This window comes from Mytilus galloprovincialis, chromosome 11, assembly GCF_965363235.1.
Source record: "Mytilus galloprovincialis chromosome 11, xbMytGall1.hap1.1, whole genome shotgun sequence".
NCBI classification, from domain to species: Eukaryota; Metazoa; Mollusca; class Bivalvia; order Mytilida; family Mytilidae; genus Mytilus; species Mytilus galloprovincialis.
Genome location: NC_134848.1, coordinates 83,885,411 through 83,957,499, shown reverse-complemented (window position 1 = coordinate 83,957,499; position 72,089 = coordinate 83,885,411). Strand labels below are relative to the sequence as shown.

At 32.5% G+C, this 72,089-nt stretch overlaps 1 protein-coding gene across 1 annotated transcript; it reads left to right on the top strand.

Moving 5' to 3' along the window:
- The first annotated feature begins 38,322 nt into the window (after nucleotides 1-38,322).
- Nucleotides 38,323-43,758, top strand: LOC143051452 (uncharacterized). The gene is made up of 6 exons (XM_076224342.1): nucleotides 38,323-38,395; nucleotides 41,341-41,430; nucleotides 41,689-41,748; nucleotides 42,063-42,128; nucleotides 42,385-42,420; nucleotides 43,685-43,758. The coding sequence occupies exons 1-5, from the start codon at nucleotides 38,332-38,334 to the stop codon at nucleotides 42,405-42,407; spliced, it is 303 nt and encodes a 100-aa protein (XP_076080457.1). The 5' UTR covers nucleotides 38,323-38,331; the 3' UTR covers nucleotides 42,408-42,420; nucleotides 43,685-43,758.
- Nucleotides 43,759-72,089: the final 28,331 nt, after the last annotated feature.

The window sequence follows — 72,089 nt, the reverse complement described above, 5'->3', positions numbered from 1 at the left end:
TACTCCGTTAAGTCCGTGAAGACCTGCACCCATCAGTGCATATACTGTTCTCCTTGCTGTAATGATCCGTTTTTTTACGACAAGTTTTGTGCCTGTATTTGAGGTATTGTCCCTCTCAATTCCTAGATGTGTTGATGACGTTGGGGTAGCCATAAGTTTGCCATTTAAATGCCAATTACATTCTGAAGAATCGTTAAAGGTAAGTACCACAGACTTTTGTTCACTTATTTCGTATCTGTTCTTGTTTGCAAAACTCGATTGGATATCCAGCATGGTCTGAAGTTCATATGGGTCGGTTGTAATAATGTGACATCATCAGCAACAGTTGGAATACCACAGTATATTGAGCCAATGGTGGCTCCGATTTGGTTTTCTTCAAATGTTGTTAGTAGGGAGTTGACGAATATTTTATATGCTGACGGGGACCATATTCCTCCTTGTCGTACTCCTTGTTGTTCTATGATTTGATGAGAGAGTTCTCCTTTCCATTTAACTTTTGATGTCAATTCTGTATACCAATTTTCAAAAAATAGCCAGTTGTTTCCCTCAAGTCCTGTTTTGTGCATTTCTCTTAGGAGTCCTTTAGTTTAGTTTAGTCATTCATAGTATGTCAAGATCCTTAAGTAAAAGTAATATCAATAAATGAAATAATTTTGCCGTTCAAAGTATGTGGTTTTACGTAACCACAGAGTCACTTCAAATGAATATCTAAAAAAGACATATAAAAGAATACTATAATACGTAATTAAGATGATAACAAACGTCAGTACGCAAAATCTATACTTCAAGACCATCTTGTATTATTTGTGAAGTTGATACGGAATATTTATCAACAAGTTCTGGGTATCTTCCGATGAACTTTTTTAGAAAAAGGACGAGACGTTCTTTGACATACCCCTGGTTCATCAATTTTCTGCTCAGACACTGGTGACGTTTAACAAAGTCTGAATAGGAGCTGCAAGCTCTTGAATACCTAATAAGTTGGGAAATGTATATTCCTTATGCAGGTGAAATTGGTATATTACTACTAAGGTGGGGGAAATTGATAATTTCAAAATTAAAATCGTCTCGTTTGTCATAGATGTTGGTACTGAGATGACTGTGTATGTCAAATTCGAGGTATAAGTCTAAAAATGAGGCAGAGGAAGCCGTGTCTGTGGTCTCTTTAATTTCTAGTTCTGGTGGGTATATTAATGGAATCCAATCAGAAAAGTTCGGATTGTTAATGGACAGTACATCATCAATATATCTGAAAGTGAAATTAAATAACCTGGCTTCTTTGATCTTCTTGTTTTTGACAAGTGTCTGAAGGAACTCCGATTCATATGAAAATAAGAAGAGGTCGGCAAGGAGAGGCGCACAGTTCGTTCCCATAGGAATGCCGACAATTTGTTGAAAAAGTCTACCTCCAAATTCAACAAATATGTTGTCAATAAGAAACTCCAGCATACTGACCACTTGTTCCTCTGTGAGGTATGTTTTACCCTTTTGTTCCTTATTAACAAAATATGCCTTATGGTATCCCAAAGTGATAAATTTATAGCGTATGCTACCATTTTTATGATGAAAAGCATTGTGAATTATTTCTTTTAGACGGGTTTCGCATGGGGAATGGTTGCATACAAGGTTGAAAAATCAAAAGTTTTAATAGAACTAATTTCAGAAAAAGACCGAGATTTAAAATTATCCAGAAGTCCTTTAGAGTTTTTCAGAATCCACATATGGTTAATACCACTACGTGAGTAAACAGTTTCACAGTATATCTGAAGACCCTCTTTAACTGCGGACAGGATTTTAGTCAATCTAATGGACAATTCTTTAGTAGAACAAGCAGATGAGCCAGCAATGTACCGTTGTTTGTACGGAATTTTGTGAAGTTTAGGTATCCAATACAAACAAGGTAAGTCCTCTGATTTGTTGTTCAATGCAATGTTCATAGAAGCCATGAAGGACTTATGATTCGCCAAAATCTCATCCTTGTCAAATGATATGTTTTTGTATGTGGGATTACCTGAGTGTTCATTTATTCCTAATTCTTTTATAAGACACTCGTAGTAATACGATTTACATACAAAGACAATATTATTTGAAGCTTTGTCCGCAGGAACAACAACATACTTATCTTGAAGAGATGATAGACATTTCACAGCCTCTTTGTCACTGAAAATGGACTTAGGTCGATCATTCACACAGTTTTTCAACTTATGAATGCGACGTTTTATCAGAGACCTGATTGTTTTGACCCATTCTGACAAAGTGTCCAGTTGCACTTCTTCTCGCTTAGCCCATGCTCTGGCGTAGTTCTCAATGGAATCTATAATTATTTTGAAGTTATGGTTCCAATTGATGTGTTGGGGTTCTCTAAACGTAGGACCACGAGAAATCACCTTTCGGAGATTTTCATGTTGAATTATGTTTAGATCCCCAGTAATAACATGGCCAGAGGGGTTGTAATTGTAAGGCGAGTTGGAACAGTCACATATCAGAGGTTTATTTAGGTATTGTTCTAAATCAAGGTCCTGTAATGCTTGTTTATAGTTAAATATTTTGGGTGCAATGGTTTTGGTGTAACTGTAGGATACAATAGGAACAGACTGATTTTGAAAATAAATAGGAATTTTAGATGTTACCTCCTTGTGATGTAGAACGTTGCTGATGTTGATTGCATCAATTCCTTTATTGTTAAAGTGAACAGGAAGGAATTTCCTCTTTTCCCCATGTAAAGGTTCCGATCTTACTGGTTTAAAGAGACGGAAAAGAGCTACATCACAAATTATACTGACAAGTCTGTACATTGGAGAAAATGTATTAGTACCTCCTTTGTCAAGTGCATAATCTCTCAAACATTTTAGAAAATTAACCGGCAGTGAAAAAAGAATAGTTCTAATGTAATGTAACCCTAACGGATGATGCAGATGAGAAAGAAGGTCATCAAAGCTTCCAGAGGCCGATCTCGATTTGGAAGACTTTTTTACATTAGGCCGATGGTAACGTTTTTGTCCATGACTACGTTGGTTTCGTAAGGTAGTATTAAACAAACTCATTACATTAACACCACTGCAGGCTGGACTTGACAAATTTCCTACTCCTTTGACATTATCATTGCAACCATATGGCATTGCAGTACCTAGTTCCCTTATCCAGAAATTTTCTCTATCTTTTTCGGAAAGGAGTACTAAGTACTGGACTATTTGTGTGGTGATAAATTTTCTCGATGATGCGTACTTTCATAGATAACGAAGGATCATGGTCCGGTTGGGATACATAAGCATAGAGTTACGTCAAAAGGATATCTCAAAAAACAGACTTAACAGTAAAAGTAATGTTAATAAAGACAAATAAAAGAACAATATAACACGTTATTAAGATGATAAACAACGTCAGTACGCAAAATCTATACTTCAAGACCATCGTGTATTATTTGCGAAGTTGATACGGAATATTTATCAACAAGTTCTGGGTACCTTCCGATGAACTTTTTTAGAAAAAGGACGAGACGTTCTTTGACATACCCCTGGTTCATCAACTTTCTGCTCAGACACTGGTGACGTTTTACAAAGTCTGAGTAGGAGCTGCAAGCTCTTGAATACCGAATAAGTTGGGAAATGTATATTCCATATGCAGGTGAAGTTGGTATATTGCTACTAAGGTGGGGGAAATTGATAATTTCAAAATCAAAATCGTCTCGTTTGTCATAAATTCTGAAACTAAGATGACTGTGTATTTCAATTTCGAGCTATAAGTCTAGTTCTGGTGGATATATCAAGATGCTTGATTTCTTGATTGACAACATATTTGTTACGTTCGCAGGACGTGTTTTTCAACAGACTGTCGGCATTCCAATGGGAACAAAATGTGCCCCTCTACTTCGGACTTGTTTCTTTATTATTATGAGTCTGACTTCATGCAGGAACTTTTTAGGAAGAAAGATAAGAAGTTAGCACTATCCTTTAACTCAACTTTTCGCTATATAGATGATGTTCTTTCACTAAATAATTCAAAATTTAGTGACTATGTGGAACGCATCTATCCAATCGAGCTAGAGATAAAGGATACTACAGATACAGTTAAGTCGGCCTCATATCTTGACTTACATCTAGAAATTGACAATGAGGGTCGGTTGAAAACAAAACTTAACGACAAAAGAGATGATTTCAGCTTTCCAGTTGTGAACTTTCCATTTCTAGTAGCAACATTCCAGCAGCACCTGCATACGGGATATATATCTCCCAATTGATACGATATTCCCGTGCTTGCATTTCCTGTCATGATTTTCTTGATAGAGGGTTGCTGCTCACAAAGAAGCTATTAAACCAAGAGTTCCAAATGGTGAAGTTGAAATCATCCCTTCGTAAATTTTACGGACGCCATCACGAGTTGGTTGACCGTAATGGAATAACCGTATCACAAATGAAATAGGATATGTTCCTTACGTCGTAACTACAATCCCCTTCTCTTTCCTGAATGTGATCTACCGAATTAGACTATTTACCGGATTTATTATCACATAAACAACACGACGGGTGCCGCATGTGGAGCAGAATCTGCTTACCCTTCCGGAGCTCCTGAGATCACCCCTAGTTTTTTGGTGGGGTTCGTGTTGTTTATTCTTTAGTTTTCTATGTTGTGTCGTGTGTGCTGTTGTTTGTTTGTCTTTTTCATTTTTAGTCATGGCGTTGTCAGTTTGTTTTAGATTTATGAGTTTGACTGTCCCTTTGGTATCTTTCGTCCCTCTTTTTTAATGGAACCCAATCAAAAAAGTTCGGATTGTTAATGGACAAAACATCATCAATATATCTGAAAGTGAAATTAAATGACCTTGCTTCTTTGATCTTCTTGTTTTTGACAAATGTCTGAAGGAACTCCGATTCATATGAAAACAAGAGGAGGTCAGCAAGGAGAGGCGCGCAGTTCGTTCCCATAGGAATGCCGACAATTTGTTGAAAAAGTCTACCTCCAAACTCAACAAATATGTTGTCGATAAGAAACTCCAGCATACTGACCACTTGTTCTTTTGTGTAACATGTTTTACCTTTTTGTTTGTCACTATTAACGAAATATGCCTTATGAAATCCCAAAGTAATAAATTTATAACGTATGCTACCATTTTTATGTTGAAAGGCATTGTGGATTATTTCTTTTAGGCGATTTTTCAATTTCACATGGGGAATGGTGGTATACAGGGTTGAAAAATCAGAAAAAGACCAAGATTTAAAATTGTCTAGAAGTTCTTTAGTATTTTTAAGCATCCACATATGGTTAATACTACTACTCGAGTAAACAGTTTCACAGTATTTCTGAAGACCCTCTTTCACTGCGGATAAAATGTTAGTCAATTTAATGGACAATTCTTTAGTGGAACATGAAGATGAGCCAGCAATATACCGTTGTTTGTACGGAATTTTGTAAAGCTTTGTTATCCAATACAAACAAGGTAAGTCCTCCGATTTGGTGTTCAATGTAATGTTTATTGAAGCCATGAAGGACTTATGATTTGCTAAAATCTCATCCTTGTCAAATGATATGTCTTTGCATGTGGGATTACCTGAGTGCTCCTTTATACCCAATTCTTTTACAAGACATTCGTAGTAATACGATTTACATACAAAGACAATATTATTTGAAGCTTTGTCCGCAGGAACAACAACATACTTATCATGAAGAGATGATAGACATTTCATGGCCTCCTTGTCTCTGAAAATGGACTTTGGTCGATCGTTCACACAGTTTTCCAACTTGTGAATGCGACGTTTTATCAGAGACCTGATAGTTTTAACCCATTCTGACAAAGTGTCCAGTTCAACTTCTTCTCGCTTAGCCCATGCTCTGTCGTAGTCCTCAATGGAATCCATAATTATTTTGAAGTTATGGTTCCAATTGATGTGTTGGGGTTCTCTAAACTTAGGACCATGAGAAATCACCTTTCGGAGATTTTCATGTTGAATTATGTTTAGATCTTCAGTTATAACATGACCAGAGGGGCTGTAATTATACGGCGAATGGGAACAGTCACATGTCGCAGGGCCTTTTAAGTATTGTTCTAAGTCAAGGTCCAGCAATGCTTGACTGTCCTATGGTCGGATTGTTCTCTCTTTGACACATTCCCTATTTCCATTTTCAATTTGATTCCTCGGTTATACCTTTATTAGGTGAACAAAAGAGTGGTCTTTAGACGTATTAGTATAGATACTTTTCTAAAAATGCTTTCCATTTGTTATCAGAATAGTTTTAAACTTGTTCTGGACATTTCATGTCAGAAAACATGCATATACGGTAAGCTGACTATATTTTAAATCTTGTTCTTGAATTCTTCAAACAACTAGCAGGGGAGAGTGTATAAAATGAGGGACGAATGATACAAAACGGACAGTCAAACTCATAAATAGAAATTAAACTGACAACGCAATGGCCAAAACAAGAAAAAGACAAACAGACAAAATAACAGTACACAAAACACAGCATAGACTAAGCAACACAATTCCAAACAAAAACTGGGGGTGGTTGTAGGTGCTGCAGAAGGGTAAGCATATCCTGCTCATCATGTGACACCCGTCGAGTTGCTCAAGTTATTACAAATCCGGTAAACAGTATAGCTCTGTAGGTCACGTTCTTGAAAAAAGGAAGTGGTTGTAGTAACATAGGAACATATCCGATACACTCTATGAAACGGTTATTCCATGACGGTCAATCAAGTTGTGATGGTGCCAGTAAAACTTTCGAAGGAATGATTTCAACTTCATCATTTGAAACTCTTGGTTAAAAAGCTTCCTTGTTAGCAGCAACCCTCTATCAAGGAAATCACAATAATTAACACAGGCCCTAGAATATCGTATGAATTGGGAAATATATATACTCTGTATACAGGCGCTGCAGGAATGTTGCTACATAGAAATGGAAAATTCACAATTTCGAAGCTGAAATCATCTCTTTTGTAAATGTACAGTAAATAATAACTTAAAGTATATGCAGTGATTTCTTTCAGGCTAAAATTCTGATAAATAAGTATTTATGTGAGAAAAAGTGTTTTCGAGAGTTAGATATTTGAATAAATGTTTTTATAAGTTACACTTTGTAAATACTGCTGTTTTTCTTTCAAATCATACCTTTTTGAGGAGAAATATAATATTCAGAGATGAATATTTTTTCTTACATATTGGTTCCAAGTTATGATATCTATGTTTTATTTCATAGATACGTAACTTAGGATTGTTACCAGTAAATTTACATATTATGCATATTGGTCATATTGAAGTATATGTAATCCTTAATTCAAGGTACGGGTAGCTAAGAAATTTAGTGTTAGTGTAAATGTTTAAAGTTCGGGGAAAATATGCCGCACAGTCCTATACTTCGACCTATGAAAACACAGTTTTCCATTCAAGGATAGAATTTTTTTCCAAACTTTCCTTTAAAAGTAGTACAGATTTAGCCGTAAAAGGAGATGTTCATATGGTAAATTGTGGATATTGACAGAAAAACAACCTATTCGCATATTTAGCATTAGGATTTGACGTCCCTTCAATAATGATTAAGACACAGGAGGATTGACAAAGGAATGCATACACACAAAAGGAACAGCCTTCTTTCACTCGCCGATAGGCTGTTCTGAATGTCTTTGCAAAAGCACCTCCGAATATTTTATTTATATTTATGGGTCTACTTTGAACTGCTTGTCAACGAAAAATTACGAATATGCGGGTATTTCAAATGAAAATAACTTATGAAATCAGTCTAAACTCGCAAGAATCCGGGTGGAAACGGGTCATTTTCGAATTCTCGGGTTATTTGACGACCCAGTATGTATTTGAAAAACCCCGGGAAAAGGTAAAATTCGTGGATGTGACCACTATGGAGGCATTCATGGTTTGATTTTTCCAAACAATGTGATAAAAAACGCAGCTTTATGTGTACTATAATTGTTTATTTAGTTAGCATTTTTTTTTTGGATTGTCTGGATTTCGTCCCTTTTGACAACCTGTATATTAATTCGTGATAACCGGTCTTATGCGATAAAAACTAAGTAAGATGATTGCAAGTTTATTTGATATGCATGGCATAGGCACATCTTATTATAACAAATTATAGCAATAACGGTTCATAGATAATTGTTTAATTCATAGACATGTACAACGGTAAGTCCAACAGTTATCATCAGCTAGACAACTGTATTTCGTGTATTCTTTTGTTGTCCCAAAGCGTCATCTACTTTGAAAAAAATGATTCTAGAATTCCACACCTCCAAGCTAATATTTTTGTTTCTTTTGTTTTCCATCTTCTTTGAAATTCCTTTTTTTCTGTTTCATACAAGAAACTGTGTAACATTCTTCGAATTTCCATTTTTTCTGTTTCATACAAGGTAACTGAGTAAAATTTTATATTTTAAAACATACACAATCAGTACTAATGAGTAGTAACGATGCACGTTGGAAAAAATAGTAAATGGTTTCAACTATCATTTACAAGCATTAATGACCCAATCTGAACGGTGGACGCGTTTTTTTTTATTAATGCATAATCAACTATTATGCGCATATCATTAAAATACAATAGTCAATAACGATGAAAAAAAAACGATGTTTTTGAAAATAGCACTATTGAATTGTCATAAAATACTTGATTAATACTTAGATCATTAATCATATAGCATTCCTGATATATCTTTCCCAAAACATATTTTTAAATAAGTATTTTTACACATTTGATATGAATTTTATATGAATATATATTGAACAATCTCATCCCATATGGAGTTTATTGAACCCATATATATCGTATCGTCACTAGAGCATAGTGTTACTATTAATGTTTCGATTTTATATTTAACAAATTTGAAACCAACTCAACTTATCACCTTATAATTACCCTCATAAGATTATTATACAGTTTGTATTTAAATCCATGGGTTTCCTTTTATCTTTTTTTAAACGTATTTGTGTTTATTTAAGGTACATATTCTTAAGGATCGACATTTAAATTTTTCGTGTTGAATGTTTAAATCTTTCCGCATGAATGGTGAAGGTAGACATATACAATTTGTCTACTTTTTGTTTAAACGCAGAATAATATTCTATTATAATAAACTATTTGTATCATCCCAGTTGACGAAATTACAATTATATATACACATGCGCAAAACAATCCGATAAAGAAAAAACTATTCATCTTTCATTAAGTAACACGGACACATTTTAAAGTAATAAACGATATTAACTGTGGATGCAATTGATGAGTTTTCCTATTTGTTTCCTGACGATTAATATTTGATGCAGATACCTTGAAGTAAGAAGTTTCTCCTTCCTTTACAAAAGTTAAACTTGGATATATTTGAAAAATGTCCTCCATTGTTTCTTACAGATCCATTTTTATACTTCCACTAACAGTTCTATATTTGTTGCTTTCATATTCAGATCCTTATTTGTTACATGTACTAACAGGTCCATATTTGTTACATGTACTAACAGGTCCATATTTGTTACATGTACTACCAGATCCATATTTTCAACATATACTTACAGATTCATATTTGTTACCTGTACTACAAGGTACTACCAGATCCATTTTTTTAACCTGTACTAACATATCCATATAATCATTCGTCGACTCATTTTAGACAAGGCTAGACTATGTGTTTTTGTCTCAAACAGAAAGTATTGCATTTGGGTCACTGTTGTTTTGAATTTTTAGTAATATGACAAATTGTATTTTCTATACTTATACACATACTCCAGATGCCACTATGTATAACTAGGATTGATGATCACTTTTCTGATGATTTGAAATTTGTTATTTTATTTTAGAAAATGCTTTACATGTCTTTGGATCCTTGTGTAGATTTTAAAAATATTTATAAAAGTATTTGGTATACTATGCCCATAAAGCTTAGCAATCTGGCTCCATTCAATACCAATACTGATCATATACGAGGTAACTGCTGAACTTATACCCTGATATATAACGTTTAATGCGCCATTTTCTATAAAGAAAAGTCTGTACCAAGTCAGGAATATGGAAGTTGGTATCCTTTCGTTTGATGTGTTTGAGCCTTTATTTTGTCATTTCATTAGGTACTTATAGTGCCTAACAAGATTTTGTGAGGTAGACGAAATTGACTTTAAAAAGATCGTATTGACTTTTGATGTCCAAAAATAGGCAGATCGGACATATTTTGACTTCATATACCTACTACTTAAGTTTGGGAGTTATTGTAATTAACATATTCCAATGAGACTGAATAATGCTTTTTTTTTGTTATGATAAATAATAACTTTACCTGCCGTAGCTGTGCGTAAAATGTATTTCGGCATTTCTCCTAAGAAAATGACTTGTTTAATGGAACAAAACGTATTATTTGTAAACTTTCTCTTTTATCTCCACAATAGGCTTTTAAAAAATAATCTATCAACTGTGTAGTCGGAAAATTTTGTGAAAATAGAAGAAGTGGCAATTCTTACCTTTCATACCTTAACTTTCATTGATAAAACATAATATTGACTCGTCCAGTGTCCAGTTTGAAGGTCATTTTAGTTACCGTACACATGCATGCACGTTCTTATTATCAATAGTCATGTATGAAAAGAATAAACAAGTTTGAAGGTAAACTAATTACAAGTTAATCCAATCAAATTGCGTACGAATTAATAACAATGACCAGTCCACATCATAAACAATAATAGGGGTAAACTGGGTAGGGAGAAAATGTCAGATATTTTAAGTTCATTATTTTGCAATAACGAATAAAAATTTGTAAACCAAAAGATTTGCTATAATTCCATAAACATGTCGTTCTGTATTGGTATAGTTTTTGGATCTTTTATTTGCGTATTTAAGGCTGTAAAAAGTTTGGGCTTCAAAAGTCAACATAATTATTGACTTTATACAGAAAATTCGCCTTTTTAAAACATTGAATGTTTCAAAAATAATACGCGACAACAAAGTAAAATCATTTTCTAAAACACTTCAAAAATAATCATACAGATTGATGCAGTGGTATTGTCATAAATTGAGTTGGAGTGAACAGTGGTACAGCAAACGTCGAATTCCCTCACACAATGTTATCACACACTATAACTTTTTTTAAATTAAGGAATGACTGTAATATTTTATCTGTCTATAACATAAAAAGATGGTGCACACTGAATAACGCGCGTAGCGGGTTAGTTAACAGTGTGCACCGCATTTGTTATGTTTTTCGAATAGACAGAAAAAATATTACAGTCATTTCTTATATTTAATTTAATTCTAAATTCTATTTTTTGACCGTAGAAAACCATGCAAAAACGTTGATAACGTCACGGGCACATGACTTAATTATGTTTATGGGCTGAATACAAAATAACGTCAGCCAATCAGAAGACGCGTTACATCCAAAATTAAATTATTTTTCCTAGGAGTTCAGTATTTTTTGTGATTCTACTTTTTTTGGAACAAATACATTTTTTGTAAAACCTGCAATTGACTACATTTCCGCCATTTTCAGTAAAAATCAATAGGTAACCAGACTAAATTAAGCTTTTCAAAGTATTTCATTAAAACACATCTTTAGAAATTTAGATAAACAATCTGTGTTCATATACATTATCTTTGAATCAATTGTCTTTGGTTAGTTTAGTGTCATATTAACAAAGACTCGAGAGGCGTTGACATATTATTAAGGAGATGAATAGTATTTGTCAAGCAGTAATGTGAAAGGTGATCACTTTAGATTATTTGTACAAATGATACATTTGTGTAGTACTAAATAAAGGCAACAGTAGTATACCGCTGTTCAAAACTCATGAATCCATGGACAAAAAACAAAATCGGGGTAACAAACTAAAACCGAGGGAAACGCATTAAATATAAGAGGAGAACAACGACACAACACTAAAATGTAACACACACAGAAACGGACCAAGCATCAGACAAAATCCCACGAGATTAACAAATATAACATCAAAACCAAATACATGAATTTGGGATAGACAAGTACCGTGACACGTTTTATCGCAATGTGAAATTACACTAAAAAATAAGAGAAAACAAACAACGCAACGTTAAAATGTAACACACACAGAAACAAACAATAATACAACAATGGCCATATTCCTGACTTGGTACAGGACATTTTTAAAGGAACAAATGGTGGGTTGAACCTAATTTTGTGGCATGCCAAACCTCGCACTTAAATGGCAATGTTAAATATAAACATTTTAAATGTCTAGTCGTAAGCCTTCATTTTGTCATTTTAAACAAAAACAATAAATATACAAATAGATATTTGGCCACAACTTCTTTTTCCTGATAAAAAAAAAACATGGAAGGGACACAATTTCACATTTATATACAAGGGTCTGCGATTGTTTAAGTTTCTATTTTACATATATGATGTGTTATCATTCTATTGGCAGGGCACGTGCGAAGCTTGGATTATATATATATTTATGTACGTGGCGGAAGAATTTTATCGTATGATAATTCTATTAATATAACAATAGAATTGTAACAGGTTTTATGAACCCGAGTGTATTTAAATACGGTGGACTCGAATTGAAATTATCGATAAGGGCTTTCACCATTCGCATGTACACACGTAGTTTTTGTTAGTTAAACCTGTATTGCCGTAGACTTACGTTGACAATGTCCGATATGGAGGAGGAAATCTTGGATTTACCGAGTGAACAAGGTACGTCTACTAGAAATCCGCATGAAATGTCTAATGCAGACTTATTTTCACTTCTCAAGACGTATATGGATACTAGACTGTCGGGTATTGAAACATTTTTCACAGATACTACGCATACTTTGGAGAAAAAGGTTGAAAAGGCTGAAAATTCGTTCAAATTCAAGGGTCATCAGGTCCAGTACGAGCTGAACGTAGATTTACAGGATTTGGTACAGTGGGCGTTGGATTATCTAGGGAGAAACAAGTCGGATAAAGCGGTAACTATTCTGAATGAGACTCTTAACACGCTAAAGAAAAGAAACAAGCTCATAAGAATTGCTGACAAGTCGGAGGGAGGGTGGAAGACCGTACAAGAATATTTGTCCGATGATTTAGCCAGCGACTCCGAGGATGAAAAGAAGATAAGGGCAGCTGATACCCGGGCGGTGAAAAAGTTAAAGTCCGTTAAATCTGCAGACAAGAAGCAGAACGTTCGAAAAAGACCAGCTGAAGCATCCGGTTCTACATCGCAGACAGCGAATAACGCAATTCCAGTTTCTGTCAGCATGCCGCCCTTTCGCGGGAGCAGACCTGGTTACGGAAACCAGGTCAAAAGGTCCAGGGAAGGAGATATGTGTTTCAGGTGTGGATTATTTGGACATTGGGCATCCGATTGCAAAAAAGACACCAAGACTGGATTTGGAGCTCCCAGAGGAAATTCATGAGGATTTCAGCGCTCATACGGACACTTTACAGGTACAAGATGTTTATGAAACTTATTTTGAATATGAAAAGGGTCGTTCAGATATTTTTGTTAAAGACAGGCTTACAAATTCTGTAAACTTTTGGAAAAGTATTAACGCTTCTAGTTTTATTGTTGATATTATTGAAAATGGTTACAAAATACCTTTGTTAAAAGAGCCTGAAAATATGTTTTCTAAAAATAACAAATCTGCGTTAGAGCATTCAGATTTTGTTTTAAGTGCAATTAAAGAGCTTGTGTCGGGAGGTTTAGTAAAACGTGTATCAATTATGCCACACGTTGTGAACCCTTTAACTGTTTCAGTTAACGGTAAAGGTAAACACAGATTGATTTTAGATTTAAGACATGTAAATAAACAAGTGATTGTAAACAAAGTCAAATTCGAAGATTGGAAAACTTTAGCACAATATGTTACTTTGAATTAATATGGATATGTCTTTGATTTGAAGTCGGGATATCACCACTTAAACATTTTTGAACAACATCAAAAGTATTTAGGGTTTTCGTGGGAAGGAGAATTTTATGTTTTTACTGTGTTGCCATTTGGTTTAAGTTCAAGCGGGTATATATTTACTAAAACTGTGAGACAATTGGTAAAGCACTGGCGTAAATCTAGCATGAAGGTAGCTGTTTATTTAGACAACGGTTTTGGGGTCGAAGTTAGTTATGAACTATGTGAAAAGCACGCTCGAAGAATCAAAGCAGACTTGATTGCTTCTGGTTTTGTGCCAAACAAAGACAAGTGTGTATGGTTACCTGTACAGCACGTTGAGTGGTTAGGTTTTTCATGGAATTTAATTTCTTGCAAATTGCAAATTCCTCAAAGAAAAATAGATGATATATTGAATTTGGTAGCTTTGATACTAAATTCTAGTTACAGGGTAAAGGTACGACAGTTGGCCAAAATATGTGGTAAGTTAATTGCTTTAACACCAGCAGTAGGTAATGTTACCCAGATAATGACGAGAAACATTTTTTCAGTCATTAATATAAGAGACTATTGGGATCAATATGTAAACATCGGCAAGTATCCAGGTTGTATCAATGAGCTTATTTTCTGGAGAGATAATTTGCCTTTATTAAAGGCGGTTGATCTGGTAAAGAACATTTCAAATTTTCATGTTTTCACAGATGCTAGCGATACGGGTGCTGCTGGTTTCATACAAAATTCAACAAACATTTTGCACAAAATGTGATTAGAAACTGAGCGAGGTAGGAGTTCTACTTGGCGAGAAGTAAAAGCAATTCAGTTATGTGTCAGTGCCTTTTCAAAACTCTTACAAAATAGTATCGTGACTTTTCACACAAATAACAAGAATGCTGTTAGCATCATAAATAAAGGTAGCAAAGTACAAGAATTACAACAGTTGTCCTTAGAAATTTATAGGTGTTGTTTACTTGAAAACATTACATTACACATTATATGGTTACCCAGAAAAAAGAACGATCAGGCTGATTTTTTAAGTCGGATTATAGATATTGATGACTGGGGTATTTCTCCAGAGTACTTTCAGTTTTTAGACGACCTCTGGGGTCCTCATACCTTTGATAGGTTTGCTAATATGGACAATAACAAAGTAGATAAATTTAGTTCGTTGTACTGGAACCCTGGTTCCTCGGCAGTAGACGCTTTCTCGTGCCACTGGGCACAAGAAAACAATATATTAGTACCACCTGTGTCTTTAGTTTGTAAGTGCATAAACCACTTGGTTAAATGCAAAGTAGAAGGAACACTGATAGTTCCGAGTTGGCCGTCGTCTCCTTACTGGCCATTAATTTTTGATGAAAACACAGAACACAGATCTTACGTGTTAGATGTGCTCGAATTTAACGAGGTAGACAGAATTTTAGTTTCTGGAAACAATTTAAATTCTATTTTCGCGAACGGAAAATTCAAAGGTAGAATTTTAGCTGTTCGATTGAAAGCTTCTGATTGATATTTGTGAAAATTTTTATTATTTTTTGCAGATGTTACTGACTGGAGGTTCTCTATTCAGAGATGTTGGCTTACAGAAGCTGATTAATGTGTATGTTGTGTCACTTGACGATATTTGTGGGGCCACATGGTCTGTAGATACCACTGGGTATAGTTATGGTCACTGGACCTGTTTTTTCTGTTTGTTGTAAGCTGAGCAGTTACGCATATTTCAAGGTAAATATTTATTTAATTTATAATTATTTTACAGAAAATATTTTCAACGGGATTTTGGAAAAATGACACACAAGTAAAGCACACAGAACTTAAGATTTTGTTCAGAAAGATGAAGAATTCAGTTATTGACTCAAAAGCCAGAAATACAACTGTTAAATATGCATACAGTTTTAAGCGTTTTGTAGTGTGGTCTGAAAAGTATACAGAAATCAAGTCTGTCCTTCCTGCCGACGAAATCTATGTCAGTTTATATCTTCAATATTTAATGCAAAGTGCTAAACATTACAGTACTATAGAAGCTGCATGTTACGCTATAAAGTGGGCTCACAGTTTAGCTGGGTTTGAAGACCCATGTGCCTCGGATATAGTTAAATGTATTGTTGAGGCATCTAAAAGAAAGCTTAATAGGCCTATTCAGAAAAAAGAACCGATGAATGCAAACATCATGCTTAGTCTTTTTAAGAAATTTGGCGGTGCTAATAGTTCGTTAAAAAATCTTAGATTATTAGCTATGTGTTTTCTGGCTTATTCAGGATTTTTAAGGTACAGTGAACTATGCCAGATTAGAGCTAAGAACATTACATTCGGAAACGATCATATTGACATATATATTGAGAGTAACAAAACAGATTGTTATAGAAAAGGAAAAAACGTTTTGATAGCTAAACCTGATCAAGCTCACTGTCCTGTTAAAATTTTAAGTGATTATTTAGATAAAGCTAAAATAGACCGGTCCTCAGATGATTTTGTGTTCAGAGCTTTATCGTATTGTAAAAGTACAAACAACTGTAAGCTGAGAAAAAAGAATATACAACTATCTTATACTAGGACAAGAGAGATTTTAAAAGGGGCTCTGTCGGAGTTAGGTTTAAACGCAAGAATATTTGGTACACATAGTTTTAGGGCAGGCGGTTGCTCAGCCGCTAGTAACTCTGGTGTATCGGACAGATTATTAAAGATTCACGGAAAGTGGAAATCTGATATTGCGAAAGACAGTTACATAAGCGACAATTTGGAAAAACGCTTATTAGTTTCAAAATCTTTAGGTTTATAAGATTTATTACTGCAATTTTTTTCTTTGTACAATCGAGAATGGTCATCGTGCCTGACAAGTTCTAAAACTAGTGTTTTAGTTATTTATATATGAATGAGATAAGAAAAAGATTGGGCCGAGGTATATAGATATTATATAGTCTAGTACATAAATAATTTATGTTCGTTTGAAAGAAGAGAATTTAGAAAATAAATGAAACTACATGAGTCCCGAAAACATGTATCTGATTACCTAGTCTTGTTATGTTAAACTTTTGGACAGATAACAAGTGTACTGACAGAGTAGTTCGCTGACTAAATTAATTGAGTAAATGGCCAAATCTTCAAAAGTAGAGGGGGATATTGTTTTTTGTATGTGCGTCAGTTCTTGCATCCATCTGTTCTTCCGTCAATCAATTTGTCTGTCCGTCTGTTAGACCATGTGTTCCTCTGCTCCGCTTCAGTTTAAGTTTTTAATGAAAGCAGTTTTAATGGAGTTGAAATCCAATCAACTTGACACTTAGCAAACATGTTGCTTATGCTATGATCCTTCACAATGCAATGCCAAATTAGGTTTGGATCCCAGTATCGTAGTCCACTGAACATAGAAAATAATAGTGCGAATGGGGCATCCGTGTACTATGGTCAAATTCTTGTTTTTCTATATTACATGCACTTGATGCTTAATTGGAACTATTTTATCCTATACTATTGTGTATTGGTTATTTTCAAACAAGTTACATATTCAACAGCAGTTTGTCACCTACAGTTGTGTTGAATCCTTTTATAGCAACATTCTTTTGGGGTAGCTTGTGGTGTATTGTTGAACATTACTATTTATTTTCTTTCAGAATAATTAATATGAATAAGTAGTTGTAATATATGTTTATTAAGAGTTCATCAATGATTCTATTCTTAGTACTCTATTTTTTTCTGATTCATTAGTCAGTCAGTCAAGTGTCACAGTAGATCATCTTCTATTCGTCATAGTTTTGCCATACCTTTTTAATATCTTGAGAGAAATTTATACATGATAGTTACATAGTAAAATATTATGAACACTTCTTCTATATTAATTAGGTCAATTACTAATATTTCCAAGTCTTCAATATTTGCACAGTTTTCCCTTAGTTTGAATCTGAGAGAAAATTGTTTTGAATAAGCAAGAATGATAGATATTTTTTTTTATTATATATCTTGATGTTATTATGATCTGGTGATGTTTCGAAATAGGAGATGGACCATTGTACCATATTCATGGTAAGATCAGTGTTTCAGTGTATTTAAATGTTAATATATTGTCTTTCTTTCTCTAATTAATTTTAGTCCAGAATGTGTATTGTTGGTTTCTTGTGAAGAGTAGTTGGTATCTGTACATGTATGTCAATCAATACATATGTAACAGGAGGGTCGGGTGGCTATGCGTCACCGTTCCCTCTCATCGATTAATGGTTCGTTCCCTGACTGAGCTCTGGCAAATGAAACAAAATACAGAACATGCAGATGTTCAGATACTTTATTAAAATATTCCACATAATTAACAAATGAACAGTGAAACAAATGATTTGTTGAGTAAAGCAAAATGCATTGGTTAGATTAATGATAAACCCATGTAGTAAAAATTGTAAGGCGGATTAATGATCAATCCAAGTGGTCTATCTGAGTTCCCGTAATACATATTTGTTTAATAAGTCTTTACTTTTCATAAGTCAATTCAAAAAGGTATAATTCTTCCGTGAGAATAACAAAATATTCTCTTAAATATTCAGTAAGTTGAATGAAACGTCTACAAAATCATTACCATATATTTTATCTAAATATACACTTTGTTATTCTTTTCTCTGACAGTCAGTGAAATAGTTCATTTTGCCTCATCCCGAATTAGCAAAGGGAGATTATTTCACATAATCTCCGTTACATTCCTCCTTCCTTGAAACTCGAAATACAGCGAAGCTTTATTTCTAGTTATACTTTGGAAATAATCTAACACTGTCTAGCATCATATCGCTTTAAACACAGTGTCTGTAGCATGATAACTGATTTAACTGGTATGTGGAAGACGTTTGATCCCCATGACATGTAAGCTGTGAATACGTAAATGTTAAGCAAGTTAATTTTCTGAAAGTAGAATGTATACATGAGAAAACTATACTTAAAAGTCAATTCAAACAAAAACATTCACATAATGTTCATACTGCTAAATTGTTGTACAGTGTTTGAAAATAATCACACAGCTAACCTTGGTATCGGTACTATTTTCCCAAGTCCTTTTAACGGTATAACCAATTAACTCCGTACACACCAAAATTAAAGATATACTAACATACACACTAGAAAAAAGACTCATCAATGTGTCATACACAGATATACAATCCATTAGTCAATCTTAACTTGTGGCTGTAAATCTCACCAGTAGTACCTATACTAGATACCCCTACTTATATATACGGAAGTCTAACCTTACCACTATGGTCCTAACATTAATAATTTTCAACACTTGCGAGAACAGAACGCAGAGCTTTTGATTTTTTCATTTCATCAGGGAATTTACTTTTTTTGATTATCGTTGGAGTTCAGTACTTTGGAATCTTATTTTTTTTGGTAATAATACGTTGTTTGTAAATCTTACAATTTACTAAATTTCCACCATTTTAAGTTAAATCAGTAATAAACAACACAGGCAAAATTTGCTCACATGAATTTCACATCAATCTCACGTGAAATTCACACGAAAAATTTCACATGAGATTCACCTCAATCGAGGCTCTACATGAAACTCACGTAAAAGTTTTCATATGAATTTCACGTGAATTTAGTTTCACTTGAATCTGATGTGAAATCTTTCACATGAATTTCACGTAAAATTTACAATTGTTTTTTTTTTATATTTTTCATGATTTTAATTAAATTTGAAAATTTAGATGTTATTTGAACTACTCTATTTTAAAAATTCATGTGAATTTCATGTGAAACCCACAAAATTGATTTCACGTGAGTTTCACGTATAAGCTCGTTTGAGGTGATATTGATGTGAATTTCACGTGAGATTCACAGGAATTTAAATTCACTTGAAATTGATGTGAGTGACATTTGCCTGTGTAAGTGAGGTTCGAAAACATATTTTTGATTTCTTTTCCTGTTATGTTTAACCTTTGAACATACAACACGTGTACTGACATAGTAATACGCTGACTAAACTAATTTAGTGTATGCCAAAACCTACAATAATAGAGGGGAATTATGTTTTTTTGGTATGTGCGTGAGTTCTTGCATCCATCTCTTCTTCTGTCAAAAGTAAAAACACAAACATACTGAACTCCGAGGAAAATAAAAAAAAAAAACAATTAATTTGTTCGTCCGTCTGTTCGACCATTTGTCCATCTGTCCCGCTTCAGTTTGAGTTTTGTAGTCAAAACAGTTTATGATGAAGTTGAAGTCCAATCAACTTGACACTTGGTAAACATGTTGCCTATGATATGATCTCTCAAATTGCAATGCCAAATTAAGTTTTGATCCCAGTATCGTAGTTAATTAAACATAGAAAATGATAGTGCATTCGTGTTTTATAGACCAATCATGTTTTCATATATTACATGCACTTGATGTTTGAACTGAACTCGTTCATGCTTTTGAAATAGTTTATCCTACATACTTGTTTATTGGTTATTTTCAAACAAGTTACATATTCAACAGCAGTTTTTCACCTGCAGTTGTATAGAATCCATGTCGAGCTATTTCTACAGGTATTTACATGTGTACCTTTAAACATTCTTTGGAGGTAGCTTGTGATATAATGTTTTACATTAATATTTATTTTCTTTCAGAATAATTTATATTAATAATTAGTGTTATTATATGTTTGTTAAGAGATCATCAATTCGTCTATTCTCTTATATCGTCTACAACTGTAGTCTACTCTATTTTTTCTGGTTCGTTAGTCAGTCAGTCAAGTGTCATATTATCTTATCTTCTATTGGTCATATTCACTGAGCTTATAGTTTTGCAACACTTTTTTAATATCTTAAGAGAACTTTTTACATGATGGCAACCATATTTAAAATAGTTGCATAGTTAAATATTCTTGATAATAATTCCATATTGATCAGGTCAATTACTAATTTTTCTAAGTCTTTAATATTTTCACAGTTTTCCTTTAGTTTGAATCTGAGAGAAAATATTATTTCAATAAGTCAGAATGATTGTGTAAGAATGATAGATATTTCATTTTGAAGAAGTATTTTCATGAATTCAGAGAAATAATATATAATAGATATATTAATGATACACTTTTGCACCTGTCCCAAGTCAGGAGCCTCTGGCCTTTGTTAGTCTTGTATTATTTTAATTTTATTTTCTTGGGTACAATTTGGAAATTAGTATGGCGTTCATTATCACTGAACTAGTATATATTTGTTTAGGGGCCAGCTGAAGGACGCCTCCGGGTGGGGGAATTTCTCGCTACATTGAAGACCTATTGGTGACCTTCTGCTGTTGTTTTTTTTTCTATGGTCGGGTTGTTGTCTCTTTGACACATTCCCCATTTCCATTCTCAATTCTTACATGTACAGTAATACTATTATTATAAAAGGTCTAACGGATGTTTTTTTTAACATTATATTGTTTATAAATGTTATGCAGATATAATTTACTCCATTTAACTTATGTAGGTTTTATTTGTATTTTTTACAGGTGCAGAATATCTTGATGTTATTATGACAATGTATGATCTGATGATAATATGCATGGTAAGATCAGTGTATCAATTTTAGTGTACTGTATTGTCTGTGTTTTTCTATCTAACTTTATTTCAGTATATGTATTGTTTGTGTCTTGTGAATAGTAGTTACCTGTAATGTCAATTATTACATGTAAACATTATAGTAACAAATAGTTCATTCATAAATCTATGAATGAGTAGCGTAATATATTGGACATAATATAATGTAGTACTTAATCCTGACTTGATTTATAACTGATGTTGATTGAATTCATATATTTATAATATATACATTTAAACAGTATTGATTGTATTCTTACAGAAAAAAGCTAGTTTATCGTATTTTATACATGTACTTTCCGTTTTACTATTTAGAGTTATATCCCTTTATACACTGTACTGTCTATGTATTTACGTTTTGTTATTTGTGTACTCTCAGGGTTAATTTATTTATGTCGTATGAATGAAACATCTTAAACTTGACGAATCCTTTTATTCTGTCCAAGAACCCTGTTACATTATGATTGATTAGTTATGAATTGGTTAACGTCCAATGGCATGCATTAATGAGAAAAAAGTTCCAAATAAAGAAAAACATTACACATAATTGTAAGAAAGTTCTTCTATAGTAAAATTGCTCTATATTTGCATAGTTTTTCAAAGAAATATATAACGTTAACTGCACTATGCGAAAATAGTATGCATTGCTGATGCGATAGACTATTGATTTTCACGTCAATCAATGTTTGATTTCACGTGCAAAGGCGGGGGTAGTTGCTTTGACAGACATGCATGCATGCAAATAGATTGAACTTATAAGCATGCACCCAAACAAACAGATTGAAGAACAAATCATGCTAACAAATGATAAACAAATCGTATGATTTCTTTGTGATTTGAAAGTGATAAAATTTTACATGCAAATGAGCTAACAAATCACAATAACAAATCACGAACAAATTGCTTACAATTCATCAGCAAATCATAAACAAATTGTCAAGAAATTGTTTTGAAATCATTAACAAATCAGAAGTATTGCTCTCCTACTTAAAGCAAATCACAAACAAATTGTTTTTAAATCGTAAAGAAATTGTAAAGAAATTGTTATCAAATCTTAAACAAATCAGAAGTAAATCATATTCCTACCGCAAACAAATCGTAAACAAATTGTTTTCAAATTATGAAGAAATTATAAACAAATTTTTATGAAATCTTTAACAAATCAGAAGTAAATCATATATTCCTACATTAATCAAATCATAAGCAAATCGTACATAAATTGGCATCAATCATCAAATCACTAATTAATCGTTTACATCCAGATCTAAAATATGTTCTGCCCCTGAATCCCCCAAATTTTGAAGCACAAATGTCTTTATTTAACCTTAAATAGCTACTCCTCTAATTGTAAAAAGGACTACTATCTTTGGTTGCGACGAGGGACGAATTGTTCGCTCTGTGTAGATTTCTCTTACTTCTCTCCCGAATTTGACTATAACGAAATTTAAAAAAAAACATTGGCAACCACGTGTTCTTAGTAGAATGATGTCAAATAGGTGATGGCTCTTAGTCTTGGTCCAAATCTGCTACATTGTAATATAGCTTTGCCCATTTTCCCCGGGACCTGGTCAGTAAACATCATGAACAATTAAAACTTTAAACTTGCCAGTGAATTTTGTCTGCTGGCTCGGGAAGCTATTCTTTAAATGAATGTTTCGATCTGTTTACACATCTTTTACACATTTTTATTTTGAAAATTAATCCTTACAGTACAAAATCATCATGATTATAACGAGATACTGAAATGCACAGTTTCTAGATTTTAAAAATTATCGTTTGAATAGTATTAGTTGAATATGTGAAATTATAAATAAATAACTCAGATTCCTTACCGCCGTCATCTTTCATAGACATAATAAGACTCCTCATCTTGCAATCTTCTTCGTTCAGTTAATATAAAACAGCATTTGAAATTTGAATTTGACCTCAACCGGAAAGTAGAGAGATAGATAAACAAAGAAAATTGGAATGCATTAACATTTTATTCATTGTAGCAAATCATTAATGAATCCCACCATGATAGCTAACAAAGTTAACAAATTATTTTCAAATCATTTCTTTGGATATTCAAAGTTAACAAATCATAACAAAATCACACCATTCTAGCAAACAAAGTTAACAAATCTCTTTCAAATCATTGCATACGATATTCTAAGTAAACAAATTAAAAAGAAATCACACAAAAACAGAAACAAATTGCGTACAAATCATACAATAGAAAGAAATCACGAAGAAACCAGTTTAAGGCAATTTGGAAAATTCTGATTTGTTTATGATTTGTTTAATGAATCGTAAGCAAATGGCACTAACAAATCGCAGAATCACGATCTGAAAGAGATTTGAATACGATTTGAAAGCAATTTGTTCATTTTTTTTTTTGAGTGCATGCAAGTAGATTGAACTTATAAGCTTGATTATATAAGCGCTTAAAATGACGATGTTATAAACCACTAAATAAAGTTGCATAATGACTAAACTGAGCCCTTCCCCAGTTTTGCGCCGAGTACAAAAAAAGTTTACATTTTTATGACATTGACCTTATATTGTTTTTGTACTGCAACTTGAATTAATAAAATGATAGGTTTTTTAATCGTACCACAAATGTCATAAATCGACGCCATTGACGTTACCTTGGAACATTTATTCTACTTCTTCTACGTGGTTAATCTGCAGTCGAAATTTCCATAACGCAGATAATTTGTGCGCGTGTGTCAACCAGTACACGCCAAGTAAAAAAATAAACAGAAACTTTTGTATTTACAGGAACAAAAACAAATAAAATAATATGATGTGTGCAGCAACTGTACAGGGTTAAAATCAGGTATCAATAGTTACGCCAGGAACTGTCACACACAGACCCGGAAGGCGTCTGTTGTGGGGGCTTGGATGGCACTTTCAGGTAGTTGGTTCCAGTCAACAATTGTTCTGGGGATGAAACATGGACGTCAAGTTGGTTACTTATTCTTTATTCCCTATTCGTTACTTATTCCCTATTCCCTATTCGTGACCTATTCGTTACTTATTCCTTATTCCATATTCGTTACCTATTCGTTACTTATTCCTTATTCGTTACCTATTCTTTATTTATTCCTTATTACCTATTCGTTACATATTCGTTACCTATTCGTTACTTATTACTTATTCCTTGTTCGTTACTTATTCGATTTTTGGTATTCTCCCCCTTTTTAATTGTTTATATTCTTATCTCTGGTTATAGTTCTAAATTTGTTGAGGTAAAACGTTCTTTTTATGACCTATTTATATGTGTTTGTGCCCAACCGATCCTGCTGCTTTATATTAGATGCTTATTTGTTTCTTATTTGATTTTTATACGTTCTACCTTTTAAAATGTTTTATATTCGTATGTTTAAAGATCTGGTTTTTGGTTCGAAGAGGTGAAATCACCTTTTAGCGCTTATATAAAAATGAAGATGTGGTATGATCGCCAATTAGACAACTCCTCACAATAGTCCAAAATGACACAGAAATTAACAACTATAGGTCACGATACGGCCTTCAACAATAAACAAAGCCCATACCGCATGGTCAGCTATAAACATGTTAGCGGGGTGTACATCGTTTCGGAGCTTGACTAATACCTTGTTTATAACACGCGTATTATACGTGCACCTTTTAGAAAAGGATTTTCAATTGTGTGCTTGTCTCTGGCGGTAACTATGTGTTCTTAGAGATGAAATAACCCTATTAGCGCGTATATACCTGTTCCAGCGCTCGGTGTATACCCTGTTACTTATTCGTTGCTTAATCGCTTTTAATACGCGTGGTATACAATGCACCTTTTAAAACAAGGACTTAAATTGTTTTCTTGTCACTGGTGGTAAATTTAGGTTCTAAGGGGTGATTTAACCCTTTAAGCGCGTGTGTACCCGTTTCAGCGCTCGACTATTACCCTGTTACTTATTCGTTTCTCATACGTTTGGTATACGTTGCTTTTAGAAAATGATTTTCAATTGTTTTATTGTCTCTGGCGGTACCTATGTCTTTTAAGAGGGGAAACATCCCTATTAGCGCCTATGAACCCGTTTCAGCGCTACACGGTTATCCTGTTACTTATTCGTTCCTTATTCGCTTATAAAACGTGTGTTATAATTCCAATTTTAAATAGAAATATTTTCGTGTCTCTGGTGGTTACTGCCGGTTTTTAGAGGTGAAATAACCCTAATAGAACATATGTACCCGTTCTAGCGCTCGACTGATACCCTGTTACTTATTCATTCCTAATTCGGTTTTAATGCGAGTGGTATACGTTGCACCTTGAAAAACATCGATTATCGATTGTTTTCATGTCTCTGGCGGTAATTATGTGTTCTCTGAGGTTAAAAAAACCTAATAGCGCATATGTACCCGTTTCAGCGCTACACTTATACCCTGTTACTTATTCGCTTATAAAACGTGTGTTATGTGTTGCACTTTAAAAAAAGGAATATTTTTGTGTCTCTAGTGGCAACTGTCAGTTATTAGAGGTGAAATAACCCTAATAGAACGTATGTACCCGTTTCAGCGCTCGACTGATACCCTGTTACTTATTCATTCCTTATTCGCTTCTAATACACGTGGTATACGTTGCACCTTGAAATAAATCGATTATCGATTGCTTTCATGTCTCTGGCGGTAATTATGTGTTCTCTGAGATAAAAACAAACCTATTAACGCACATGTACCCGTTTCACCGCTATACTGATACCCTGTTACTTATTTGTTCCTTATTCGCTTTTTATACGCGTGGTATACGTTGCACCTTGAAATAAATCGATAATCAATTATTTTTATGTCTCTGGCGGTAATTATGTGTTCTCTGAGGTGAAAAAACCCTATTAGCGCATATGTACCCGTTTCAACGCTACACTGATACCCTGTTACTCATTCGTTCCTTGTTCGCTTTTAATGCGCGTGGTATACGTTGCACCTTCAAATTGTGTTCATGTCTCTGGCGATGATTATGTGTTCTCTGAGTTGACAAAACTCGATTACCTCATATGTACCCGTTTCACCACTACACTGATACCCTGTTACTTATTAATTCCTTATATGGACGTCAAGTTGGTTACTTATTCCTTATTCCTTATTCGTTTTTATTCCTTATTTCTTTTTCGTTACTTATTCCTTATTCGTTACTTATTCCTTATTCGTTACTTATTCCTTATTCGTTACCTATTCGTTTCATATTCCTTATTCCTTATTCGTTACTTATTCGATTTTAAATATCCTTCCCCCTTTTTAATTGTTGATATTCTGACTCTGGTAATAGTTCTAAATTTTTATGACCTATTTATATGTGTTTGTGCTCAACCGATCCTTTTACTTTATGTTCGATACTTATTTGTTCCTGTTTTGATTTTTATACGTTCTAACTTTTAACTGCTTTATATCCGTATGTTTGAAGATGGTTCTTGTTTCGAAGCGGTGAAATCACCGTTTTAGCGCTTGTTTGAAAAAGAAGATGTGGTATTATTGTCAATGAGACAACTCCCCACAATAGACCAAAATGACACAGAAATTAACAACTATAGGTCACGGTACGGCCTTAAACAATGAGCAAAGCCCATACCGCTGGAAGTATTTAACGACCTTGACTGGCTTTTCAGCCCTCGCACGGTCGGCTCGGTGTCGGAAGGTGTTTGGTGAGCTCTGTCATATTTTGATGAGTAGGGTCAGGAACAGATGAGGACGCAATATATAGGCCACCATCTTGATTTTGGTGAGTTGTTTTTCTTTTGTTGACTATTTTGCTGTTTCTTTTACTTCACAACGGCTGTTTTCAGGGCCAGGTTAACCAGCTGGGCAGCCCGCTAACCACGACGATGTGTTGTTGGTAGATGAATCATTGACTCTGTAGTAGATGACTGCAACCTGCACGAAGCTAAATACACATAGCCCTCGGACGTCTAGACAGCACATGACACTCACCCATCCACAATGGGTTTCGGAGTGTCGCTAACGCGGGTCTACTAGTAACGTAACATCCTAAGCTAGTTTGTTGTTGAACCATCTGAGCAGCGTAACATGTTGTAGCCAACGGGTAATCGGGAGCTGATCCAGCACGTCCTTTCAGCTGTAAGGACTGAGACGTGACTGTGTGTCAACTTGAATGGGTTTTTATTTGTCATGTTTTCACCACTGCCTGATTATTAGACAAAGTGGCACTTAACTCTGTTATTACATACTCGATTATCATTTGTTTTCTATGAAAACAGTTTCACTTTTAACTCTTTCTGGCATAATGGTTGACGTACGTTGCGTACTTTTGTCATGTTTGTGTCTAGACAACTTATAATTGTATACATGGCAAAATTATTTTCAAACAGTTGTTACAAAAGTACGTAGGACGTTTAAAGATTGACTAATTAATTCATTAAAATTACAAGGAAGCAACGCCATTTTCGTAATTTATTCAGCATTAATGTATGCATCTGTCACTATAAACATGAAACATTGGATAACATATTTCACAATACATAAAATCCATATTTCAGTTTTATACTAGTCTTGTTCTCTTCTTTGACACCAGGGAGGTATTGCTACCAAGAATCGACGGATATTAGACAAAATTACATAGATTCACGTTAATAAATTGTGGTCTGTGAATAAGAGGTTCATTTGAAATCAATGTAAATACAGACTGTTTAAAAATACTCCTCTGTAAAAATAAAAATTCGAATAATATAAAATTACAGAGAAATGTAGCTCGACAATAACATATACTTCAAGACAGAAAGCTTACAAAAAAAGTTTATCCTATGTATTCAAGATCATGGGTTATAAGCTTCTGTTTAAGTCATACCAGTAAACTGTAAGAGAAGTTATGATTAGGTCTTGTTTTGACCCCTTGAAGTCAAAAATTAGTATATATTGTGATATGTTCAGAAATATAATAAAAAAAGATAGGTCACCGAGCATTTTCTCAAGCTACAGGTTGTGACAAAGTGACACATTTTGTATGGATTATACAGGAAAAACATCATTATGTAATTAGAACTAAACTAAATGATAGAATTGTAAAATAAAATACGAAAAGATAACTTTTAAAAAATGCTTTGTGAATATCAAAAGAAAAGATACGGTCACCGTACTTTTTTTTCCGACTAAAATATAAAATAGCAAAATTTCATGTAGATTACTTCAGAAAATGCACTAGTTCAGAGTTACCTTCACTTAACCCTTTCGCGGGCTATGTTTTTGGGCAACTAGCTTGCGTAAAGTATTTAATCTTTGACATGTGTTCACGTACATAAGTGGTTGAGGGCTTGAATCAATCCCCTATATCACAGCTGTGTGTTTCATGGTGCCTTAAACTTTCCCCGAGTACGGATTGGTATCAAATCGCCCCTAACGGACAACATTTTCTGCTGTGAAAACCGTTTTTTTTTAAATTTGAACACAATATTTCCATACAGTATAGTAAAATATACTGTTGATTTTGGGGGCAATATTAAGGTTTTTTTTATTAACTACGCCGTGTATTTTTGAGGAACGTCTTCATAGTATGATTGAAACTTGTACTCAAGTTAAATAAGTGATATAAAGTGTACCAACGCAATCATTAACTTGAAATGCACTCTCAATGTGTGGTCAATTCTTACCAAACTAATTGAAAAAGAGATAAAAAATCATGATTTGTTTTGCGAAGTTGAAATAGATATAACAGAACATTGTTTCTGAAGTGCCTGGTTATGGAAAAGATGAAAACACTTTTGTTGAAATAAAGGAACCGGTAAAAGTTTATAAAAACATGGCAGACTAAAGTAAGATATCATCCTATATTTGCTCAAAATATTTGTTATATCGAGACTTAATTTCTAAACAAAAACGGGCTGATTATTTGTTTACTCTCACTTCGTTAATGGAAGAGTTAACTACTAAAATTTCGATACTTTAAACTGGTGCTCCAGTGGGAGGCTGTACTAGCCCACAGCACGAAGATTGCATGTTCGAACCTCAAAGCTGGAAGTGAAATAATAATTTCCTATATTAAATGTAACTTAACTTTACTATCAATCACAAAAAGAGAGTCATGGATACATACAAAACTCAAATTAAAATCAATGTTTGTATGTTTTTAAAGAATGTGTGTCCTAATTGCACCCCCCCCCCCCAAACAAAAACATCATAGTCCCAAAACACCAAAGTTATTATTGGTTATTCATTGAATCTTTTAAAGTCAAAATCCTATGTGCTGCTTTAATAAATATACTTAAGCCTGAAATTTGGGTCAAGGATTAGATTTGGACGAAAAAACGGCTGCAATCCTTTTTTTTTTTGCATTTTGCGGGCATCAACTTTTGAAAGGCAAATAGTTACACCAAAACTACATCCTATTAGCCCATAAAAAAGTCTCCACACGACTTTTTCGCAAGAATTTTGTATTTTTTCATTTGTCATTGGACAAATAACACGTGACTTCAAAGGACAAATTTCTGATTGTTTTGAAATATTTGATCAATTATCTTTCAAATGGACCCAAACAATCTTTGTGTGAGTTTCAGTGCGAATTCTATATGCGATTGAACTTTGATAGTGTCTTTTCATAAGGTTACGTCCAATTTGGCGGAACGTGAAAGGGTTAAAATACCAATTTAAAACATTAAAAATCAATCAAAAATAATCTACGCTTGTAAAAATATTAATATTTATGAGTTAAAATCTTAAAAATTTCTTCTTTTAAAAAAAAATTCACATCAGTTATCTGCATTCCTCATCAAATTTTGCTAATTCCATTGAATATCTGAAACTTAGGTAAAATTATTTAAAATCCAAGATTGAGAAAGACAATACTACCTTAAGGTTTCACATTCTTATATTTTGTGCAAAACATCAAAACCTGAAAACAAAGTCTTGTATTTATTTCTTGTCATGAGTACTTAGATTTGTACGTGCTGTCAAATTTCGAATGCATATTTAGACAGTTAACATGCAACAACGGTTCGCTCTATGCATTAACATTAAAATCCATAGATATTCCTATATTTAGTTATTTTCGAACGATGGGTCTATTTTTTTTAAAACAACCCGGGCTAATTCATAGATAAGCAAATTAAGTTTTAGTCATGCATCAAATTGTATTGATTTATATCTTATCAAGCGAAAAATATTCTCACGTGAAACTCTTTCGATCATGAAGGTTGACGTACCTTGATCACCTTTGTTAATTTTTGTGTCTAACAACATCTTATTATTGTATAGATGATAAAGTAATTTTTAAACAATTGTTTCAAAAGTACGTATGAAGTTTAAAAATTGACTAAAAGTCCAAGGGGGCAACGAACTAATGGTTAGTTACTCAACTTTTATATATGCATCTAACTATTACACATCAGACAGTATATACTAAAGTTCTTATTGATTAAATGTTCAAGGAATAAGTTGTTGTAACACAAGTGTCTGGAATGTATTTAAATTCACTAATAAAATCATTAAAAGTACAAGGCACCTTCAACCTATAACCTGGTAAGTTATTCAACTTATATGTATGCATCTGTTGCTACGTACATACATCATTCTCTCCAAATACATACAATCTATATTTTGAGATTTATACTTGTGTTTTTCTCTCATTTGACACAACGGAAGTTATGGTACAACGAATCAACGAATATATGACAACATCACAAAGATCCACGTCAATTAATTTGGCTTTGTGAACAGTATTTCATTACAAAATCAACGCAAATAAAGACTGTAAAAAATATCACCCCTTCAAAAAGAAATATAGAATAATATGAAATTACCTCGAAAAGTAGCGGGACAAGGACATAGATTAAAACACATCGAACATACCAAAAAAGGTTTATCTTAGGCATTCAAAATCATGGGTGCTCCGATTCTGCTAAAGTCAGATACCGAAGGGAAAGTTGAGATAAATCATTCTGTGACCCCTTGAAGTTAAAATCCAAATCTATTATAAATTTTGCTAATACATTGCAATGGCATCCTTCGTATGTTCAATAGACATAAGTCTGTCAAATACCAATATCTATATTTTTGCATTTAGTCTGTCAAATACCAGTATCTATATTTTTTCATTTAGTCTAACATTTTACCATGAAGGCTTCAAACGTCTTACTTTTTGTGCAAAACACCAAAACTGTCCAACGAAGTCTTATATGTTGTTTTTTTTTTGTGATGATTATCATGAGTATATAGATTGCGTTAAAAAAAGTAGCCCAAGAAAAGAAAAATTGAAATTGTCACAAACATGTCTTGAAAACGTGAATCTTTACCATGAAGCCTGTGTGTCTATATTTAATATTATTTAACATTTCTGTATACACCATTCTTCTATTACTTTTATCTGACATATGGATAAACCTATCAAAGTTCGTCAGATGCTCGTTTCGTCTACATAAGACCAATCAGGGACGCTCGAATGAAAAAGAGTATGAATTTGCATTGCTATACGACGTGTCTCGGTATTTTGAACATCCAACATTGATGTAATTTTTTTTGTATGTTTCTGTTATGGTTTCTGTTGGATAATGTGCTTGGTCTTATCGTTTGTAGTTCAAATGTTTAATAAAATAGTCCTTAAATGCCATCATTGTCATGAAATGACAAGTATTCTGAAAATAATTGTATAAAAGAGGGACGAAAGATACCAAAGGGACAGTCAAACTCATAAATCTAAAACAAACTGACAACGCCATGGCTAAAAATAAAAAAGACAAACAGAAAAACAATAGTACACACGACACAACATAGAAAACCAAAGAATAAACAACACGAACCCCACCAAAAACTAGGGGTGATCTCAGGTGCTCCGGAAGGGTAAGCAGATCCTGCTCCACATGTGGCACCCGTCGTGTTGCTTAAGTGATTACAAATCCGGTAAATAGTCTAATTCGGTAGGTCATATTCATGAAAGGGAAGGGGATTGTAGTTACGACGTAAGGAACATATCCGATATCATTTGTGAAACGGTTATTCCATAACGGTCAACCAACTCGTGATGGCGTCCGTAAAATTTACGAAGGGATGATTTCAACTTCACCATTTGGAACTCTTGGTTTAATAGCTTCCTTGTGAGTAGCAAACCTCTATCAAGAAAATCATGATAGGAAATGCAAGCACGGGAATATCGTATCAATTGGGAGATATATACCCCGTATGCAGGTATAAAGTTCGTGATTTAATGTTCTTTACGTAAGTGCGTCACTGTTTGTGATGTCCTGTGGTGTCTGTCTTTGATGGTGTTGTTCTGCGGTTTGCATGAAATAACATCGTTTTTGTGTGTCAAAGTCATTACATCAACTGCTTGATAAACGAATTAGGTATTGACAATTCACTTGGAAACTCAACATATACCCTCACGACACTTACCAAAGAGGAAATCCTGGATAATCATAGGTCTGTTCTATGTTCCTATGGAATTTCAACCAAAGATGAAGAACTGGATCTTGCATCACTGTATTGGATACCTAAACTACATAAGTGTCCTTACAAACAACGGTATATTGCTGGGTCTTCCAAGTGCTCCACGAAACCTCTCTCTCAATTATTAACATCTATTTTATCAGCAATCAAAGACGGGCTTCAAAGTTATTGTGAAACTGCCTATTCTAGAGGTGGCGTGAATCAGATGTGGATACTTAAAAATTCAAAAGATCTTTTAGAGTACATACAATCTAACTCTCTTTCATCTTGTAACAGTATTAAAACATTTGACTTTTCTACTCTTTACACATTCCGAACTAAAGGACAAATTGAAAGAGTTTGTATTACTGTGCTTCATAAAAGAGAATGGCCTACGTAGATACAAGATCTCGAGTGCGGGAATATCTCGCTACATTGAAGACCTGTTGGGGACCCTCTGCTGTTGTTTTTTATTTGGTCGGGTTGTTGTCTCTTTGACACATTCCCCATTTCCATTCTCAATTTTACAATCCTTATATCACTTATATCAGACATATTAATAAACTCATCAATGTGTGTAAAATTCTACAATTTCAAGCTACTGCTACTTTTGCATAGGTACTATTTCCGTACTAAAAATATGTAGTACTGGAAATTTACTTTTAATATTCAGTACTATTTTGTTACTTTAAAATTATTGTAATATTTCGGTACCTGTATTTTACAGTACTTACTTTGTATTTGAAATGTAGGTACTACAGATTTTTGGATACTATCGTTACATTTTCAGCATTTTGAAAGTTTTTCTATTTCAAATCTCTTAAAATTATGATTTTCAAACATGGAATATTGAATTATTTCTGTACCAACATATTTAGTACTGTAAAATACAAGTACCTTAATATTACAATAATTTTAAAGTAAAGAAATAGTACTAAATATTAAAAGTAAATTTCCAGTACTACATAGTACAGAAATAGTACCTATGCAAGAGTAGCTGTGTAGTAAGATGTTTTAACGTTTAGATAAACATGATACATTGACATTCACTTCCTTTCAAATCTATACATTTTCCGTGTATGTGATGAAATATTAAACAACCCTTTGCATACTATTTCACACTGGTATTGAAAGAGTTTGTATTACTGTGCTTCATAAAAGAGAATGGCCTACGTAGATACAAGTATCTTGTCTTACGGAGGGATAAATCCTACTTTGTAAAGAATTACTCTGATTCAAACAAAAAATTCTCTGAAACTGATATTATCAAGATGCTTCATTTCTTGATTGACAACATATTTGTTACGTTCGGAGGATGTGTTTTTCAACAGACTGTCGGCATTCCAATGGGAACAAACTGTGCCCCTTTACTCGCCGACTTGTTTCTTTATTATTATGAGGCTGACTTCATGCAGGAACTTCTTAGGAAGAAAGATAAGAAGTTAGCAATATCCTTTAACTCTACTTTCCGCTATATAGATAATGTTCTTTCACTAAACAATTCAAAATTTGGTGACTATGTGGAACGCATTATCCAATCGAACTAGAGATAAAGGATACTACAGATACAGTTAAGTCGGCTTCATATCTTGACTTACATCTAGAAATTGACAATGAGGGTCGGTTGAAAACAAAACTTTACGACAAAAGAGATGATTTCAGCTTTCCAATTGTGAACTTTCCATTTCTAAGTAGCAAAATTCCAGCAGCACCTGCATACGGGGTATATATCTCCCAATTGATACGATATTCCCGTGCTTGCATTTCCTATCATGATTTTCTTGATAAAGGTTTGCTGCTCACAAGGAAGCTTCTAAACCAAGAGTTCCAAATAGTGAAGTTGAAATCATCCCTTCGTAAATTTTACGGACGCCATCACGAGTTGGTTGACCGTTATGGAATAACCGTTATACAAATATTTATCAGATATGTTCCTTACGTCGTAACTACAATCCCCTTCCCTTTCATGAATATGACCTACCGAATTAGACTATTTACCGAATTTGTAATCACATAAGCAACACGACGGGTGCCACATGTGGATCAGGATCTGCTTACCCTTCCGGAGCACCTGCGATCACCCCTGGTTTTTGGTGGGGTTCGTGTTGTTTATTCCTTAGTTTTCTATGTTGTGTCGTGTGTGCTGTTGTTTGTTTGTCTTTTTCATTTTTAGCCATGATGTTGTCAGTTTGTTTTAGATTTATGAGTTTGACATTCCCTTTGGTATCTTTCGTCCCTCTTTTGTCGACTATTATATTATTTGTTTGTGATGCCCTGTGGTGTCTGAATTTAATGTTGTTGTTCTGCGGTTTGCATGTTTTGTCGATTATTATATTATGTGTGTGTGCGTTTCTCTGTGATGAGTGTTTTGGCGTGGGTTTGTGCTGTATTTCCGTCACGTAGTGTTGTCGTTTAGCGATATGTTTTAACATTTTCATATAAGCGGGAGGTTTGGTCTAGCCAAAAAACCAGGTTCAACACAACTTTTGTTCTTAAAATATACTGTACCAAGTAAGGAATATGGCTGGTTGTTATCAAATAGTTCGTTTCTTTGTTTGTTTGCGTTTGTTTTTGTTGCACTTCAGTGTTATTGTTGTTCCTATGTTTGCCTCTTATAGTTAATGTTTTTCCCTCGGTTTTAGTTTGTAACCCAGATTGGTTTTCTCTCAATCGATGTATGACTGTTGAACACCGGTAAACAACTGTTGTCTTTATTTAGGCATTTAAAATCATAGGTGACCCGATTCTGTGTAACGTATATACCATAGGGGAATTTATTGCCTTAATATACAAATTATTATGAATTAAGCTAATACTATAATTTATATGGTTCGCTACTGACCCCTAGGGATCCATAAAGGGTTAATAAATTTCATAGGGGGTGAAGCCGGAGGTTCGTAGGGGGTCAGTAGTTAACCATATAACGAATTTATCGCACGCTGGACTTTTTCTGATAAATTATGTTGAAAAATAAACAATGTAACACAACAACATTAATAGAAGATGTCCCCATTAACGCGTCATGAACCCCCTATGAAATTTACTAACCCCCTACGGTCTCATATGGGGTCATCACGTGACGGCGTTAAACCAATCGCAACATGATTTTTTACCCGCGGTGCGATAAATGTCAATGGCATTCTTCATATGGTTATAAATCTGTAAAACACCAGTACCGATATTTTTGAATGTTGTCTTACAAATTGTCATTACGGCTTCATTCTTCTTACATTTTGTGCAAAGCAGTGAAACCTGCCAAAATCATCTGATATTCATTTTCTAAATATCTAAATTAAAGTAAAATCATTTTAACCTTGGGATAACGATGTGTAAAAAGAGGTGTTACAAACATGTCTAGGAAGTGTGAAAAATTACCAATACAATCAAAGTCCCTACTAGGAAGCCCGTGCATTTTTATTTCAGATTATTAAACATTCCGATACACGCATTTTTGCGCCTGTCCCAATTCAGGAGCCTCTGGTCTTTGCTAGTCTTGTATTATTTTAATTTTAGTTTATTGTGTACAATTTGGAAATTAGTATGGCGTTCATTAACACTGGACTAGTATATATTTGTTTAGGGGCCAGCTGAAGGACGCCTCTGAGTGCGGGAATATCTCGCTACATTGAAGACCTTTTGGGGACCCTCTGCTGTTGTTTTTTATTTGGTCGGGTTGTTGTCTCGTTGACACATTCCCCATTTCCATTCTCAATTTTACAATCCTTATATCACTTATATCAGACATATTAATAAACTCATCAATGTGTGTAAAATTCTACAATTTCAAGCTACTGTTACTTTTGCATAGGTACTATTTCCGTACTAAAAATATGTAGTACTGGAAATTTACTTTTAATATTCAGTACTATTTTGTTACTTTAAAATTATTGTAATATTTCGGTACCTGTATTTTACAGTACTTACTTTGTATTTGAAATGTAGGTACTACAGACTTTTGGTTACTATCGTTACATTTTCAGCATTTTGAAAGTTTTTCTATTTCAAATCTCTTAAAATTATGATTTTCAAACATGGAATATTGAATTATTTCTCTACCAACATTTTTAGTACAAATCAAGTACTGTAAAATACAAGTACCTTAATATTACAATAATTTTAAAGTAAAGAAATAGTACTAAATAATAAAAGTAAATTTCCAGTACTACATAGTACAGAAATAGTACTTATGCAAAAGTAGCTGTGTAGTAAGATGTTTTAACGTTTAGATAAACATGATACATTGACATTAACTTCCTTTCAAATCTATACATTTTCCGTGTATGAGATTAAATATTAAACAACCCTTTGTATACTATATCACTGGTTCCCTGGACGTGTAATATTACAAAACATGCATTTGTGATCTTAATCAGAGTTAAGATATGCCCCTGTTTTGCGAGAATATTGTCAGATATATCATTTAAACCATTCATATGTGGTACATTATGGATACACAATAGAAATGTTTGTATCTGCAGCTAGACAAACGGCGAAACTGATTGAAATTTCATTTTAAGTAAGATTATCGAAACCTTATAAAAGTATATACCAGTATCATAAATTTGAAAATGATACAATAACAAACGTAAAAACTTGAAAATTTTTAAGAGTATCTGATCAAAAGCTATATTTTACATATATGTTACTGAAAAAAAATAATCTAATATTTGATTAAAAATAGCAAAATATAATGAAAATCATGGCATTATCATGTGTTCTTAGTCTACCGAAGTAGTATGTAACTATAACTATTGTGTTTATTATAGAGAAACACATTGAAAACATGACAGTTACCATATTTTAATAAACATTTTTTTTCCTTTTGCTGTTTAATTAACCTTTGATCTTTTGCAATTACTGTTAACACTGAGGTTCTGATTTCGAACCCCGAACGTGGCAAGTACGCTCGACTAAAATCTTAATTATTGACTATGGTTGTCATTTTTCCTGCGGAAGGTTCTCTCCGAGCACCCTGGCAACCGCAACCCATAATAATTGACCACCATGAAATAGCACAATAGTGCTGAGAGGCGTTAAACACCAATCAATCAAGAAATATGTGAAGTCGAAAGTAAATCACACGGAATTTTTATGTAGAGTTGTCTCATTGACAAACATACTATGTATCCTTCTTTTGTATGGTGACTGAAATCGTATGATCTGATTTTTCAAATTCCATTTCAAGATTTTATTATAATTGTGTTGTTTTCCTATATTTTCAGTTACGTTTTAAACTGTCACCTAACTTTGACTTTGTCTACTTCCGTTTTGTAAACATATGTAGCAATGTTAACGAGATACTTTTACTTTTACTTTGTCTACTTTCGTTTTGTAAACATATGTAGCATTGTTAACGAGAGAAAGAGTAGTGTTCCACTTGAATAAACAATGAACAAAAACCGAAAATCGTTTTTACAACAAATAAGATTGTCAAGCTCTGTCAATATGAATGTAATTATCTGATTGGTCGTGATGTATTATATTTTAATGTTTCTTAAACAATACGTCATGTACCACATGATTTAACTTTACATATATATACTGCTGTCAGTTAATACAAATCATAAATGTTTTAAATTGAATAAGTAAAAGCGTTAACTATGAAATCCTTAATTCTTATCATAGCAGTTCTTATTGGGATGTTATTTGTTCCAGCGATAGAAAGTAAGTTTTTAATCTGTTCGTATACATTTCCAGAAAAATCACGGAAAACATGGAAAAGGCAAAGATTTAAAATCAACTCAACGTAAGAGGCTTGTAAGTTTTGTGTAAAGATGGATAGCCGGAGGAAAAGCTTTCTATCCAAATGAATTGAATTTCAATGCCTTCACCAAGTCAGGAATATGGCAGTTGTTTCCTCCTTATATGAGATGTGGATTTTGCCAATTGTACAGGGACTTTCCTTTTTGAATTTTCTTGGATTTCGGTATTTTTGGTGTTTTAGTTTTTATGAAACATGAGACATTACAAAATACAGAATCAGATATTATAAATATTAAGAAACACTTTTTAAATTTATGAAGTTATAATGAAATAAGAAAATATATTACAATTGATATGGTTAAGAATGTTCGCTGTACTTGATTTTGAGTTTTTGCCTTGTATTCCAAATTCTCTTGTTATGTCTATGTAGTGCTTTTGAAAAAAATGCCCCTACTTTAGTCTTCATAGGTTTATAACATATAGTTTAAAATCCATATTTGAAAATCTTATAAAATTCTTTTTATTTTTTTTTTCATAGTTTTTGAAAGAAAAAAAGTGCCAATGGGAAATGTATTAAACATTTAAAGAAAATCATTTCCAGCCAAATTCAAAGGACAATATCTCGAAAACAAGCACAAGGACCCTTCATTTTTTCTTATTTTTAGTTCCTTTATTTTAATTCTATTAATTCATAACAGTCTTTAAAAAAAGCTTGTTAAATTGAAACAGAGTACCAAACAAACTTAATGAAATGTTGCTAAAGTTTTTGTACATATGTTAAACAGAGTGTTTTTCATTGTTTCCAATATCTAAAATATTCTATCCAACAATGCTTTTGAGGCAATCAGTTGTTAGATCTACTTATGAATATAAAGTATTTTAATGGAAACACAATATTTGTTTTACTACCAGACACAGCAAACATTTATTTCATTTGTGATAAAAGACAGCCATATAATTATTTCTAATCTAACCCAGTCTATTATGGATAGCCAGAACATTATATTCCAAAAACACGTAAAATATTTTTTCTCTGATTTCTAAACAAAAAGTGCATAGTCTTGCATATAAATAAAAATAAATTACATGGTAGAATGTCTGCTCATGAAATAACAGGCATTGGTAAGGGGAGGGTGGAGGACTCACAAACATGTTAAACCCCGCCACATTATCTATGAGCCTCTCTAAATTCAGGAGCCTGTAGTTCAGTGGTTGTCGTTGGTTAATGTTTGTAATATTTGTTTTTGTTTGTTTTTTTGTTAAAATTAGGCCGTTTATACTACTCAATTGAATTGTTTCATATTTTTCATCTCAGGCCCTTTTATAGCTGACCCTACGGTATGTTTTTTTTTCTCTTTGTTGAAGGCCATATGGTTGCCTATAATTGCTTACATCCATTTCATTTAATCTCTGGTGGATAATTATCTCATAGGCAATTATACCACATCTCATTATCTTTAAGTTTAGTTTAAACATATTCTATTTGGTGAATTAAAGCAAAATGGATTATACACAATTAAATCATACTTATGAAGTCTTCTCCATAATACAATATAAATAAACACAATTATAGTATAATGAGCATGCATTTAAAGCAAACAGTTTAGAGAATATAAATACAAGCTTTCATAGGTAAAAAAAAAGGGAGAGAGAAAAAGAAAAAGAAAGTTTGAAAAGTCATATAATTCTGTGATGAAGACGTGGGTGTTGATGATTATGTTAATGATGTTACGTGTCATTATCAATAACACTTTATGAAGGTAAAAGAAATCTGTTTGACCTTTTCATGAAATATTTAATATGTTTTTGAAAATTGAATATTTTGTTCTTTCGAAAGTTCCGAAATTCCGCAAATTAATAGCTTTGTATCTAAAACAAAGTTTTCGGAAAGCCAGTTAAGATTTTCTACATCAAGTTTATTTGGGACAAACGAAGAAGTAATGATGGACATTCTCAATATCTGATCCACATTGGCAAGAAGGATCATTTATAATACTAGCTCGAAAAAGGTCATAATTTAAGAATAAAGTGGAGCATCGCAATTGCGTTACGATAATATTCAATTTCCTCGGGCCAAAAAAACGTTTCAACTATACTTAGTAGACCATCTGTCTTCAATTCTTTCTTAAATCTAGAAATAGAGTCGACACTGCGAATTTTTGGGTCAAATTTATTCTACCGACGTATTGTAGAGCGATAAGCCGATTCAGTATCAAGGGAAAGTCTACAAAATGCAACAATAATAGCATGACAATTTCGCTACGGATAGTGGGTTGTACTTTGCACACATTGAGGTAGAAGAGTTTTATTATTATTATTTATTCTAAGTGTATACAGTGTATTGATGGTTCAGTAATTACCACAATGTATTGTTTGTTTAGAAACCAGAAGTCCTTTATATGGAGGGAATATTTTTTATAAAATTTAAATCGATAATCTGCATACTAGAAAATAGTTCCCAATTAACACATGAAGACATAGTCACTTTTTTATAATCCTACAAAAATAATGTATAGAAAAGGAATAGTTGTTGTTCTTTTGAGATTTATCTACCAATTAATTTTCAATATTGTCGGGTATAGAACTGGCATCTATCTTACTTTTAAATTTATTTGGAATTGCAGTTACAATATCATAAAACTCCACGATATAAATATTGATAAAAAATTTTTTTAACTTATCATACATTCTATGAAAATTAGCAATGAATCAATATATTGTAATGGTAACATTTTGGAACTTTTCTAAAATGTTTGCTCGTTAGACTTTTATTTGGCTCATTATACCTGTATTGGTGAAATTTTAAAATTGTTATAATGATAATTTAATCTTAATACAATCTTAATAATTTAAATAGAAAAATATTTGACATTGAAATAATGATATTTGAATTATTATATTTCAAGGTTGGGGTGGAAGAAGATATTATCGAGGAAACCGTTGGCCAACAGCAACCCCTGCCGCAAACCCTGCCGCAGCTGCTGCCGCCTTCCTTAGTATGTTTATTAAAATGATATTCATATAATAATATTTGTAGTGTTAACATTTTAAATTGTTAGAATAATTGTTCAATCTGTATTATTTTGGTGGCAATTTATTTGCCCAATTAGAGTTTTGTTAGAAATATTATATTTTTTTCAAATGGTAACATTTTGAAATTGTTAAAATAAGAGTTCAATCTTGATACAATCTTTACAGTTTAATAAAAAAAATTTGTCATTGTGAAAAAATTAATGGCATTTTTCTATTTCAAGGAAATGGTAGAAGAAGAACTTTAGCTGCAGCCTGTGTCGCAGCCGCTACCGCTGCTCAAAGTATGATTAGTAAAATGATACCTAAATCGTAATATTTGTTTTAATAACATTTTAAAATTGGTTCAATAATAGTTCAATCTTAATAACGTCAATGCTAAAACTTTCACTCTACTAGAATTATTTTTGAAATTTAATATTTTTATAATGATAACATTTCTAAATTGTGTGAACATTAGTTTAATCTTCATAGATTTAATGACAAAATGAACGAGATTTCAACGAGACTGAACGAGACTGAAAAGTCAGAAGAATACATCCTTAATGACAAAATGTTTGATATTGTAAGACTGATATTTAAAATTTTCTCTTTGAAGGTGTTTGTCTTCCAAATGCGTTGGCAGTAACCCCTGCCTGTGCCGCAGCCGATTTACGTGCTCAAAGTATGAATATTAAAATGATATTTGAATCGTAATGTTTCTTGCAATAACATTTTAAAATTGTTACAATACTAGTTCAATCTTTATAATTGCAATGCTAAAATGTTTGCCCTATTAGAATTATGTTTGAAATGTTATATTTCTTTTGGTAACATAATAAAATTGTTAGAAAAATAATTAAATCTTCATAAAATCTCTATAGATTTAATGAAAAATGATTGACATTGTAAGAATGATATTTGAAAATTTCTATTTGAAGCTGTTTGTGGAACAAGAATTTAAGCTGGTGTTCAAGGTATGTTTATTTAAATAATATTTGAATCGTACAATTGATAATGGAAATGGGGAATGTGTCAAAGAGACAACAACCCGACCAAAGAGCATAAGGCCAAAGGCAACCAACATACCTAACACAATGCATATGTCTGAGCAACACGAGACCTTCATCATGACTTTTAAACAAATAGTTGCATCTGTGCTAGAAGAATTTTATAATACAAACTAACGATCAACAAAATTAGAAATATATTTCACATGAACAAATATCTTACGACACATCCAAATCTCATATTTTTAAACATAGTTATATACATACAGGAGGAGTTAGTTTGGGAGGTTAATTAGGAGGCGGTTTAGAATGAAGTCTTAAGGGAAATACTAGAGGAATTTTACATAAAGAATGGGGATGAAACATTAAAATTAAATTCATTTAAATTGTACAATTAAAAAAATTATCCATATGAATACATTGTACAAGGATTCACAATTACCAGTAATAACTATAACTTTTTGTAGAAAATAAGATCCACACACATGAATGCAAGGTCCAAAATTTAGAAAATGACCTTGTCATTTGACCTTGACACCATTATTCTTTAGGTGGACCAATGACCCCTAATACCCTAGATGGATCGAATCCATAATGCGCCACTTGTGATGATTATGATAGTAGAGGACCATAGAATAAATGTGTAAAAACTATGGAGTTATTAAATGTATAAAAAATATTAAATTTTCAAAGAACTTAATGTGTGAAAAAAGGGACTCTTTACCGCGAGGAACCGCATCACGAAATGATTTTCGGGACGTGGTAATTTACAGAAAAATGAATCAAACTTCGTACCCCGAAAATTTAACCACACATGTGAAAATGTCTCAGCTTCGAAACGAGCTATCATACATATCCAAGTTTACAATATGGACTGAGCTAACAGAAGAAAATGTTAACATTAACGCCTATGGAAAATTCATTAAGCATACTGACCCAGATCTCTATCACTTACGCTTCATGGGTGTATATACCACTCGATTTCTTTAACGGTTACGGACTTAAACTGCCTTGTTGTTAACAAAACAAAACATGATCATACACCTTCTTTGAATACATCTATCCGACTTTGTTTTCTATATGTATTAAAAGAGAAAGTCCAGTCCTTTACCAGTAACACTTAATATGTCCTAACACTTAATGTGTCCAACAACTTAATTTGTTGATTTAAATTTATGAAAATTATAGCATCTCCATACATATAACTCATATCTTATTTCGTTCATTGCAGGTTTGCCTAATCACCATGACGATAATGAAAAGACAAGAAGAACATATCGTTATAATAAATCTCAAACAAAAATGTATACTTGTAAAGCATTATTTTCTGCCCAATCCAATTCCATCCGAATCTTTGTCTACTGATTTTATCGGGACTAAATAATGAGGAGTTGGACAGGGGTAAGGTGACGTGGGAATGACGAGGAAGAATGTAAGAGATTGTAAAGAGGGGGTTTGGATATTCACAAACATGTCCAATCCTGCCTAGTTCGACATGTGGCTGTGAAAAAATCATTAGCTTGATTTCATGCATGATTTCATGCTGCAATCAGGTTGTCGTTTTTTTGTTTTGTACTATATTTGCTTTTCGTTTATTTTGTACATTAATCAATGACACGCCGTTGATTTGGTCGTTTGAGATTGTTTCCATTTGTCATGTCGGATCCTTTCATAGCTTGTAATGTGAAATGAGTTTTTTCTTATAGTGAAATGCCATTGGTGTGATGTATATTTGCGTCTATGTCATTCATGTCTCTAGTGGATACTTACAACATTCGTTATAATACCACATCTTCTTATTTTGATGGTATAAATATGTGACTGGCCATTTGTCTGGACCATGTCAATCATATTTAATAAAACTACAGTTTTTAATACTCACCAGCACTATTGACATGCATCGATCAACGTTCACCCATATACCATTTTTTTTTCAGAACATTATATGTAATAAAAACATTGGCATAAAGCTGTGGTTATTGGTTTTCTCAGATGTTAGTTCCTGTTCATTGACTTAAGGTCACCTGCATTTGTGGATTTTAATATAGCATATATATGTAATACTTGTGTCTGTCTATTCAAAACAACCTAAAAAGTATGGTGAACACTTTTTAATAACCAGTATTCTAAATAAACTTTTATTAACACACTTTGATGATATTAATGTTTTAATATACTATACGTTTTACAAATTGCACCCTCACAAGTCATGTTATTTGTTTTCAGATGCGTCTTAGACTCTTTATAGAATCATAGGTGTAACGGCTCAGGAGAAAGTTTAATTTATCAACCACATACGGAAGGTCAGAAGTGGTTTTCCCGACTAAAAAGGCTGAGACTGATATTCATTATATGAATGAAATACCCTTGAAAGGAACGATAAATACAAAAAATAAAGAATTATATTGAACGGTAAATTATGACGTTGTGATTTGTTTAACGCCGTCACGTGGTGACCCCTCTATGGATCCGTTTGGGGTTAATAAAGTTCATATATGGTTCATGCCGTCGCGTCTACTGTTTATGGTGGCGTCATCTATTGATGTTGGTGTATTTCATAATTTGTTTTCTTCAAATAGCAGCAAAAAAGTCCCTCGTGCGATAAATTAGTTAAATGGTTCACTTCTCAACTCATAAGGACCATAGAGGGTAAGTGAAATCCAAATGAGATTCGGCCTTACACCTCGACCCCTATTGATTTTCATAACCTCTATGGATCAGAACGGGGACAGTAGCAAACCATAACACTTAAAGTAGGTGGTATATTTTTTTTCTAGTGATGTGTATATAACCATTTTTTAATGGCAATCGCCAATGGCAGTCAGCAGGGTTAAAGAACACCAGTTGTTCGACCTGTTAGTCAAATGCGTTTAGTTTAAATATACTTTTTCACTTTTTTTGTTTTTTGGAAAATGTTGTTTGTGCTGTTTTAGACCCTTCTACAACGGAATTTGTTTTACATGCACACGTATAAAAATTGCGGTTTTTATCCAACGCAATCATAGGTTTGAACGCAGTTTTCAATTTAAACTCGTTTATATTTTTTCGTTTGGGATAGTATCATATTTTCCTTCCGGTTTATATGATCCGTTCATCCTATATTGACTCTTAAAATTGCGGAGTCTATCTAAAATTGAGGGTACATTTTATATGGCCTTCCAAATATCGTTTCGATCCCTAACATCACTGAAGAGACATTCATTGTCGAAATCCGGATCTGGTGTACAAAAAATATATTGACACCTTATCTTTGTAGTATAACATCGTGGCCACAAGTTAATTGTTTTCGGATTAGTATTAAATTTACATTGAGATCCATTTTATTACATCTTGTGATCAATTTTATTTGGCAATCGCCAATAGCAGTCAGCAGAGTTAAAGAACATCAGTTGTTCGACCTGTTAGTCAAATGCGTTTTGTTTAAATATACTTTTTGATTTTTTTGGTGTTTTGGAAAATGTTGTTTGTGCTGTATTTAGACCCTTCTACAACGAAATTTGTTTTACATGCACACGTATAAAAATTGCAGTTTTTATCCAACGCAATCATAGGTTTGAACATAGTTTTCAATTTAGACTCGTTTATATTTTTTCGTTTGGGCTTGTATTATATTTCCCCTACGGTTTATATGATCTGTTCATCCTATATTGACTCTTAAAATTCAAGAGTCTATCTAAAATTGAGGGTACATTTTATATGGCCTTCCAAATATCGTTTCGATCCCTAACATCACTGAAGAGACATTTATTGTCGAAATCCGGATCTGGTGTACAAAACATATATTGACACCTTATCTTTGTGGTATAACATCGTGGCCACAAGTTAATTGTTTTCTGTTTAGTATTAAATTTACATTGAGATCCATTTTGTTACATCTTGTGATCAATTTTTTTTTGGCAATCGCCAATGGCAGTCATCAGAGTTAAAGAACATCAGTTGTTCGACCTGTTAGTCAAATGCGTTTTGTTTAAATATACTTTTTCATTTTTTTGGTGTTTTAAAAAATGTTGTTTGTGCTGTATTTAGACCCTTCTACAACGAAATTTGTTTTACATGCACACGTATAAAAATTGCGGTTTTTATCCAACGCAATCATAGGTTTGAACGTAGTTTTCAATTTAGACTCGTTTATATTTTTTCGTTTGGGCTTGTATAATATTTTCCCTACAGTTTATATGATCTATTCATCCTATATTGACTCTTAAAATTCAAGAGTCTATCTAAAATTGAGGATACATTTTATATGGCCTTCCAAATATCGTTTCGATCCCTAACATCACTGAAGAGACATTTATTGTCGAAATCCGGATCTGGTGTACAAAAAATATATTGACACCTTATCTTTGTGGTATAACATCGTGGCCACAAGTTCATTGTTTTCGGTTTAGTATTAAATTTACATTGAGATCCATTTTGTTACATCTTGTGATCCATTTTATTTGGCAATCGCCAATAGCAGTCAGCAGAGTTAAAGAACATCAGTTGTTCGACCTGTTAGTCAAATGAGTTTTGTTTAAATATACTTTTCATTTTTTTGGTGTTTTGGAAAATGTTGTTTGTGCTGTCTTTAGACCCTTCTACAACGAAATTTGTTTTACATGCATACATATAAAAATTGCGGAGTCTATCGAAAATTGAGGGTACATTTTGTATGGCCTCCCAAATATCGTTTCGATCCCTAACATCACTGAAGAGACATTTATTGTCGAAATCCGGATCTGGTGTACAAAAAATATATTGACACCTTATCTTTGTGGTATAACATCGTGGCCACAAGTTAATTGTTTTCGGATTAGTATTAAATTTACATTGAGATCAATTTTGTTACATCTTGTGATCAATTTTATTTGGCAATCGCCAATAGCAGTCAGCAGAGTTAAAGAACATCAGTTGTTCGACCTGTTAGTCAAATGCGTTTTGTTTAAATATACTTTTTGATTTTTTTGGTGTTTTGGAAAATGTTGTTTGTGCTGTATTTAAACCCTTCTACAACGAAATTTGTTTTACATGCACACGTATAAAAATTGCGGAGTCTATCTAAAATTGAGGGTACATTTTATATGGCCTTCCAAATATCGTTTCGATCCCTAACATCACTGAAGAGACATTTATTGTCGAAATCCGGATCTGGTGTACAAAACAAATATTGACACCTTATCTTTGTGGCATTACATCGTGGCCACAAGGTAATTGTTTTTATCCAACGCAATCATAGGTTTGAACGTAGTTTTCAATTTAGACTCGTTTATATCATAGCCAAAAACATATTGAGCTTAGATATCTTTTGACTGTTCTTTCAAGTATGTTGAACCTCAAGTTTTTATTAGACCGTGTACATTTACACCAAAAATATTTTAAATTTTTGTTGTCAATATCATAATTAGAAATTATTTTGTAATTCATAGTTATTCTACTCAAATTTTCTCATTTAAATTTTAACATAAACATTAAAATTCGCATTTGGAAGAGATATAATACTTTTATGACAAATGATATGAATTCGGAGTCAAATAATTCTTGTTGCATATCATTTTCATTTCTTACCATTAATATGAAAAATTACAATTGAAAATGATCTTATACAGAATTTGTTTTCCTATTTTACATACTTGTAAGTTTTAATTTTTTAAAAACACGTGAAAAATGTTGTATAACAGGGGATTTCTTTTTTCTATTAAAGTCTTTGAAGAGAAATAAAAAAAAACACGTATAAATGCAACTTGTTTGAAATTGCATGTAAAAGCACCCCTTTTGAAAATATAAAAAAATGATTAGAAGGCAAAGAATCTAAAATAAACTTTACAGATAAAAAATACGAAATTTATAGTCTTTTAAATGGAAACGAAAAAAAAAATGCATTTAATTCAAGATTTATTTAGTAAAAACAATGTGTAAATAAATTAGTCGTGAGCTGAAAATAAAATGCTTGAAAAATACAAATAAATTTTCTTTCTCAGGTTTATCGAATAATGTCTAAACAAGATGTCACAGTCGGCAAATTCAGACTCTACTGAACACGAAGAAGAATGGACTTGTTTTATATGCAATCTTGAAGCAAATGATAGATTTTCTTTGGATACTGAACTACTAAGTGCTTCATGTGTTATATTGATTGAGTCAAATGGAACCAGATGGTTAAAATGTGCTGGATGTGATAGACGATACCACATGAATTGTGTCACAAATATACCTAAAAACATAACTGACGACGATTTTCCTGAAGGTGTTTATTTATGTGACGAATGTGGATGGTTTGCTAGTGGAGCTTATGATTCTGACAACAATTCAAATTGATCATGTCCAAATATGAATGGCAGAGAAACACTCCTTTAGACACTGATTATCGTGTGAATAAAGATACAAATATATTGCAAACATTTTTAAAGAGAGAACGTGGACATTATTCTTCAAAGGGACGGCATTTTGACTTCATTCCGACAATATATTACACTTGGTTTAAAGTAAATTCACCTCGATATCAGGTCATCGATAGAAACCCAAATAATTTTGACCAGTACCAAAGCATAGAGTGGAAATTTCACCCAAATTGCAAAAATGGATGCTAATAGATTATCACGAGGACAACAGTTAGTTGAACTTGCATTGAAAAACAAAGAAATCGAAGACAGACCTTTGGAATCTTCTCAGTCTATTTCTATGTTAAATGCATCAACGTTTCTTCGCATTCAAGGAGAAACACTTCAAAATTATCGTCAGATCAAAGAAAAAGACTTGGAATGTAATGAATCTGACAATTTTGATTCAGACAAAGAATTTTCTCAGCATGATTTAGATGATTCCACAAAAGACCCAGACTGGGGACCAGAAAAAGATTCAAATAATAATGATGCAATTGATTCAGAAAATGATGATTCAGACTTGGAACAGAACAATGTACAATCAGAGAAATCAGTTCTGGAGCCAGATAATAACATTATCCAAACAGATGATGCAGGTCTTGAAAACACAGGACACACTAGGACTAAAAGAAAGAAAAAAGCACCAGCCGAGTGGTTGAAGAATACAAATAAAAGACTAAGAATGGAAGGCAAACAATACAAAGGAGTCCTAAAAAATGAGAAAGGAATAAGAACCTACTGTATTGACCGAGAACAGAGAATAATGGCTCCTAGTGGATGTACCAACAAATGTAAGAAATCAGAGAAAAGAAAGTGTCAAATATTTGAAGAAAAAGAAAGAGAAGAAATATTTAACGGTTTCTGGCAAGTCATATGGGAGGAAAAGAAAGTATTTGTTTGTAATCTAGTTGAGAAACATGATGTGAAACAAAGAACAACTGTTGGCGCAAGCAGAAGGAAATGTTCGTACTCATATTTCTTGACCAAAAACGGTTCAAAATTTCCTGTGTGCAAAAGCATGTTCCTAAGTACACTAGGTATCGGAGAAAAGATGATGTATGAATGGATTTTGAACTCAAAGAATGGAATTCCTCATAAGTCAAATGTCAAAAGACCTGCAAAACAGTATGACATTGACAGAAAACAATATGCAAAATCATTTTTAGAACGCCTGCCTAAACTTCCAAGTCACTATTGTCGTGCCTCTAGCTCTAAAGTATACCTGGAACCTGTCTTCTAATCAATCTCAGAATTGCATAGGGAATATAGAAAAGAGGCCCAGAAAGATGAGAGTCCTGTGATTAGTAGAAGTCTTTTCCACAACATACTTGACGAATTAAACATTTCATTGTTTCAGCCTAGAAAGGACCAATGTGACACTTGCTGTGGGTATGAAGCCGGAAACATCAATAAAGTGATGTATGACCAACACATAGTTAAGAAGGAAGCAGCCAGGGCTGAAAAGAATAAGGACAAAGAAGCAGCATTGACAAAAGATGACATGAAAGTCATTAGTTTAGATCTACAGGCTCTTTTAATGTGCCCTTTATTAAAAGCGAGCGCAATGTATTACAAGACAAAACTGTCCTGTCATAATTTTACAATATTTGACATGAAAACTAAAGATGTTATTTGTTATTTTTGGACATAAGTCGAAGGTGACTTAACATCAAATTCATTTTCATCATGTGTTGTCGATTACATCATGAGTTTGGACAATAGCATTAAGACTTTAATAATTTACAGTGACGGTTGCACGTACCAAAATAGGAACGTTACTTTGTCCAATGCACTATTGAAAGTAGCCTATGATAAAAAAATTACTATTTTTCAAAAGTACCTAGAAAGGGGTCATACACAAATGGAGGTTGATAGCGTTCACAGTGTCATAGAACGTAAACTGAAAAACAAGCCAATTTATGTGCCGCAGAATTATGTAGATATCTTTAAAGTATCCCGCCTTGAACGTCCATATGACGTAAAATATCTCTCACATCAGTTTTTCAAGAAGTATTCTGATCTAAATTATTACAACCCTATTCGGTTGGTGATAATGTTGTCACTGATATTCGTGCTCTTATGTACTTACCTGAAGGAGAAATTAAGTATAAACTGGCAATGTCTGGGGATTACTTAGAATTACCAAGACGGGCAAAAATTTCAGCACCTGGAGATACGGATCAAGTAGGTAATCTTCATGATTCTGCTTTGTGTATCAAAGCCTCGAAGTATAAGCACCTCCAAGAACTAAAAAGTGTTGTTCCTAGAGATTTCCATGCATTCTATGATAACTTACCACATGCATAACAATGTCTGATGTTTTATGTACATGTATAAAGAAGGATATTTTGTAGTCTGATGTTCTTTGACTTTCTCATGTGTTAATTTCATAACAAAAACTACAAAATGACTTAGGAAAAGTCATGTTTTGTTTAAAAAATGCATTGACATTTTCAATAGTATTTGTATTATCATAATTTAGATACAATAGCCTCGAAGTATAAGCACCTTCAAGAACTAAAACGTATTGTTCCTAGAGATTTCCATGCATTCTATGATTACTTACGACATGCATAACACTGTCTGATATGTTTTATGTACATGTATAAAGAAGGATATTTTGTAGTCTGATGTTCTTTGACTTTCTCGCGTGTTAATTTCATAATAACAAAGAATACTAATTGACTTAGGAAAAGTCATTTTTTGTTTAAAAAATACATGGACATTTCCAATGTAATTTTTTATTATCATAATTTAGATACAATATCAAAGATCGGTGTTGAAAAACTGTTTTGACAACAGATTTACTTTCTAATTCTTGTTTTTTATTGACAGTTTTATATTGTCTATTTTTTTTCTACTACAATTCTATATTCAGCATTAAGAATTGTGCATGTACGTTTGATTATGTTTGTATGTTTTTATTTACAGTTTAAAGAATAAACAGTAAGATTATGTGTTGTTTATGTGTTTATTCAAACAATGCAAATTATAATTTGCATCACCCAAAGCAAAGGTCACCGCTGTTTTTTGTGGGGTTTGTGTAGCTCAGCTGTTAGTTTACTGTGGTGTGTTTTGTGGACTGCTGTTTGTTTTTCCATATTTTTTGCCAGGGTTTGTCAGTTTGGTTTACATATTTGAGCTTGGTTGTCTCTTTGGTAGCGTTCGTATCTCTTTTATTGTTGTCAGTAAAAAGCCATCCTTTTATATGAATAAAACATGACGCCTTTGAATCACTGATTTTCTTTTGAAATATAGTCCAGTTAATATTTCAAACATTATTAGGATTGATATTTTTCCCATATAAACGTCAAAATACCTTTTGTGTGTCAATGAATTATAAACTATCTTTAAATCTAAAGATTGTGTCCTCTATGTTGCTCTTTTTTATATTCAATATGAGTCTAAAATATCGTAGATTTTTTTGGTCCGAGGATGTATAAAGAAAAAAATATCGTATCTCAGCTGACAACCAATGAGATTGCAGCAGGGAAAAAAATTACATACATTATCAATACTTGATTTAATTTAAAATCACATTTCAAATTTAAGGTTTATATAATTAAAAAGATCGATCTGAGTCAGTTTTTACTGCCTGGTGTAAAATTATCAAAACCTTATATACGAGGTTTTTGCATAACAGCGACGATATGTATCATGACCGTTTACTTATGTTGCTATCTTCATATACATAAGGCCACTGCTTTTAAGATCTTTATCATGCAGCGAATACAAAATTTTCATATATTTAATTTTTTGACATGCATGTAAAATCATTTTATATTTTTCTACTCCCACTTAGTCTTGGAAAGTATTTTCGGTAGATATTTTTTGTCCACTCACACTGTTCAGATTATATTGACCTAAGTAGGGTTCACACAACCCGACTTAATTACTTCCGTGCCACCTGATGATAATCATAACAATGTCAATAGTACGTCATTGTACGCCTAAACATGCCTAAACATTTCAATTTGATTGTTGGTTTTTCTGTTTGAATGGTTTAACACTAGTTATTTTTTGGAGCCCTTTCTAGCTTGCTGTTTAGTATGGACCAAGGCTCCGTTTTCACTGTTGAAGACCGTACTTTGACATGTACATGTTAACTTTTACAAATTGTGACTTGGATGGAGATGTTTTTCCTTTGGCACTCATACCAAATCTTTTATATCTATGGAAAGAACAGACATTTCCCATTTTTTTTATAGGATACTGTTCCCATATAAGTTTATTGTTTAACCTTCTTTCACTTCTACCCATGTTTGAATCATTTATCTAAAGCATTCTGGCTAAAGATTTTTAAAGATTCATTTTGTTAAGCATGGTAACATTTGATAAAATCATTCTGAATAAAAGAAAATATTTGCAAAATTTATCAGAGTGAAATCTTGGAATATTTTCCCAGTTATCATTTGCCTTTTTTACTAGTCTTAAAAACCCATCAGATTTTTAAGAATTTTTATTTGTTATCCTCCATCAACATATGGTTTACATAATAAAGTACGTATAATGCTGAGTTCACATGTAATTCGAATTCGATTCGTATTGACTAATTCGAATTAGTTTAATTCGCATTCGAAACGTTTTACGTTCTAACGTCAATTATAATTCATATTGCAATGCGCGACAAATTCGCTTTACTGTCCTAACGCCGTTAACTTTTATTTGTATTAACAAAAATGTATTTCTAATGCGAATTGGATAATTCGAATACGCCAATTCGAATGAATTCGAATTAAAAAAGAAGAGTGTGTGAACGCGAATAGCGAATTCAATTCGAATTAAATGTACGTGTGAACTAGGCATTACTTTCTCCTTTTTCCACTCTATATATAATTATATATTATATTTTTGGATAATTCGCCTATACTATTATTATATGGGTTACATTTTCAAAAGTGTACCCCAAAACGTTGTGATTGGTTTAAAACGTTCCAATCAATGGAAATATTTTGTTGTACACAACAATGAGATTAACAATAGGCCTTTAGATTTTCACTCCATATATAATTATATATTATTTTTTGAGACTTTTGCTTTATTTCATTTGTTATTATCATACTTGATGCAGTATATGTTAGGTCTGGTACAATTATAGACTTTACTACTAACAGTTATTTGTCCATCACAATATATGTTATGTCTGGTACAATTACAGACTTTACTACTAGCAGTTATTTGTCCATCACAATATATGTTAGGTCTGGTACAATTATAGACTTTACTACTAACAGTTATTTGTCCATCACAATATATGTTATGTCTGGTACAATTACAGACTTTACTACTAGCAGTTATTTGTCCATCACAATATATGTTAGGTCTGGTACACTTACAGACTTTACTACTAACAGTTATTTGTCCATCACAATATATGTTAGGTCTGGTACAATTACAGACTTTACTACTAACAGTTATTTGTCCATCACAATATATGTTAGGTCTGGTACAATTACAGACCTTACTACTAACAGTTATTTGTCCATCACAATATATGTTATGTCTGGTACACTTACAGACTTTACTACAAACAGTTATTTGTCCAACACAATATATGTTAGGTCTGGTACAATTACAGACTTTACTACTAACAGTTATTTGTCCAACACAATATATGTTAGGTCTGGTACAATTACAGACTTTACTACTAACAGTTATTTGTCCATCACAATATATGTTAGGTCTGATACAATTACAGACTTTACTACTAACAGTTATTTATCCATTACAATATATGTTAGATCTGGTACACTTACAGACTTTACTACTAACAGTTATTTGTCCATCAGAATATATGTTTGGTCTGGTACAATTACAGACTTTACTACTAACAGTTATTTGTCCATCACAATATATGTTAGGTCTGGTACAATTACAGACTTTACTACTAACAGTTATTTGTCCATCACAATATATGTTAGGTCTGGTACAATAACAGACTTTATTACTAACAGTTATTTTTCCATCAGAATATATGTTAGGTCTGGTACAATTAATACTTTACTACTAACAGTTATTTGTCCATCACAATATATGTTAGGTCTGGTACAATTACAGACTTTACTACTAACAGTTATTTGTCCATCACAATATATGTTAGGTCTGGTACAATTAAAGACTTTACTACTAACAGTTATTTGTCCATCACAATATATGTTAGGTCTGGTACAATTACAGACTTTACTACTAACAGTTATTTGTCCATCACAATATATGTTAGGTCTGGTACAATTACAGACTTTACTACTTACAGTTATTTGTCCATCACAATATATGTTAGGTCTGGTACAATTACAGACTTTACTACTTACAGTTATTTGTCCATCAGTTATTTGTCCGTCACAATATATGTTAGGTCTGGTACAATTACAGACTTTACTACTAGCAGTTATTTGTCCATCACACAATATGTTAGGTCTGTTATAAGTACAGACTTTACTACTAACAGTTATTTGTCCATCAATATATGTTAGGTCTGGTACATATCAGACTTTACTACTAACAGTTATTTGTCCATCAATATTAAGTTTTGTTTGTTCCATCATTGATTTTTTTTGATTTTTTTTTATATATTTGCTTCTCTGTGTTTCAATGATGACACTCTTGATAAATGTATTTGAAATATATTCCAAAACTTTTAATGTGGTCTTTTTTTCAGTTGATATTTTCAAATTAATCTTTTAAATGTTTAAGTTTCCTAAGCCACAAACCTTCTGTTTTATTTCTGTTAATTAGCTTCAGTCCAGACGGACTTCCAACAGTTTCAATAATATTAATGTCTATAGTAATATCCTTGCGTATTTTCAAATCATTGAGTATCATCTGTCAATTGGCATATTTTTAGTGATGAAGATTTTCCATCTAGTTTCATTTCAAATTCCTTTTATTGCTTTTGTTCCCTTAATTGAATTGCCATTATTTCATCAGATTAAACACAAAATTAAGGAAGGTAACGGACACCCTTGTCTAATGATACAAAATGTGCTGAAGAGGACAAACACCCATTCCTTATTTAATGTACACCCTTTTATAACTGTTTACATAATTTCAACCCATTTTGAATACTTTTTAAAACCGAATTGTTTTCAAAATGAAAACATAAAACACCACTCAAGTGAGTCGAAATCCTTAGTAAATATATATGAGAAGTTAGTCCCAATGAGACAACTTTCCATCCAAGTCACAATTTGTAAACGTAACCCATTATTGGTCATAAATAAAGGCAACAGTAGTATACCGCTGTTCAAAACTCATAAATCGATTGAGAAAAAAACAAATACGGGTTAATAAATAAAACTGAGAAAAACGCATCAAATATAAGAAGAGAACAACGACACAACAGAAACACAACATTAAAATGTAACACACACAGAAACGAACTATAATATAACAATGGCCATTTTCCTGACTTGGTACAGGTAATTTTAAGACAAAAAATGGTAGGTTGAACCTATTTGTGGTTCATGCCAAACCAATCGCTGTTATTGCAATGTTGAATATAACATTAAAATGACAACATTGCATGACAGGACTACAATACAAAAAAATGGGAGAACATATTACAGAGAAACACATCAATAATAGCTAACAAAAGATACCAGGATTAAAATTATAATACTGTCTTCAACGCGGAGCCTTGCTCACACCGAACAACTGTCAACGCCATGGCTAAAAATAAAAAAGACAAACAGACAAACAGACAAACAATAGTACACATGACACAACATAGAAAACTAAAGAATGAACAACACGAACCCCACCAAAAACGTGTGTTGCTTATGTGATAACAAATCCGGTAAATACTTTAATTCGGTAGGTCACATTCATGAAAGGGAAGGGGATTGTAGTTACGACGTAAGGAACATATCCGATATCATTTGTGAAACGGTTATTCTATAACGGTCAACCAACTCGTGATGGCGTCCGTAAAATTTACGAAGGGATGATTTCAACTTCATCTTTGGAACTCTTGGTTTAATAGCATCCTTGTGAGCAGCAACCCTCTAAAGGTCTAAAGGTGTTATAAAGGTCATGATTTTGGTGAACACTTCGACTTGAAATATGTTTTTTTAACGCATTAATTTTGTAAACATACATACAAATATAATCAAAACAAAAATATATACAAAAACATAAAAGTTTATTTTTTCTTCACATGAAATCGAAAACTGAATTTTGAATTTACGTCATACTGGTTCAAACATTTACAATTTTCCTTTTTTTCAATTTATCATTGGAAATTTAATTACGCATGAAATAAGTTAAATCAAAATAAGATACAAGGTGTTGGTAATTTTAAATAGACATAAAAAAAAACACAGCAATGCTGTCAAAAAGCAATTATTATTAGATTGATGTTTTAGTATATCGAAAGGGGATATGTAAATGATAATCTTGTCCGTGAAAAGGAGCTATGTCATTCTAAACTTCCAAAACATATCATTTAATATATAGTTATCCTTTAGAATGTCATATTTTCACTGTATTTAGCTCGATATTTTTAGTTACATAGTGTGCTAGTGACCTAAAATGGTATATATGGGGCCATTAAATTCCATATGGGGTGAGAGCGTATTACGTCACTAGCACACTATGTTACGAATTTATCTTACCGACTATCTTAACGTGTAAAATTTAGACTAGTGACCTACCAAAATGAGCAAGTCTTCAATACAGTAAGCATTAACATAATTAAGAAACTACTTCCTTTGATCCTACAAAAACAGATGCCAACAATGACAACTTGTTAGATTTAAATGTGTTTTATGAATTTATTTCACTTTATCATCACTTTCTTCGTCTGTTGAAACCTTTAAGATTTTTTCTCAGTACTGTTTTGTTTTTCTAAAGGGACGTAACTCCACTACTTACCGTGTATGAAATAAGCCCCGCTTCCCAACTAACATAATATTAAATATACAAGGTTTCCACGAGGACGCTTTTAACCAATCATATTCCTAGAAATGTATAGGAGGTAAGATAATTCTGGTTACACTACATAGACAAGAATCGACCAATAACTTCTTCAATTTTATATTCACAAAAATACTACACTCCGAGGAAAAGTCTCACGTGTATGACAATCGCATAGAATTCCATTATTTCAATTTTGACAAATACAGTGACCCTAAAAAAAATATAGGAAACTAAATTTAAATATGTTGGTTTTTCCTTTGGTGCATTTATAATCATATAATAGGAAGCTAAAATTACTAATATCTAAATCATGTCTCTGTCTTTGCGACAGTTAAATATATAACTTTACTTAGTTTCTAATAGATGTTTTCGAACAACATTTAAATCATTAATTAAATTGCTCACTTTATAAAAAATGTGACTATCTTCATTGGACATATATTAGCCAAATAATATTGTGATTGATAATCTAAATTGTGAAAATTTTTGTAACTTTTATCTATGTTGGAAATAATGGAAACTCTCTCACTTTTTAAATATGAACACTTCCACTTCTTTTTTACAAAGATTGCAAATTCTATCCCTTGCAAGAAGTCCCATGTATCTACCTCTCTCTATTTCTAGATCATGGTTACTAATTCTGAATTTTGTCAGCTAAATTTTCCGATTCCTATTGCGTATAGACAAATAAGGTTTAAAATTCATATTTCTCTTAAAAAGTATGTATGTTCTAAGTTTATTTTCAAATGAAATATTTTTTCTGTCATCGTTTGAAGATTAATACTACAACTTATTATACTTTAATTCTAGTTTGTTTAAAATATATATGGTGTCATTACACTTTTTCTCCACCGCCGGGTCAACATTAGCTACTCCCAGTTGAATATCTGTTCCATTTAAAGGTTGCGGTATGCTGATTTTTTAAGATATATGATTTGCAACCAATGGCAAAATCGAAAGCTCAATAACATATAATTCCTGGCTTGGTACAGGCATTTCCGTATGTAGAAAATAATGTGGGAAAAAAGAATACGTTCCTTATTTTTTTATTTTTTGTTAACAATTTAAATTTGTATTTTTGTATATATATAATCGGCAATCCTCGGGTGACTCCGCTTCTCTCCGATGAGGTACGGAATCGGCCGAGTTGTGGCGATTGTGTATATGTATATACATGTGTGTTAGATGGCAAGATAGAGAGATTAATAGAGAGATATATAGAGAGAAACATTTACAAAAATAGAAAGATTGTTTTTATTGTCATCATCGTAATCAGTACTTTTCAGTATACTATTCTTGTTCAGATTTTTTTTATACCACACAGCTGTGTGAGAGGTTTAGCTAGCTATACACCCAGTTTTAATCAACCATGGTCTAAACAGGAAATGCCTATACCTAGTCAGGAATATGACAGATTTATTTTTACAATAAAGGTCTTGCTAACTCAAAATTACAAGTGAATCAAATAATGTGACTCCGCTTCTCTCCGATGAGGTACGAAATCGGCCGAGTTGTGACGATTGTGTATATATATATACATGTGTGTTAGATGGCAAGATAGAGAGATTAATAGAGAGATATATAGATAGAAACATTTACAAAAATAGAAAAAAAATGTTATTGTCATCATCGTAATCAGTACTTTTCAGTATACTATTCTTGTTCAGATTTTTTTTATACCACACAGCTGTGTGAGAGGTTTAGCTAGCTATAAAACCAGGATTAATCAACCATGGTCTAAACAGGAAATGCCTATACCTAGTCAGGAATATGACAGATTTTTTTTCCATTCGTTAGATATGTTTGGACGTTTTATTTTGTAATTTTATAAAATCATACAATATATTCATTGTAAAATCAAGATGTAGTGTAAACAATAAAGGTCTTGCTAACTCAAAATTACAAGTGAATCAAATAATGTCAAAACCTTTAATATTCACCATTTTAGATGATAATAAATTATCTTAATTTGTCTTTTAGTTGCTTTTTAATTGTTATCTTTTATTATTTTATTTGCTACTAAACTGGCTAGATTATCTGTATATTTTAAACTGTTGTATTCTAAAATAGGACAAATATCTTAAAATATGGCACAAAATGATTTTATATTCGATATATAATTTTAATATAATTTTTATCATACAGAGAAGGTCATATTTTTTTTTTATCAATATTAAATAAAAGAGATGTTTTTGATTTTAAGCATTGATTAATATTTTAAGAAGTTGATCAATTCAAATTCGTATTATTTGTAAGCCGAAGGTACTTTTTTAAGTTATAAAAGCAAACATACGTTTAAAAAAATGAAACAACATGAACTCCCTATGTACATTACACCCATATAGGCATCTATTATTTGTATAATGCTATTGTCATTGACATACATAATACACACATGTAAATAAGATAAGCTTATAATAATAAACAAAACAAAAGCCATATCTGTATATACAACCTTAAAAGCAAAACAAAACTATTTTTAACTAAAAACCATCCAAATAGTGTGCTGAACATAGTAATATAAAACAAAATTACCCTTATATATACTCTTATATTATTAGACTTCCTGTCTATAGGAAGCGTATACAAAGAAGGAGAAAGAGAACAAGAACAAGAACAAGAACAAGAACAAGAAGAAGTCACCACTAATTAATAACTGGGCCACACTATGATTTTCAATTAATTGTTTTTCCGATTTAAAAAAAAAAGTTTTTCTTGTTTTACAATTACTAGGTGCATTAGTACACGATGGTATAAATAAAGTCATTTATTTCAATATTGACTTGTATGAATCTACACTCCAAGTCTTTTTATTGGTCAATAATCTTATAGGTAAATTTGTGTTTTATGCATATAGCCATCCCTCTAGCATTACTTAACCCGTTACTTAAAATTAATTCACATCATAATTCATGTGTTAGTGTTGATTCATAAGTAAATGAGTTTCTTGTAGAAATACTATTGTATTATTTTTTGTTTATAAACCCATTTTATAATTTTATTTCTTTTTGAAGATTTTTGTAACCCGTTAGCATTACAGTGCAGACAAGGATACAGTTTTTATGCATCTTATTGTATCAATTTCATAAAGTTGAGTTATTAATAAGGATTGAAAATATAAATGTAATTGAATTAAGATTATTATTGTAAATTCTGTTCGTATTGAAAGCAGGTTAAACCCTTAAGTACGCATAAATTCAAATTAAATATTTTATCTGTATGAATATAAGAAGTTGTGGGTTGAGTTCCAATGAGACAACTTTCCAACCAAGTCACAGTTTGTAAAAGTAAACCATTATATATCAAAGTAGAGTCTTCTATAGTTTTATTTTTTAAATGACGTTTTTTATATACTATGTTAATTTCCTTATTTAATAACATGTATATACATCCATAATTTTCATTTCTATTAATATGTAGACTTTACACAACATCTCAATTTCTGACCTCAAAATATAGGTCACGATTTGGTGAACACTGCGACTTAAGGATGTCTGCTTGTCATGTTTTGGAATTTTTGTCAGATTTTCGAAATCCTCTGGTTTTATCCATTTGAATGGCTTAAAAAAATTCCCATGAACCCCAATTGTTTTTTTATAGATCTTTTACATGTATAATTATAAGTCATTTATAAAAGTCTTATAAAATTTTATTTATTTTTTAATAGTATTTGAGAACTTTAACTGTTCAATGATAAAGCTATGAAAAATCAAGAGAGAACATTTTCCCGCCAAAATTACAATGGCTAATATCTCGAAAAAAAGCCCATTGACCCCTTTTACATACTTGTTTTATGAAAAGTTATTTATTTTGAAACTGAGCAGCGAACATCCTTAACATACAGACTTAACTGTGTCCACAAAAATAGGTTTTGGGACACATTAAGTTTGTTAACATACATCCAAATATAATCAATACAAAAAATATATTCAAAGACGATTAAATTGAAAAACTAGAGGCTCTAAAGAGCCTGTGTCGCTCACCTTGGTATATGTGAATTAAACAAAGGAAGCAGACAGTTCATGACAAAATTGTGTTTAGGTGATTGTGATGTGTTTGTACATCTTACTTTACTGAACATTCTTGCTGCTTACAATTATCTCTATCTATAATGAACTTGTCCGTGTATTTTCAGTGGAAAATGTTAGTAAAAATTTACAAATTTTATGAAAATTGTTAAAAATTGATTATAAAGGACAATAACTTCTTAGGGGGTCAATTGACCATTTTGGTCATTTTGACTTATTTTTGAGTCTTAAATTGCTGTACATTATTGCTGTTTACAGTTTATCTCTATCTATAATAATATTCAAGATAATAACCAAAAACAGCAAAATTTCCTTAAAATTACCAATTTAGGGGCAGCAACCTAACAACAAGTTGTCCGATTCATCTAAAAATTTCAGGGCAGATAGATCTTGACCAGATAAACAATTTTACCCATTGTCAGATTTGCTTTAAATGCTTTGGTTTTTTAGTAATAACCAAAAACTGCATTTAACCTCCATGTTCTATTTTTGGCCGTGGCGGCCATCTTGGTTGGTTGGCCAGGTCAAAAAACATAATTTTTAAACTAGATACATCAATGATGATTAATTTGGCTTTCAGAGGAGATGATTTTTGTAAAAGATCATGGAGATTTACGAAAAATGGTTAAAAATTGACTATAAATAAGGGGGTTCGCGGGTCTAAATCATTTATATAGGATTTCTCTATATTTTTCTATAAATGAACTTTATCTTATAGTTAATAGAAAAATAAAATAAAAAAGTGGGGTCACCGTTCATTTGCGCTCACAATCTGCCTTCGACAGAAGCATACATTTTTGTATAGGTGTTTTTTTCTGTTGAAGTAATAGGAGAAATAAAGGTAATATCGAAATAAAAAAAAGAAATTTATTACAGAAATCGCTAAAATTTTACAATAATTTAGTTTAAGTACAGCTTATATAGAAATTATATTAAAAAAGATAGGTCACCGATGAGTTGATAAAGATATTTCAATTTTAGAGCCAAAAAATGGCATTTTTCCACCAAAGGGAGATAATTTGGAACTTTTTCAATGATGTATACATTTTGAAAGTCATCTGGGCCTACACGAATGGATAGTTTTGAATGATTTTTCTACCATATGATAAAGTAACAACTATAAAAGGAAATAAATACAATTTGTAATGAAAAACAAATGTTTGATTTTTTTATGAAATTGTTATACCCTCGAGGGGTCAACTGACCATTTTGGTCCTGTTGACTTATTTGTAAATCTTACTTTGCTGAACATTTTTGCTGTTTACAGTTTATCTCTATTCATAATAATATTCAAGATAATATCCAAAAACAGAAAAATTTCCTTAAAATTACCAATTTAGGGGCAGCAACCCAACAATGAGTTGTCTGATTCATCTAAAAATTTCAAGGCAGATAGATCTTGACCAGATAAACAATTTTACCTATTGTCAGATTTGCTCTAAATGCTTTGGTTTTTGAGTTATAAGCCAAAAACTGCATTTTACCCCTATGTTCTATTTTTAGCCATGGCGGCCATCTTGGTTGGTTGGCCGGGTAAACAAACACAAATTTTAAACTAGATACATCATAATGATTGTGGCCAAGTTTGGTTTAATTTGGCCCAGTAGTTTCAGAGGAGAAGATTTTTATAAAAGTTAACGACGACGGACGCAGGACGACGACGACAACAACGACGACGACGACAACGACGACGACGACGGACGACGGACGACGGACGCCAAGTGATGAGAAAAGCTCACTTGGCCTTTTGGCCAGGTGAGCTAAAAAAATGAATTTAAACTCAACACAATATAAGCAAAAATTTGATTTCTTCACATAAATCAAAAACGGGATATTTAATTAACGTCATACAGGTTCACACATTTATCATTTTACTTTTTACTTTTTATCATTGGAAATTTAATTACACATGAAATAAGTTATATCAAAATAAGATACAAGGTATTGGTAATTTAAATAGACATAAACACTCAGCAATGCTGTCAAATAGCGATTACAATTTAATTGATGTTTTAGTATATTGAAAAGGGAATATGTTGTCCGTGAAAAGGAGCTATGTCATTCGAGACTTCAATAAAATATCCTTTAATATATAGTTATCCGTTAGAAAGATACATTTTCACTGTGTTTTTTGTCACACTACGAGGACAAGTATCGACCGTTAACCTCTACAATAAATGTTCGTATCAATCAGTGTAATTGATTAGCAAAGATCGGTAAAGTAAATCCTTATTTGCAGATGGCAGATCTATAAGTAAGGTTTTCATTTTCGTTTCGCTTTTTTGAATAATCTCTCTTTAAAATCGCTCAAAACAAAGCAATTTGAAGGCCAAATATACTTGTATGCCTACATGTAATAGGCTGATCAAACTTAGAAGTCCATTATCATTGGTATAAACCAAAATGTAGAACGTTTATCTAACACGATATAAATTAGGTACGTCCAAATCCGTCTTTCTTGATTGAATGAAACATAGTAAGTCATTATCCATATATGTGAAAGGCGAACTTAATTAGTCATTATCCATATCAGTGAAAGTCGAACATAGTTAGTCATTTTCTATACATGTGATGGGCGAACATAGTTAGTCATAATCTATATATGTGATGGGCGAACATAGTTAGTCATAATTAATATCAGTGAACGTCGAACATAGTTAGTCATTATCTATATATGTGACGGGCGAACATAGTTAGTCATTATCTATATATGCGACGGGCGAACATAGTTAGTCATTATCTATATATGTGACGGGCAAACATAGTTAGTCATTATTTGTTTATGTGATTGGCGAACAAAGTTAGTCATTATCTTTTTATGTGACGGGCAAACATAGTTAGGCATTATATATATATATGTGACGGGCAAACATAGTTAGTCATTATCTATATATGTGATGGGCGTGTTGAAGAATCTTAATAAATCATGAGTTGTGTTTTCTATACGTTTAATCGTCGTGATGGCTAATGCATATATACAATATAACGTCACACAGTATAGCGTTATGGTAACAACGTTACCATAGCCTATTGTTTGTACTTCGCGTATTTTCCGACATTCTGGGGGCCGACAAAAGTAAAATATGTAACGAAAATTAAAAAGAGTGTAAATTCACAATATAGATAAATAAATTTAAAATTAGTTTCTATCTCAAATAAAATAATCTAGTTCCTTAACCTTAAATAAACACAATTAAAGTTTATCTCTTAGTCCATTCGTGGATGTTTCTTCTGGCACACACGGCGGCTTCACGAAACGGTAATCGTCTTTGCATGTTTCTAGTTCCTGGTTGTTTAGTTTCACGTGTTTCCTTTTGGTGAATATTGTCACATATCTCTAAGGGATATAATTTGACGATCGGTTGAGAAAAGCATCCGGATTTTGTTCTCACTTCGACTGCACTTGTAAGTCCATCGTTTTTTCAGTTATTAAAGAATCAACGACTCTGATTGTCAATTTCTTTCTTGGATACTTGTCTTCATGGATTTGAACAACATCTCCCACTTGAATTGTCTGGTCGTTATCTCCTGTTCGGTTGTGGTATTCACGTAGCGACGTTAGATATTCTGATTTCCATCGCGACCAAAAATGGTCAATTTCGAAAATTTGTAGTTCAGCACGTTTAGAAATGTCGCTTCTGTCTATGAAACTTGTATTTCCGTCGATGGCTTGTCGTTGATACGGTGTAGCTGTTATCCTTCTCCCATAAATCAGGTGCGATGGTGTCAAAGGTTCCTGATCCTCGATGTCGGTGGACACATACGTTAAAGGCCGATCGTTCAACACGGCTTCAATTTCGGTGACTATTGTTTGTAAATCCTCCAATGTAACGTACGATCTTCCAATAACTTTTCGTAAGCACATTTTTGTTAGTCCTATTAAGCGCTCCCACCAACCACCAAACCAGGGAGCTCTTTTATTATGAATTTCCAAGTCGTTCCACAGACGGATAATGCATCATTTAAGGTTTCAGATTTGGTTAGTCTCTCTAAAGTCTCGGATGCGGCCATGTATGTTGACGCATTGTCAGATATAATCACTCTCGGCAAAGACTTGCGGCTCGTAAATCTCCTGAACGCTTTTAAAAAAGATCTTTCTTTAAGATATGTGACGACCTCTAAATGCACTGCGCGCGTTGACGCACATGTAAATAAGCAAATGAATACTTTGCTCCCTTGTCCGTTATTGTCTTTAACATATAACGATCCAGTAAAATCAACACCTGTGACGGTAAACGGTGGTGCTTCCATTAATCTTGTCTTTGGTAGAGGTGGAGGGTCTGGCGCACTGTACGGTTTTCCAGTTACTTTACGGCAAGTAACGCATTTACGAAGAACTTTTTTCACTTGTTGACGTATTTTAGGTATCCAATAATTTTGGCGAATCTCGGTGACTGTGGCTAATACTCCTGAATGTTTTAAATTCTTATGAACTTCCAATATACGCAATTCAGTAACATGATAATTATTTGGTAATAAACACGGAAATCTTGAATTTTCACTAAACATAAAACAAAAATCACAAAAGGTACCTATTCAACAATCTCAACCTCCATTTCAATCAATCACCAATGTAGAGAATGACGAATGGACAGGAGAAACATCAAGTTCTAAAAAAGCTAAAAAAAAATCTAGTAAAAAGAAGCTAACTAGTCAAAATGATTCAAAAGATGGAAAACAAAGTTCAATGCAACAATTTTTAGTTGAGAAACAAGCTAGTGCGACCACTCCTGGAAATAAAGTCTCAAAAAGGTCTGCAACAACTCCTACGACGGACCTTTTCGATAGAGAGAATCACACCACCAAACCCAAAACACAAAATAAAAAAGGAGAAATAAACATGTATGAACAATTATGTAGCAAACTCCTTTTTTTTCTGTTGGTTTATCATCTCTATATACTTTTTTTTACAATTATTTGTTTGTATATAGTTTTATTATTATTCATACATATTTGTATGACAAGCATATTCTTAAAGGTAAACAACCACCTTGAAGACAATGCTTTTTATGTAAATTAAAATTTTTTTAGTAAAAATACCAATACATGTAGCGATGATTGTGATGGAATATTAGATTTCATACTTTCAAGAAGTAATAGAAAAAAAAGTAAAATAGAAAGGAACCGAAATGTTGTTTTTTATAACAAAGAGTAATGGAAAAAAAAACGTATTGGTTTGTGTTATCAACAGGATCATGCAAAGAATACAAACATAATTAAAAACCAATTGTTCAGAGAACCATTGATGGTCTTTCCACCAGTAATGATGATTTTTTTATATGAAAATATTAAAATTTGGTTTTAAATGTCAATTTCAGCTTCAAATGACAACTTATTGTACGCTGATTCCAAAAATATAAGGTTTCTATACCAAAAGATATAAATAAGGGAGATAATTTTCTACTTCCGGTTCAAAATATGTTACTTCCGGTACTGTCTTATAGTTCACTTGACGCTGATTCCAAAAATATATAGTTTTACATACTTTTACAATAATTTATTACAAAAATTAGCTACTTCCGGTTTACAAAAGTCACTTCCGGTTAGCTTTTTCAACGTCATATTGCTTGCAACCTAATGCAAAAAGTCTAATTGCTTTAACATGAATACATATGAGGTAAAAACAAAGGTCAAAATCTAGAACGTTAAATTAACATATGACCTTCAGCTCAATTTCAAGGTCATAAACCAAGGACCTCAAATCAAATGACTCTAGGTCTTTACTTTATATTGTTAATGAGTTATATTACCATACAATTGATATTAGATATAAAAGGGGGGAAAACTCGCATCAAATGTTTACATACCCTTTAGACTAAAGTTTACGTGTAACTACATGTTGCGACTAACAATTGTGTGAAAATATTTTGTCGATATCTTATAAGATTTCTGAAAATTAGAGATAACAAGCCAAAATCAAAATTTTGAACATGACCTTGACCTTTGACCTTGACCTCATTTTCATTTTTTTGAACCAAGGACCTCAAATCAAAAGACCCTAGGCCTCAATCACTTATGGTTTTCCAGTTAGAAATACATTTCACTTATATCAAACAAAAAAGGGGAAATAACTCTCATATGGAGTCTCCGGATAGCTTCGGTCAAAATTGATCAAATCATCCTGAGGATACAACGAGCAATTTGGTAAAATAAATTTGCCGGATTCTTATACGGTTGCGAATATTAAGCGATAACAAGAAAAACAGTGTTCGGGGAGATAACTCTTACATTGGAAAGATTTTGGTTACGCGGTGTCAGTTACAAAAGCGTAATAACTGTTTGATATCATATACCATATGTCTAAGCGACATCTTGCGAAACAAAAAAACTGCGAAGGAAAGAAATATAGGCGGAAGAAAAAAAATAATAATTAAAAACCAATTGTTCAAAGAACAATTGAAGGTCTTTCAACTAATAAAGATCTATTTTGATATGAAAATATTAAAATTCAGTTAAAAATGTCAGTTCCTATGGCTTTATGATGTATAAATATGAATTTAAAGCAAAGGTCAAAATCTAGAACGTTCAATTAAACTTTGACCTTGACCTCAATTTCAAGGTCATAGACTAAACATCTCAAATCAAAAGACACTAGTTCCTTAATATGTATGGTTCATGAGTAATATCACTTTACGCATAATTCTATATATAAGAGGGGCGAAAACTCCCGTTTATTGTCTACGCACCCTTGCAACCAAAATTTATAAGTTACGACATGTCGCAACTAACAATTTAGTAAAAATAATTTGTCGATATCTTATAAGGTTAATGAAAATAAGTGAAAATAAGCCAAAATCAAAATTTAGAATTTGACCTTGACCTTTGACCTTGACCTAATTTTCATTTTTTTGGACCAAGGATCTTAAATCAAAAGACCCTAGGTCTCTATCACTTATGGTTTACCAGTTAGAAATGCATATCACTTATATCATATACAAAAGGGGGGATAACGCTCATATGGAGTCTCCGGATAGCTTCGGTCAAAATAAAACAGAACATCCTGAGGATATAACGAGCAATTTGGAAAAATAAATTTGTTGGTTTCTTATACGGTTGCGAAGCCTTAGAGATAACAAGAAAAACAGTGTTCGGGGAGATAACTCTTACAAGGTAAAGTTTTTTGTTACGCGGTGTCAGTTTCAGAAGCGTATTAACAGTTCGATATCATATACCATATATCTAAGCGACATCTTGCGAAACAAAAAAACAGTGAAGGAAAAAAAAGTTGGTGGAAGAAAAAAAAAATAATAATAATTAAAAACCAATTGTTCAGAGAACCATTGATGGTCTTTCCACCAGTAATGATTTTTTTTATATGAAAATATTAAAATTTGGTTTTAAATGTCAATTTTAGCGTCAAATGACCACTTATTGTACTTTGATTCCAAAAATATAAGGTTTTACATACTTTAACAATAATTTATTACAAAAAATTAGCTACTTCCGGTTTACAAAAGGTCACTTCCGGTTAGCTTTTTCAACGTCATACTGCTTGCAACCTAATGCAAAAAGTCTAACAGCTTTAACATGAATACATATGAGGTAAAAGCAAAGGTCAAAATCTAGAACGTTAAATTAACATATGACCTTGAGCTCAATTTCAAGGTCATGAACCAAGGACATCAAATCAAAAGACACTAGGTCTTTACTTTATATTGTTAATGAGTTATATTACCATACGACTGATATTAGATATAAAAGGGGGAAAAACTTGCAGCAAATGTTTACGTACCCTTTCGACTAAAATTTATGTGTAACTACATGTCGCGACTAACAATTATGTGAAAATATTTTGTCGATATCTTATAAGATTTCTGAAAATAAGAGATAACAAGCCAAAATCAAAAAATTAATCATGACCTTGACCTTTGACCTTGACCTCATTTTCATTTTTTTGGACCAAGGACCACAAATCAAAAGACCCTAGGCCTCTAACACTTATGGTTTTCCAGTTAAAAATGCATACCACTTATATCAAATATAAAAGGGGAAATAACTCTCATATGGAGTCTCTGGATAGCTTCGGTCAAAATAAATCAAATCATCCTGAGGATATAACGAGCAATTTGGTAAAATAAATTTGTCGGTTTCTTATACGGTTGCGAATATTAAGCGATCACAAGAAAAACAGTCTTTGGGGAGATAACTCTTACATTGAAAAGATTTTGGTTACACGGTGTCAGTTACAAAAGCGTAATAACTGTTTGATATCATATACCATATGTCTAAGCGACATCTTGCGAAACAAAAAACCTGCGAAGGAAAAAAAAGTTGGCGGAAGAAAAAAAATAATAATAATAATAATCAGAAGAAAACCAATAGGTCTTTCCACGGAAAAGTGGAAAGACCTAATTAAAAACCAATTGTTCAGAGAACCATTGATGGTCTTTCCACCAGTAAGGATCTTTTTTTATATGAAAATATTAAAAATTTGGTTTTAAATGTCAATTGAACCGTCAAATGACAGCTTATTGAACGTTGATTCCAAAAATGTATGGTTTCTATGGAAAAAGATATAGATAAGGGAGATAATTGTTAACTTCCGGTTCAAACGACGTAATTTCCGGTATAGTTTGATAGTTTAATTGACACTGATTCCAAAAATATATGGTTCTATATACTTTTACATTTATTTAGAACAAAAAATAGCTACTTCCGGTAAACAAAATGTCACTTCCGGTTGGCTTTTACAAGGTCACATTGCTTGCAACCTATTGCAAAAAGTCCCATGTCTTTATCATGTATACATATGAGATAAAAGCAAAGGTCAAAATCTAGAACGTTAATTTTGCCAATGACCTTGAGCTCAATTTCAAGGTCATCAACCAAGGACCTCAAATCAAAAGACTTTAGTCCTCTACTTTATATTGTTTATGAGTTATATTACCATACATATGATATTAGATATAAAAAGGGGGAAAACTCGCGTCAAATGTCTACGTACCCTTTCGACTAAAATTTATGTGTTACTACATGTCGTAACGAACAATTTTATGAAAATATTTTGTCAATATCTTATATGATTTCTGAAAATAAGAGATAACAAGCCAAAATCAAAATTTTAATCATGACCTTGACCTTTGACCTTGACCTCATTTTCAATTTTTTGGACCAAGGACCTCACAACAAAAGACCCTAGGCCTCTAACACTTATGGTTTTCCAGTTAAAAATGCATATCACTTATATCAAATATAAAAGGGGAAATAACTCTCATATGGAGTCTCCGGATAGCTTCGGTCAAAATAAATCAAATCATCCTGAGGATATAAGGAGCAATTTAGTAAAATAAGTTTGTCGGTTTCTTATACGGTTGTGAATATTAAGCGATCACAAGAAAAACAGTGTTCGGGGAGATAACTCTTACATTGAAAAGATTTTGGTTACGCGGTGTCAGTTTCAAAAGCGTATTAATTGTTCGATATCATATACGATATATCTAAGCGACATCTTGCAAAAAAATTGCGAAGGAACAAAAAGTTGGCGGAAGAAAAAAAAATAATAATCAGAAGAAAACCAATAGGTCTTTCCACGGAAAAGTGGAAAGACCTAATAATCAGAAGAAAACCAATAGGTCTTTCCACGGAAAAGTGGAAAGACCTAATTAAAGAATGTTCTTTAATAAACATAATATTTATTTATCAGATTAATAGGTATATACCTATAAACAATAAATATCTAATAATATTCTATAAATTTGCAATATCAATTCCTTTATATATGTATTATCATAGTAATAAGAACAGTTTGCAAACAAATTATAACTTCCTACAGTTTTACTGGAGTAAAAATCTCAAAATTCCAATCTTATGCAGCTGGGAAAATAAATCCATGAATCAAACAGTAATCTGGCAACATTTAACTACAGTTCATAATTACACCTGGAAAAAACTACACTGTACATGTAAAATCGTTCTAAATAACCTTTGGCTTCAATATATTGTATCACTATACAAATACACGCACAGTTAAAAAAAAACTAAACTCAAAGATAATTGATACTTTTACTGATCAAGAAGGTCGCATAATTCTTGTAAATGTTGAAATAAAAAACAACATATTTTCTTTGATAAATCTATATGCACCTTGTTGTGCCGGCCAGAAATTGGTTCCTTATTACATGTACATCATTTGTACATACATGTCCTGTTTATGATCCATTCATGAGTTAAAATGGTCTCAAATGTTATATTGTTATTATTTATTGTTGTTAAATATTTCGTTATTCACATCTCTGTTAAATCCCATCGGGATCCATTGTAAGTTATCCGTTTGTTTACATCTGATGTTATAGTACATTTCTGGAATGTTACCGGAAATTGATTGTTTACATGT

What these genes read in the sequence shown, in the direction of transcription:
- LOC143051452 (XM_076224342.1), top strand. Translation starts at nt 38,332, where the DNA reads ATGAAATCCTTAATTCTTATCATAGCAGTTCTTATTGGGATGTTATTT. An exon ending in ATTTGTTCCAGCGATAGAAA is followed by an intron (nt 38,396 to 41,340) that starts GTAAGTTTTTAA and finishes TTATATTTCAAG; the next exon opens with GTTGGGGTGGAAGAAGATAT. An exon ending in AGCTGCTGCCGCCTTCCTTA is followed by an intron (nt 41,431 to 41,688) that starts GTATGTTTATTA and finishes TTCTATTTCAAG; the next exon opens with GAAATGGTAGAAGAAGAACT.